The sequence below is a fragment of the Bos javanicus genome, chromosome 2 (assembly GCF_032452875.1).
Source record: "Bos javanicus breed banteng chromosome 2, ARS-OSU_banteng_1.0, whole genome shotgun sequence".
Taxonomy (NCBI): domain Eukaryota; kingdom Metazoa; phylum Chordata; class Mammalia; order Artiodactyla; family Bovidae; genus Bos; species Bos javanicus.
In genome coordinates this window covers 110,217,665-110,289,753 of record NC_083869.1, presented here as the reverse complement: position 1 = coordinate 110,289,753, position 72,089 = coordinate 110,217,665, and the positions used below count along the sequence as shown (strand labels likewise).

Genomic DNA, 72,089 nt, shown 5'->3' with positions numbered 1-72,089 from the left:
GTTGGACACAACTTAGAGACTGAAAAACAATAACAACAAAGCAAATAGCTTACTTTGTTGAATCTCCTTATGCTGATTCCCTTCCTCATTTGAAATTGATTTTTATACCAAGGGTTACTATTGTTTCTATTCAGGATTTATGGTTAAAGTTGAGATTTAATTCTTTTTTATTTTTTGGGGGGACCGTTTTATTTATTTTTATTTTTTTATTTTTTCTCTTTTTTTAAAATTTTATTTTATTTTTAAACTTTATAATATTGTATTAGTTTTGCCAAATATCGAAATGAATCTGCCACAGGTATACCTGTGTTCCCCATCCTGAACCCTCCTCCCTCCTCCCTCCCCATACCATCCCTCTGGGTCGTCCCAGTGCACCAACCCCAAGCATCCAGTATCGTGCGTCAAACCTGGACTGGTGACTCGTTTCATACATGATATTATACATGTTTCAATGCCATTCTCCCAAATCTCCCCACCCTCCCCCTCTCCCACAGAGTCCATAAGACTGATCTATACATCAGTGTCTGAATTCTTAAAAACAATAGATCACTGAGTCATTTACAGCCGAGTCAGAGAAGGCCTTAGAATTGAGGGCAGGGGAAAAGAGAAAGCACTTCCTTTTCTATAGTCTTAAGCATGAAAAGCTCAGAAATGTCTTTGTAATTACATTAAAAATTCCTGCTTTGGAGATGGAGGGTTCAGACCTAAGCTTTGCTTGAAGAATTCTTGCCAAGTATATGCTTCCGTTAAAAGAATATGCCACACCTCAGAGTATATGCCACATTCCTGTATATCCAGAAGTCATACTGATTAAGAAAATAAATATGCAAAATTGAAAAGCTATAAAAGAAATAGGAAATTTAATCTTCAAAAGAATGCAGATGGTGAGCCACTGGATGGTTGTTCGCTTTACTCATTTCTTCTGGGAAAAATATATTAAATGGAGTAGGAACTGCTCAAGGAATAGATGAACTTGCCCTGGATTGACACTCTCTATATTTGGTTAAGGCTATGTATTTATCTGTTTCAATTGTCCTTCTTAGCTCATCATTGTTCAGTCTTTCAGGAAATGAGGTATTCCTAAGGAAGGATCTAATGGCCACATTCACTAAAGGAAAAGTAATAGAAATTTTGCTGACTGACTTTTTTCCTTCACTATTAATGCTTCCTTATGATGGTAATGAAAACCTTGAAATATTAACTCGATTAAATGTTTTATAGTGAGAAGGAATTACCATTTTATAGAAGTTGAATTTCTGACCGGACAAGGGTTTTAGTGGGTTGGCAAAATCGAGAAAGGTGGTAAAAGAATCAATGAATGAAACACAAATCTCAAAGTGCAGACTTTGGAGGGATTTTTAAAAGTCATATTTTGTTCTGCTTAACTCTGCTTTTCCCAGAAGCAAAGAGGATGTCCTCTGATGGGGCAAGGCAGCCAGGACAATCTGTCATCTTTAATAATATGACTAATAATAAGAAAGCCATTTTCAGGCTCTTTCATTTTAATTAGTTGCTGGGTAACTATCATCATAGCTCATTCCAGTCTTTCTTCAAGAGCTTATATATTATACTTTTGTGGAAATAGTAACCATTTTATAGACCACTGTTTAAAGTCATTCTGGCTAATGCATGCAACTTTTATATATTATTCACTCAAGGAGGAGTTTTACAATTTTTTATTTTGAAATATGAGCGAGCCTGCCCACAAGAACAGGCCAAGGATGTTAATACACCTGTGGTACCCTGGCCAGTCACAAACATAAGGTTTATTGTGGTAGATAGTAGTTTGAGGTTGGTAAGGCTATAGGTTTTCTCCCCTACAGCTTTGCAACCACGTGGTAAAATGACCAGTTTTCCATTTTTGTAAGCAATTATCAACAAACAGCCACAAAAGAACCACTTGTCTTGCTCCTGTAAAGTCAGTGGGATCTCATTCTCTGTCCTTCAGCCTGTGTCTTCCATTGTATCACACCACCTGGTAACAAGTTCCCTGAATGAAAGGTTCTCTGGAGACGGATTCAATGCTATTCCAACAGCAGAATTCAGCTAACCCATTTTTCCATCCTCTTTTCCTCCCTTCCCCCCTCCCTCCCTCCTTTTCCTTCCTTCCATTTTCTCACAGCCCCCCCAACCCTCCCCACCCCCACTTCATCAAGTATTCATTGACTGACTACTTAGAGTCCGAAGACCTGACTCTTGGGTTGGAAACAACCTGTAACTACTTTACTAGTGTAGGGTGACCAACAGCCCTGATTTGCCAGGGACTGAGGGGCTCCTCAAGACCAGGAAATTTCTGTATTAAGTAGGAACAGTTCCAGACAAAGTAGGATGACTAATTATCCTAGTTGTAACCCTGAATTATTTAATTTCTGAAGTTTTCACTTACTGTGATCTCTACCTAATAATGTTGTGGTAAAAAACTAACAGTCCAAAAAAAAAAAAAACTAACAGTCCATACAAGGTGCAGTATAAATCTCCAGGTATATAATAAAATTCCCAGGGATATAATAATTTAAAAAAAGCTGAAGTGTATGAAACATGTGATGATGTTGGGGACACTTCATTTTCTTGGCATCAGATCTCTCCCAAGGAAAAGATCTACTGGTTGGATGAATAATTTGATAAGCAGCTAAGGGAGAGATAGAATAGGAAAAAACAAATTTTCTCAATGAATAATAATTTCCTTTTCCCGTCTTTACTCTTGGGCCTGGATGCATATATAAGAGAAAATAGATTAAATTGTTCTCTAAGTGGGATCTGGTGGAGTCGCAGCCTGTTGCTTATTTTATTTTATTTAGCAGCCTGGTTTTGACTTGTTAAGTGGACTCCATGCTGAGGGCTTAGATAAGAGAATAATTTCTAGAGGCTGTATGTATAAAGAGGGTGGTGTGATGAGAACCAAGATGTCAAATGTGAAAGTGGATGAAGACGTCTATGATGTGATTTTTTTCATCTTTCTATGAAATTCTTTCTAAAAAATATACATCATTCCCTTACGTATTTGCAGTTGCGTCTTGTTTTTTTGTTGTTGTTGTAATGGAGAAGTGAATCTAGCATCAGAAAGGCACAGGACAAGAACAGAGGCTCCCTTCTGAAGGATAATAGTGGTACCTACCTACCTTAAGGTGCTACTGAGTACTATATAACAGGCCAGTAAATGGAGAGATGAGTCGTTGGGGTAAGGAATAGTGACTTTATTTGGAAAGCCAGAAGACTGAGAAGATGGTGGACTAGTGTCCCAAAGAATAAGAATTGAAGATTCTTCTTTTTTTTTTTTAATGGAGGATAAACCCCTTTACAGTGTTGGGTTTGTTTCTGCCATACAACAATGTGAATCAGCCATAAATATGCATATGTCCCCTCCCTCTTGAACCTTACTCGCACCCCCCCACCCCACCCTACCCCTCTAGGTTGTCAAGAGCAGCTGTTGAGCTCCCTGTGTTATACAGCAACTTCCCACTAGCTATCTATTTTACATAAAATGGTAATGTATTTGCTTCAATGCTACTCTTTCAATTTGTCCCACCCTCTCCTATCCCCCCTGGCTTCCCTGGTAACTCAGTTGGTAAGGAATCCGCCGGCAATGAAGGAGATCCCAGTTTGTTTCCTGGGTCGGGAAGATCCCTTGGAGAAAGGATAGTTTACCCATTCCAGTATTCTTGGGCTTTCCTGATGGCTCAGCTGTTAAAGAATCTGCCTGCAATGTGGGAGACCTGAGTTCGATAACTGGGTTGGGAAGATCCCTTAGAGTAACCAGTATTCTGGCTGGAGAATTCCATGGATTGGGGTCACAAAGAATCGGATTAGACTGAGCCACTTTCACTTTTCTCCTACCCCTCCTCCTGCTGAGTCCACAAGTCTACTCTATATGTCTGCCTTGCCCTCGAAATAGGTTCATAAATTAAGCTTCGTTTATACTACAAGGGGAGCCTATATGGCTGGTTGTTGCAAACACCTTGGTGTAGGAATCCTTTGTACTTGCAATTGTCCAGATAGGTCTGGTAACAATGTTTCTGTAAACTTCCAAGAAGACAAATGTTATTCTCTGTTCTGCAACATTTCATCTCTGTATAAATGGGAAAATATACATTTAAAGGTCAGAACCTTGAGAATGGACTGTATTTCAGGCTACAGGAAACATTCTTTTATAGAAGTGTACAGTCTCCATGACTAAGCCCAGGCAACAGAACACAAAGGTTGGGGATTAAATGGTGCCTATATGTGACATGATTTCTAGAGAAAACTCATGTTTAAAGTAACCTGTATATGCTGGCTTTTTTGTATTGTTATATTATATATTATTATTATTATATCTCACTGAACACTGATTTCCTTTTCCCTCCTTTACTGTCAGTCCTTGCTTCCACTCTCTGCATTTCCTGTTTTTAATTAGCTCTCCATATTGGATTAAAATCTAGACACTGTTGTCGCAGGAACCTCATAAACTTTGGCTAATGTAACCTTCACCTATGCTGGAAATACTGCCTCTCCTTGTCTTAGCAGAGTCCTGACAGTCTTTCTCCCCATGGAGACTGGTTATTCTCTGAGGCTCCATTTTCACTTTTTATGAATTCCCAAGGCTTGGTCTCAGAGGTGGCTGGATCTAATATATTTTTATAACTGCTCTATCCTTTTTTTTTTTTTTTTTCCTGGAGGAGAGGAAATAAAAAGACTTTTGGTAAAGACACTCCAGCTAACATGTAGAGCAGGAAAAATAAGTAATTAGGGGTAGGTATTGGTATCCTGAATGGAAGCTAAGTCTTTTGACCTCCAAGATTTTATAGGCCAGGTTTCCACACTCAAAACCTCATGAATAATTGAGGTAATTATACAAATAAGCTCTGTTAGGAATCTCACTTGATTTATTCAGCTTCTGGTTGTCTCACTTCTGGGTTATTCATTCAGAACTGATTCTAGAGAAAACTGACAGTTTCAATTACCTAAACCCTAGATCTGTGCATTGATGCCTATAAATTTGAGTAATTTGAGAGGCAGCTCCTTGAGTCAAATCCAGGATATATTGTGATCACATAGTTCTCAAATGCTTTTATATTCTACCCAAACTCCCCTCATACAATGGCTAAGTTATCACTATACAGTTTCAGAATGGTACTGTTGAGAGCTTAAATACTGGCGAGTAAATCACACCCAATCAACAATACAAGGTCAAGCTAGTTCTTTCATGGGACCCTATGTTAGCACTGGTAGATACGACCTCTGGGGACAGGAGATACAAACACTATTTGGAAAAAGTTAACTTAGGATAATATTAGAAAGGAAATATATCTAAACAATGTCTCCTGCTGAATACACCTTTTTTTCTGTGCGTTGTAGCATAATAGCTAAGAATGATCATGTAGAATGGGATGAAGTTACTGATTCAAGATTTTCAGTGTTTAATGTAGATGAACCATTTTGGAGCCATAAAAATGCTCTTTGCTCTTTGAATACTAAACTTAACTCAATGGTCAGGATATTTTTTTCTGCTGTGTTGACAATCAAACTGACCACTCATGCATGCCTGAAGTCAGAATTTATGACATTCCAGATAAATATAGAAACACAGGAAAAACACTGTTACCAAAAAATCCAGAAATTCCATTCTTAGGCATGTATCTGGAGGAAACTCTAACTTGAAAAGGTACATAAAATACACTGTGTGTAGCAGCACTATTTACAATAGCCAAGCAAGACAAACTACAGCAAAATTGCACTCATCTCACATGCTAGCAAACTAATGCTCATATTCTCCAAGCCAGGCTTCAATAGTACATGAACCGTGAACTTGCAGATGTTCAAGTTTAAAAGGGCAGAGGAACCAGAGATCAAAGTGCCAGCATCACTTGGATCATCAAAAAAGGAAGAGAGTTCCAGAAGAACATCTCAGTTCAGTTCAGTTCAGTCGCTCAGTCATGTCCAACTCTTTGCGACCCCATGAATCGCAGCACGTCAGGCCTCCCTGTCCATAACCAACTCCCGGAGTTCACTCAAACTCATGTGCATCGAGTCGGTGATGCCATCCAGCCATTTGTCCTCTGTCGTCCCCTTCTCCTCCTGCCCCAAATCCCTCCCAGCATCAGGGTGTTTTCCAATGAGTCAACTTTTCACGTGAGGTGGCCAAAGTATTGGAATTTCAGCTTTAGCATCAGTCCTTCCAATGAACACCCAGGACTGATCTCCTTTAGGATGGACTGGTTGGACCTCCTTGCAGTCCAAAGGACTCTCAAAAGTCTTCTCCAACACCACAGTTCAAATTGTTTTATTAACTATGCCAACGCCTTTGACTGTGTGGATCACAATAAACTGTGGAAAATTCTTCAAGAGAATGGGAATACCAGACCACCTGACCTGCCTCTTGAGAAATCTGTATGCAGGTCAGGAGACAACAGTTAGAACTGGACATGGAACAACAGACTGGTTCCAAATAGGAAAAGGAGTATGTCAAGGCTGTATATTGTCACCCTGCTTATTTAACTTCTATGCAGAGTACATCATGAGAAACGCTGGACTGGAAGAAACACAAGCTGGAATCAAGATTGTCGGGAGAAATATCAATAACCTCAGATATGCAGATGACACCACCCTTATGGCAGAAAATGAAGAGGAACTAAAAAGCCTCTTGATGAAAGTGAAAGAGGAGAGTGAAAAAGTTGGCTTAAAGCTCAACATTCAGAAAATGAAGATCATGGCATCTGGTCCCATCACTTCATGGGAAATAGATGGGGAGACAATGGAAACAGTGAGAGACTTTATTTTTGTGGGCTCCAAAATCACTGCAGGTAATGACTGGATCCATGAAATTAAAAAATGCTTGTGTTATGGCCAACCTAGATAGCATATTAAAAAGCAGATATATTACTTTGCCAACAAAGGTCCATCTAGTCAAAGCTATGGTTTTTCCAGTAGTCATGTATGGATGTGAGAGATGGACCATAAGAAAGCTGAGCGCCAAAGCATTGATGCTTTTGAACTGTGGAGTTGAAGACTCTTGAGAGTCCCTTGGACTGCAAGGAGATCCAACCAGTCCATCCTAAAGGAAATCAGTCCTGAATATTCATTGGAAGGACTGATGCTGAAGCTGAAACTGCAATAGTTTGGCCACCTGATGCAAAGAATTGACTCATTTGAAAAGACCCTGATGCTGGGAAAGATTGAAAGTGGGAGAAGAAGGGGATGGCAGAGGATGAGATGGTTGGATGGCATCACTGACTCCATGGACATGAGTTTGAGTCAACTCCGTGAATTGGTGATGGACAGGGAAGCCTTGTGTGCTGCCATCCATGGGGCCGCAAAGAGCTGGACACAACTGAGGGACTGAACTGAACTGAACTGAAGCAAGACATGGAAGCAACTTAAATGTCTATTGACAGATGAATGGATAAACAAGATGTGGTATGTGCATGCACGCGCACACACACACACACACACAGGCATATCTTTCAGCCAAAAAAAAGAATGAAATAATGCCATTTGCAGCAACATGGATGGACTTAAAGATTATCATACTTAGTGAAGTGTGTCAGAGAAAGACAAGTATCATATGATATTACTTATGTGTGGAATCTAAAAACTGGTACAAATGAAGTTATTTAAAAACAGAGATAGACTCACGGACATAGAAAACAAACTTATGGTTACCAAAGGGGGAAGGGGAAGGGATAGATTTAGAATTTAGGATGAACAGATACAGACTCTTGCACATAAAAAAATAAACACTTACATAGGGACCTATATTCAATATCTTATAATAACTTATAATGGAAACGAGTCTGAAAAAGATTATATATTACTGAATCACTTTGCTGTACACCTTAAACATTTTTAAATCAGCTATACTTCAAAAAAAAAAAAAAACAGAAGAATCTAAGTGCTTCCTTATGTTTGTATAAAGAATTTGTATATCTTTTGATATATGAAGTTATATGAAGAAAGGGGCTAGTGTTTTTCATAGGTAAAAGTGTGTCTATACTCAAATAGAAATATTTGGTTTTTATTCTCAACCACATGCTGATAAAATCTTACATAATACTTTGTCTTACATAATAGTTCTACTGCTTATCTCCCTTTTTGAATTAAAAGAATTTGAAGAGCAGTTTTAGGGACTTCCCTGGTGGTCTAGTCATTAGGACTCCACACTCTGAGTGCAGGAGGCCAAGTTCAATCCCTGGTCAGGGAACTACATCCCACATGCCAAAACTAAAGATTCCACACGCTTCAGCTAAGACCCAGCATAACTAAATAAATGAATAATATGTACATATATGTATGTATATTTTTAAAAAGAGTGGTTTTAGGTTCACAGCAAAATTGAGAGGAAAGTACAGAGTTCCCATATACACCCTCCCGCCAACCAGGCACAGCTTCTCACATTATCAACATCCTCTACCAGAGTAGTACATTTACTACAGCTGATGAACCTACATTAAGAGTCCCATGGACTGCAGGGAGGTCCAACCAGTCCATTCTGAAGGAGATCAGCCCTGGGATTTCTTTGGAAGGAATGATGCTAAAGCCGAAACTCCAGTACTTTGGCCACCTCATGCGAAGAGTTGACTCATTGGAAAAGACTCTGATGCTGGGAGGGATTGGGGGCAGGAGGAGAAGGGGACAACAGAGGATGAGATGGCTGGATGGCATCACTGACTCAATGGACTTGAGTCTGAGTGAACTCCGGGAGTTGGTGATGGACAGGGAGGCCTGGCATGCTGCAATTCATGGGGTCGCAAAGAGTTGGACACGACTGAGCGACTGATCTGATCTGATCTGATGATTTAGGAAAAATGTATAAGGACATGTATCCATCACCAGAGTATCATACAGAGTATGTTTACTGCCTTAAAAATCCTCTATGCTCTGCCCATTTATTTCCCCAACCCCATGCCGTGCCTTGGCAAGCAGTTTTGCCTTTTCCAGAAAGTCATATAGTTGAAATCATAGAGTATGCAGTCTTTCTCAGATTGGTTTCTTTATCTTAGTAATGTGAATTTAAGGTCTTGCCATATCTTTTCATGGTGTAGTAGTGCATTTCTTTCTTCTTCTTTGTAAAATGTGTTTATTATTTATTCATTTGGCTATGCCGGGTCTTAGCCGAGGCACGTGGGAGTTTTGATCTTTGTGGCTTGTGGGATCCTGAGTTGTGGCACGTGGTATCTTTTTTGTTTTTAGTTGTAGCATTCAAACTCTTAGTTGTGGCATGTGGAACCTAGTTCCCTGACCAGGGATTGAGCGCAGGCCCCCTGCATGGCAAACATAGAGTCTTAGCCACTGGATCATCAGGGAAATCCCTAATGGTGCATTTTTTTTTTTGGTACTGTATGTCTGGATGTACTACGTTTTATTTATCATCCACTGAAGAGCATCTTGATTGCTTAGAAATTTTGACAATTATAAATAAAGAAGAACATCCATGTGCAGTTTTGGTATAGAAGTAAAATTTTCACTCCTTTGAGTAAACATCAAGGACATAATTGCTAGATCATATGTGTGTGTGCATGTTCAGTTGTGTCTGACTCCTTTGTGACCCTTTTGACTGTAGCCTGCCAGGTTCCTCTGTCAGTGGGATTTTTTAGGCCAGAATACTGAGTGGGTTGCAATTTCCTCCTCTAGGGGAATCTTCCCTTCCCAGGGATTGAACCCATGTCTCTAGTGTCTCCTGCTTTGCAGGCAGATTCTTTACCTGCTGAGTCACTGGGGAAGCTTAAAAAGTGTCTGACTCTTTATGACCTCATGGACTGTAGCCTGCCAGGCTCCTCTGTCCATAGGATTCTCCAGGTAAGTATGCTGGAATGGATAGCCACTCCCTTCTCCAGGGAATCTTCCTTACCCAGGGATCGAACCTAGGTCTTCTGCATTGCAGGTGGATTCTTTACCATCTGCCCACCAGGGAAGCCCTCTAGATCATATGGTAACTGTCAAACAGTCTTCCAAAGTGACTTAACTATTCTGCATTCCCACAAATGGGAGTTTTTTATACAAACCCACATGCCAGCTTTTGGTGTTGTCCGTGTTTTAGATTTTGTCTAGTCTAATAGATATGTAATAATATCTCATTATTTTTATTTATTTAATTTAGTTTGTAATTGGAGGAAAATCGCTTTACACTGGTGTGTTGGTTTCTGCCACACAACAAAGCAAATCAGCCATAATTATAAATATATCCCCTTCTCCTTGAGTCTTCCTTCCCTACCCCATCCCTCCCCTCTGGGTCATCACAGAGCACCTGGCTGGGCTCCCTGTATTAAACAGCAACTTCTCTCCAGCTATCTGTTTTATACATGATAGTGTATATATGTTGATGCTACATTCTCTATTTGTCCCACTCTTTTCTTCCTCTACTGTGTCCACAGATCCATTCTCTACATCTGTGTCTCCATTGCTTCCCTGCAAATAGGTTTATTAATACCATTTTCTAGATCCCATATTCATACAGTAATACACTATATTTGCTTTTTTCTTTCTGACTTCCTCACTCCGTATAGCAGGCTCTAGATTCATCCACCTCACTAAAACTGACTCAAATTTATTCTACATATGTAGCACATCTTATTTATCCATTCATCTGTTGATGAACATCTAGGTTGCTTCCATGTCCTAGCTACTGTAAATAGTGCTGCAGTGAACATTGGGGTACATGTGTCTTTTTCAGTTATGGGTTCCTTAAGGTATATGCCCAGTAGTGGGATTGCTGGGTCATATGGTGGTTTTATTCCTAGTTTTTTAAGGAATTGCCATACTATTCTCCATAGTGGCTGTATCAATTTACATTCCCACCAACAATGCAAGAGGGTTTCCCTTTCTCCACATCCTCTCCAGCATTTATTGTTTGTAGATTTTTTGAGGATGGAGCTCATTGTTTAATTTGCATTTTCTTCATGATGTATGAAGTGGAGTGTCTTTTCATATACTTGCTTGCTATTTATATATCTTCTTTGGGAAAGTGTCTGTTAAGGTCTCTCTGCCATTTTCAAAGGTCTCTCTGCCATTTTCAAATTGAGTTGTTTTCTTATTGTTGTGGAGGAGGAAATGGCAACCTACTCCAGTACTCTTGCCTGGAAAATTCCATGGATGGAAGAGCCTGGTAGGCTACAGTCCCTGGGGTTGCAAAGAGTCGGACACGGCTGAGCGACTTCATTTTCACTTTCTTATTGTTGAGTTTTAAGAGTTCCTTTTATATTTTGAATAATGGTCCTTTATCAGGACATGTGTGTTTTGCAAATATTTTCTCATAGTCTGTGGCTTGTCTTTTCATTCTGTTGACATGGTTTTTCACAAAGCAGAAGTTTTTAGTTTTAATCAAATCCAGCTTATCAATTATTTCTTTCATTCAGTAACTTCTGGTGTTGTATCTAAAAAGTCATCACCTTATCTAAGATCACCTAGATTTTTCTCCTATGTTATCTTCTGGGAATTTTAGAGTTTGCATTTACATTTAGGTTTGTGATCCACTTTGAGTTAATTTTAATGAAGGGCATAAGGTCTGTGTTTAGATTTATTTTTTCTTTTGCATGTGGATGTCCAGTTGTTCTAGCAACATTTGTTTAAAAAATGTGTTTGTTCTATTATATTGCCTTTAATCTTCTGTCAAGGATAAGTTGACTATATTTATATGGGTCTATTTCTGGGCTCTTTACTATGTTTTATTTATCTAATTTCCTATTCTTCTGCAATAGTATCTTTTATTTTATTAGAAAACACATGTTTATTGCATACCCTTTTCTTATCCATCCCCATCTTGAAGAAAACCTATTTGTATAGAATGAAATTTCCTTTGCTATAGGAAACTAGAGTTCTATTAACAAGCAAACCAGAGAAATGAAAAAATGTATTTTGGGGGACTTTTATTTCTGAAAGGAAAATGATTTTATCAAGGAGTCTGCAATCAATATTGATAAAAATGAAACACCAGAGATTAATTTACCTGACAATTCAATGTGGAAATTATATGATTCTTTCTCTTCTCATTAGGAAGCTGTATAACTCAACTTTCTTGTGAACACTGTAGTCTGAAGTCAGGAAGTTTGATTCCTCTAACTCCATTTTTCTTCCTCAAGATTGTTTTGGCTATTTGGAGTCTTTTGTGTTTCCATACAGATTGTGAAAATTTTTGTTCTAGTTCCTGGAAAATACCATTGGTAGTTTGATATGGATTGCATTGAATCTGTAGATCGCTTTGGGTAGTATAGTCATTTTCACAATGCTAATTCTTCCAATTCGAGAACAAGGTGTATCCCTCCATCTGTTTTTTTCATCTTTGATTTCTTTCATCAGTGTCTAATAGTTTTCTGCATACAGGTTTTTGTCTCTTTAGGTAGGTTTATTCTTAGGTATTTTATTCTTTTGTTGAAGTGATGAATGAGATTGTTTCCATAATTTCTCTTTCTGAATTTTCATGTTAGTCTGTAGGAATGCAAGGAATTTCTGTGTATTAATTTTATATCCTGTGACTTTATTATGTTCACTGAATAGCTTGATTAATTTTCTGGTGACATCTTTAGGGTTTTCTACGTCATCTGCAAACAGTGAAAGATTTACTTCTTTTCTGATCTGGATTCCCTGTACCTTTTTTCCCCTTCTATTGCATGGCTAGGATATCCAAAACTATGTTGAATAATAATAATAAGAGTGGATACCCTTGCCTTATTCCTGATCTTAGGGAAATGTGTTCAGTTTTACTCTATTGAGAATAATGTTTGCTGTGAGTTTGTTGTATATGGCCTTGCTTGTGAATACAAAAAACTACAAATCATCCATAGAATGAGAAGACATGCCACAGACTGGAAGACAATATTTTCAAAAGGCACATCTGATAAAGGATTGTTTTCTAAAATAATATAAGGACTCTTAAAACTCAACAATAAGAAAAGAAACAACTCGACTGGAAAATGGACAAAGGATCTGACTAGACACTTCCCACCAAAAAAGATGTAACAAATGGCAGTTAAGCATGTGAAAAGATGTCCAACCTTATGTCACAAGGGAAATACAAATTACAAGAAGAGTAAGATACACTACCCACCTATTAGAATGGCCCAAATCCAAAACACTGACTTACCAAATGCTGGCAAGGATATGGATCAGGAACTCTCACTCATTGCTGCTTGGGAATGCAAAATGTTACAGTCCCTTTGGAACACAGTTTGGCAGTTTTTTTATACAACTAAATGCACACTTATCACATGATCTAGCAACCTTCCCCCTTGTCATTTACCCGAAGAGTAGAAAGCTGTGTCCACACAAAACGTGCACGTGATGTTTATAGCAGTTTTACTCACAATTATCAAAACTTGGAAACAACCAATGTATCCTTCAGTAGGTGAAGGGATAAACTGGTACACTCAGATGATGGAATGTTATTCACTGCTGAAAAGAAATGAGCTAGCAAACTATAAGACATGGAGAAACCTTAAATGCATATTACTACGTGAAAGCAGTCAATATGTAAAGGCTCTCTACTGTATGATTCTAACTAAATGACATTGTAGAAAAGGCAGAACTGTCTCTTTTTACTGTCTTTTTTATGGTGACAGTTAAAAAGATCAGGGATTACCAGCAGTTAGGGGAGAAGATGACCAGGCAGAGCACAGATGACTTTTAGGGCAATGACTACTCTGTATGATACTATAATGGTGGGTACTCGTCATTATATTGGGTTGGCCAGAAAGTTCATTCAGGTTTTTCCATAAGGACTTTTTGACCAACACAATAGATTTGTGCAATCCCATATAATGTACAAGTGTGAATACTAATTAAACTATGCGCTTTGGGTGATAATGATGTGTCATTGTATGTTCATAGATCACAACACATGTGCCACCATAACATAGGATGTTCACAGTGCAGAAGGCTGTGTATGTGTAGGGTTAGGAGGTATGTGGGAACTCAGTTTTGCCATGAACCTAAAACTACTCTAAAAAAAATCTAAAGCTTATTAATTAAACAAAACAAAGCAGAACTACTAAGCTTATTCTGGGATACCCAGGTAGTTCTCATGGTAAAGATTCCTCCTGTCAGTGCAGGAGATGCAAGAGAGGTGGATTCGATCCTTGGGTCAGGAAGATCCCTTGGAGAAGGAAATGACACCCACTCCAGTATTCTTGCCTGGAGAATCCCATGGACAGAGGAGCCTGGCAGGCTACAGTCCATGGGGTCACAAAAATTTGCATATGACTGAGTGACTGAGCACACACATAAACTTATTCTAAAATCTTCTGTTGTTGAGAAAAAATAATTTATAAATCAAGATGTAAACATGCCATGAATTGTTATTCATAAGTGAAAAACAACATACTTTTAGTGAGCTATATTTTGGCTGATATTATACTGTAAACTGAGGATATTTAATTAATTACCCTAATAGATTGAAAGAGATTTATTAGCTAAAAAAGTCTTAATATGTATTCTTCCCCTTCCCATTCTATTCCTCCTTGGGTTTCTTCTCCTCCTCTTTCATGATAAAGCTAAACTTTCAATGCTTTAAAAATGAGAATACACATACTTGCATTTTCTGTTAGGAAATGAGCCCATCCAAAATCTCAGGAGAGAAATCTGCTTGTTGATGGTTTCTTAACCAGAAGTATATGTAAATATGCATACTTTTCAGAAGGCTCATGTTTTGTGGTTTTTGTATTCCTAAAATAAAATGACACATGGAGAATGAATGCAAATAGTTCATCTAATGAGCAACTCTGTTCTCTCTTGAGCATTGTGAGGATAATCAGGGAAGTGACCAATTACCTTGGATTAACATTAGTCTGAAAGCCTTGTAAATGCATATGTGCATGTATTTGTCAGAGTAGGAGAATATATGTGGCCTGAGTCTAATTTGTCTTATACTAAAGAATATGAATATATGTTTTAGACTTTTCAACTGTTTTACAAACTGCAAGTTATGACTCATTAATGGGTTATAAGATCAACTGTGTATTGCAACTGGCTCTTTTTTTGTTTATTTAAAGATGGAATAGAACTTATTAGAGTACATGGCACTTGGAAGGGTAAATAGATGAAACTTTAGAAGCCTTTAATGGATGTGCATGAGGACAAAGGTAGAGATGGAGCTAATCACCCCAACTTCTCCTTAATTGCATGCAGCTCTCTCCATTGCCTGTCCAAAGTATGTGTTCAACATTTTAAAGAAATCCAAACATCTGGTATTAATACAAGGGAGAAATATCTAAGCCCTACTAGAAACCAGAGAGAAGCCTGGGGATTCAAGTGTGCATGAGTACACAGCAGATTTAGATTCTCCTCTTGTAGATCTTAGAATGAGCTTTCCCTGTGAAACTTCTGAGGTTTGCAGATGGTTATTAATGCTTTGCTATTCTTTTCAGTGGATAAGTCATGTCCGACTTTTTGTGACCCCATGGATTTTAACACGCCAGGCTCCCCTGTCCTTCACTATCTTTGGAGTTTACTCAAATCATGTCCATTTTTTCAGTGATGCTATCTAACTATCTCATCCTCTGCTGCCACCTTCTCATTTTGCCTTCAATCTTTCCCAGCTTCAGGGTCTTTTCCCGTGAGTCGGCTCTTTGTGTAGGTGGCCAAAGTATTGGTGCTTCAGCACAGAACTTGCAATGAATTTTCAGGATTGATTTCCTTTAGGATTGACCGCTTTGATCTCCTTGCAGACCAAGGGGACAGTGGGTGTTATCTTCATGGAAGGTTAATTTAGCAAATGAGGAAAAACACAATTGTGTGGCATTCACTGGTGGCTCAGATGGTAAAGAATCTCCCTGCAATGTGGAAGACCTGGGTTCGATCCCTGGGTTGGGAAGATCCCCTGGAGGAGGGCATGGAAACCCACTCCAGAATTCTTGCCATGAGAATCCCATGGGCAGAGGAGCTGGGCAGGCTACAATCCATTGGGTCACAAAGAGTTGAACGCTGAAGTGGCTTAGCACACACACACATCATTTGTTGAGTTCTTATTACACTCCAGGGCTTCCCCAGTGGCTCAGATGGTAAAGAATCTTCCTGCAAAGCAGGAGACTTGGGTTTGATTTCTGGGTCAGGAAGATTCCTTGAAGAAGGGAATGGCAACACACTCCAATATTCTTGCCTGGAGAATCCCTGGGCAGAGGAGCCTGGTGGGCCACAGCCCATGGGGTCACAAAGAGTCAGACATGACTGAATGACTAACACTTTGCCTTTTCACTTTATTATACTCTGGGTGCTTGACACGCTAAGGGTCTGAGCACCTGATTCCACAGAAAGGAGAGGGTTTCCCTACACCAACCAGCAATGCTCTGACATCAGCTGGGTGTCCTGCAATTCATCTCAATTCCTACACTATCTACCTGGACATAGCGTCGTGTCTGGCAGGTTAAGGGCTCAGTCGTAGGAGACTACCTCCCTCCCCATTTCAGACACCTGTTGCAAGCCCAGTTATCACCTGTACTTCTGACCTACTGGCTAATTAATGGAGGTTCCAATGACCTCCTCACATTTAATTAATTTGCTAGAATGATTCACAGGGCTCAAAGAAACATTTTACTTATCAGATTACTCATTTATTATGCATGTTGCGGTACATAGGGTCACAAAGAGTTGGACAGGACTAAGTGACTGAACAGCAAAACTAAAAGGATGTAACTCAGGAAGAGACAAGAGGAGCCTGGTAGGCTACAGTCCATGGGGTCGCAAAGAGTTGGACGTGACTGAGCGACTTCACTTTCTTTCTTTCTTTATACATAGGCATGGTTGATCAAATCACTGATTCAACCTCTGGTCCCTCTCCCCTCCCTGGGTGTTGAAGGGTGGGGCTCAAAACTTCTAATACCCTAAAGGCCTAGATGGCTTGGCAACCAGCCCCTCAGGTGGTACCCATAGGTGGCCTTGGGCAATCCCCAAAGTCACCTTTATCTCAGTCACCACTTAAGAAATTCTAAGTTTTAAGAAGCATTTTGCTAGGAATGGGGATGAAACCAAATATGTATTTCTTCTTATAAATCATAATATCACACAAGCATTATCTCTTCCTCAGCCCTTTACTGCAGGAATTGAAATTACTTCCACTTTACAGAGAAGGAAGTTGAGAGTCAGTTCAGTTTAGCTGCTCAGTCGTGTCCTACTCTTTGCAACTCCATGGACTGCAGCACACAAGGCCTCCCTGTCCATCACCAACTCCTGGAGTTTACTCAAACTCATGTCCATTGAGTCAGTGATGCTGTTGCAGGAAGGCGAACCCCTTCCAGGGCCTGAAACTGGGTTCTTGTCTAACACTTGGAAATGAATTGTCCGAGGAGACACATGTGCTGACAAAGCAAGAGATTTTATTGGGAAAGGGCACCTGGGTGGAGAGCAGCAGGGTAAGGGAACCCAGGAGAACTGCTCTGCAGTGTGGCTCTCAGTCTTGGGTTTTATGGTGATGGGATTAGTTTCTGGTTGGTCTTTGGCCAATCATTCTAATTCAGAGTCTTTCCTGGTGGCACATGCATGGCTCAGCCAAGATGGATGCTAGCGAGAGGGGTTCTGGAAAGTGGACGGACATGTGGTGTCTCCTTTCGACGTTTCCCGAACTTTTCTGGTTGGTGGTGGCTTATTAGTTCTGTATTCCTTATCAGGATCTCCTGTCATAAAACAACTCATGCAAATGGTTACTATGGTGCCTGGCCAGGGTGGGTGGTCTCAATCAGTGTGCTTCCCCTAACAATGCCATCCAACCATCTCATCCTCTGTCATCCCCTTCTCCTCCTGCCTTCAATCTTTCCCAGCATCAGGGTCTTTTCCAATGAGTCAGCTCTTCACATCAGGTGGCCAAAGTGTTGGAGTTTCAGCTTCAACATCAGTCCTTCAGAAGAATGAGTTAATTTGTCCAAGCTCACACAGTGGCACAGTGGCCAAGCTGGGATTCCATGTGTATCTTGCTTCAGAGCTGAGTGCTTTCTTCCTTTGTGTAAAAGTCAAGCCAATGGCCATGCTCTGTCTGCCTAGGTGGCAGCATTAAGTCCTGCAGAAGATCCACTATTTATCAACTTGGAGCAATTACCTTCTCTTTTGGAGTCCTGGTTTCTTCTATTAAAGGAAGATAAAGATACCCCTTCATTGACTTGAGAATTTGCTTGAGTGAGGAAAGGGGACAGAAGCATTGTCTCAGTGTCTGGCACACAGACAAGTCTTGGGTTCTTCCTGGAGCAGGTGTTCTCAACCTGAAGCATGGTAGTCAGTAGTAACAGACAGTGGAGCACAGTCCAGGCTCATATGATGACTCACTGGATGGACAGGTGGATTGAGCAGCGTTCTAGCTCATCCACTGGTAGCAATAGGTCCCTGAAGTCGGCTGTGGACTAAACAAACCTTCCCATTGCTGCTGATGACTCCCAAGCCTCAGCACATGCTTTCTGAAGATATCACACTTAATCACAGTGTCTGTTACAGGATCACACGGCACAGCCTGCAGGAACGAGCCACACTAGAGTTCTCCTCTCATTGTTGCTGTTTTTCTGCTGTAATCTTTCCTTGTCTCCTTCCAGACATCTTCAGAAAACACGGGAATTGGGGGCTTAGCCCTAATGTACACTGAACAAAAACTCTCTGTTTCTTCCTTCTCAACTGCATAGCAACACTCACAATCAGCTTTACAATGTTCCAGCCACAAGTGATTTTTCCTCTGTTCCTTGAACACTCCAAGTTCCCTGCTCCTAGCATTTGCACAGGCTCTTCCTTTTGAAAGAAATCTCTTTTCTTGGCTTTTTGTGCTACTGGCTTCTTATAATCCTATACCATCAGAGATGCTTTCCTTAATGAGCTTATTTACAAAACAGGGATAAAGTCACAGATGTAGAAAATAAACTTATGGTTACCAAGAGGGAAAGGAGAGAATAAATTGGGAGATTGGGATTGACATATAAACAGGGAACTCTACTCAATATTCTGTAATGGCCTATATAGGAAGAGAATCTAAAAAATAGTGGATATATGTATATATATAACTGTTTCACTTTGCTTCACAGCATAAACTAACACAACAATGTGTTAATCAACTATACTCCAATAAAAATTAACTAAAAATCAAGAGGTGCTTTCCTGACAACCTCATCTAAGAAGCCAATGTCTCTTATCTGTTACTCTCAAATAATTTATCCCTTTAAATTTCTTTCTTTCCTTTTAATAATATTTCAAAGCATAATATAGACTTCATGAGGCTAGAAATTCTTGTCTGTTTTACTTATAGTTCTGGTACCTGGAGCAGTATCTGGCAATTAATATTTGTTGAGAAAGTGGATAAATGAATTCATTGATTTATCTAGACATCATGACTTACTTGTCTTCTCCTGTTGGAATGCAAACTCTTTGATCTTATCTGTCAAGTTTGCTACTGTTCCCCAGGGCCTAAAACAGCACTTCATAAAAGGTAGAAACATAATAAATATTTATTTTAATTTATTTGGAAAGTGAAGTCACTCAGTCGTGTCCGACTCTTTGCGACCCCATGTAGCCTACCACACGTAGCCTACCATGTAGCCTACCATGCTCCTCCATCTGTGGGGTTCTCCAGGCAAGAATATTGGAGTGGGTTGCCATTTCCTTCTCCAGGAGATCTTCCCAATGCAGGGATCAAACCCGGGTCTCCCACATTGCAGGCAGACGCTTTACCATCTGAGCCACCAGGGAAGCTCATAATTGCTTTAACTGTAGGATAACTGTTGTGTTGGTTTCTGCTGTACAGCAAGAATCAGCTATAAGTATACATATATCCCCTGTCTCTTGAGCCTCCCTCCCTCTGCCCCCCGACTCCAGATCCCAGCCTTTTAGTTCATCATAGAGGACTGAGCTGAGTTCCCTGTACTATCCAGCTACTTCCTGTGATCAGTTGCTCAGTAGTGTCCAACTCTTTGCTACCCTGTGGATTGTAGCCCACCAGGCTTCTCTGGCCATGGGATTTCCCAGATAAAAATACTGGAGAGGGCTGCCATTTCCTCTTCCAGGGGATCTTTTCAACCCAGGGATCAAGCCCAGATCTCTTGCATGTCCTGCATTGGCAGGTGGGTTCTTTACCACTGTGCCACCTATTTTACATATGATAGTGTATACATGTCAATGCTACTCTCTCAATTCATCCCACCTTCTCTTTACTCTACTGTGCCCACAAGTCTGTTCTCTACATCTGCATCTCTATTCCTTCCCTGCAAATTGATCATTGGTATCATTTTTCTAGATTTCATATATATGTTTTAATGTACAACATCATAAATATTTTTAATGATCCAATTAAACTTGGACTTCAAAAGCTCAGTGCTTCTGAAAGGCTCACTGTTCACAAAATCAAGGTCCAAAGTAGAAGTACAAATGGACACATGTATCATTTCAGTTCAGTCTCTCAGTCGTGTCCGACTCTTTGTGACCCCATGAACCGCAGCACGCCAGGCCTCCCTATCCATCACCAACTATCGGAGTCTACTCAAACCCATGTCCATTGAGTCAGTGATGCCATCCAACCATCTCCTCTAAGATGGACTGGTTGGATCTCCTTGCAGTCCAAGGGACTCTCAAGAGTCTTCTCCAACACCACAGTTCAAAAGCATCAATTCTTCGGTGCTCAGCTTTCTTCATAGTCCAACATTCACATCCATACATGACTACTGGAAAAACCATAGCCTTGACTAGACGGACCTTTGTTGGCAAAGTAATGTCTCTGCTTTTTAACATGCTGTCTAGGTTGGTCATAACTTTCCTTCCAAGGAGTAAGTGTCTTTTAATTTCATGGTTGCAATCACCATCTGCAGTGATTTTGGAGCCCAGAAAAATAAAGTCAGCCACTGTTTCCACTGTTTCCCCATCTATTTGCCATGAAGTGATTGGACCAGATGCCATTATCTTAGCTTCCTGAATGTTGGGCTTTAAGCCAACTTTCAGTCTCCTCTTTCACTTTCATCAAGAGGCTTTTTAGTTCCTCTTCACTTTCTGCCATAAGGGTGGTGTCATCTGCATATCTGAGGTTCTTGATATTTCTCCCAGCAATATAAAATATTAAAAATATTCACAAATCAAGTTAAGAAATTAAATAAAATATGTTCTATTCCTCTTCCTGGATTGATAATATTTTGTAATAATTGAGGACAATGTAATTTTGGATTCTAGAGCTTCTCATAGCTCCAAAGTTATGTACTGAAATGTGGTACCTGGGCAGAGGTGACCCTAGCTGGCCAACCACACTCATGGCCCATACATGCCTCTCACCCTTTGTTCCATCTCAGACATGTGTGTTGGTTGCTCAGTCATGTCTAACTTTTTGAGACTCCATGGACTGTAACCTGCCGGGTTCCTCTGTCCATGGAATTCTCCAAGAAATCTTCCCAACCCAGGGATCACACCTGAGTCTCTTGCTTTGCAGCCCGATTCCTTATGAGTTGCGCCACCAGGGAAGCCTGTCTCAGACCTAGAGGATATTAAATAAACACATGTATGCTTTAGTCCATATATTTAAGCTCTGTTTATAACCCTCTTGGAAATGGTCACCCCTTGGATGTTCCTTGGAAGGCCTGAAGGTCTTCTAACAGGGGATGGACCCAGGGAATAAGCCTTGCATGGGCCCTGGAAGTTGACTTGGGAACTGTGTTTAAGCAGCAAACTCTAAAATCCTGTGGTATGGTCTGGGGGGTGGTGGTTCCAGGCTTGGGTGGGTACTATCCCAAGTGTGTACTACTCTGTTAATTCCCCACCCTAGATAGAAGGCCTGGAAGAGAGGCAGAGCAGGCCAGTGAAAATTCATGGCCATGATCTTTAAGCAGGAATGTATGTAAGGAGGAGGGATTAAGAGATCTGAATTTAAGCAGGCACAGAGGAGGGAAGGGAGGGAAGACAGTGAGGAGGTTATCTGGGATGGGTGCCTGGTGAATTTGGATGCTGAGCCAGTCTCCCCATGTGTTTATAGTCCCTGTCTCTTGGTGGAAGACAAATATGAGAGAATGTGACCACTGAGAGTTAGACAGAGGTGAGAGGACAGGTTTTGAGCTGAAGGGTGGCAGGCTGGTCAGAGATCATGAGTCCATTAACATTATACAAATCATACCAAATAGATTAGTCATGCTGGTGAATCACCTTAGTTTGTTTCTAAGTAAAATGAAACTGCTGTGAAAAAGAGTTCTCTCCATGACATTCAGTGAAAACTTGAAGGAAAAAAAACCACATTAAAAAAACAAACTATGCTGTTGAGTGGGAGGAAGGCTCAAGAGGAAGGGGACATATATATACCTATGGCTGATCCATGTTGATGTATGGTAGAAGCAAACATAATGTTGTAATTATTCTTCAATTAAAAGTAAATAAATTAAGAAAAAAATAAACTATGCTACTGAATTAAAACTGAAAAGAAATACCCATAATGAAATTTTGGAGGCCCATGGCTACATATGTGTTTGTTCAGAAGACTTTATACATAGGTTAATTCAATATCTTATTTATTTCAACAGTTTCAGGTTTTTGAGCACCTTCTGGACACTGGAGACCCAGAGATAAGCAGTTTAGGAGCCCAGTCTTCAGGAAACACAGATTTTGAGATGATCTTAAAGAAAGATTTGCTGCATGCTCATCTAGATTAATGCCTTCATTCCTTGCTATTTATTATTTTATTTAAAAAATCTGGAAAACATTGTACTTTGCCTCTTAAAAGCTTTTACATGGCTACATGGGAGGTTTAGTTAAAAGAAATAATTTAACTTTTTAAATCAAAATTCTACCAGCAGTATTGAGCCTCTTTCATTTTCATTAATTTGACTTAAAGGGTCTTAAAAAATGCATTAAGGTTCCTCAATGTTTCACTTTAATTGTAATTTATGTTCCTTTACTCCTTTAACCTCTATCTTTCAGGCTTTCTTTTCACCCTTTATTTTCACTTTACTTTCATAGCAGTGTTACAAGTCATCACCTTTCTCAGTAACAGGGTTTGCTGTAGTCAATAATTATGTGATTTTTAAAAATGATAAGTCCTTCTAATTGCTTTAGCTAATAAAATGGCATGGAACTGATAAGCCTGAATAATGCTGCTTAATTGCTTTGCTAAAGATAGAGCTGGGTGGCAATTGTGATCTTTTTACTTTAGAAAAGTGGTACAAATTTTAGAGAAAATGATACAAATTCCTGAGGAAAATGGTTTTTAAATTCTTTTCTTGATGATAAGCAAAAATATAAAAGAATCTTAGATACAGCTCAGTTGTATAACTATAGTTTTATAAAAATTATTTATTCTAAAATACAATAAAGCACAGCAATAGAAGAAAGGCTAGGTTGATTGCATATATGTGTGTGTGTATATATATATATACATATATATATATATATGTATATATATATATATATATATATATATATATATAACTTTCATTTTAAAGGATACCACCAAGAAAGTGAAAAGACAGCCAACAAAGCAAGAGAAAATTTTTGTAGGTCATATATCTGATAAGGGACTTATATCCAGAATAAAGATATAGCTCAGCAGTAGACAAATTAAAAAATGGGCAAAGAAAACAGACATTTCTCCAGTTGGAGAAACAGATACTTAGCTGGAATTAAGACTGTGGAAGAAATATCAATAACCTCATATGCAGATAATATTACTCTAATGGCAGAAAGTGAAGAGGAACTAAAAGGCCTCTTAATGAAGGTGAAAAAAGAGAGTGAAAAGGCTGGCTCAAAACCCAACATTCAAACACTAAGATCAGTCCCATCACATCATGGCAAATAGAAAGGGAAAAAGTGGAAGCAGTGACAGATTTTATTTTCTTGGGCTCCCAAATCACTGCAGACAGTGACTGTAGCCATGAAATTAAAAGTTGCTTGCTCCTTGAAAGAAAAGCTATGCCAAACCTAGACAGCATATTAAAAAGCACAGACATCAGTTTTCTGGCAGAGGTCCATATTAGTCAAAACTATGATTTTTCCAGAAGTCAAGTATGGATGTTATAGTTGGACTATAAAGAAGCCTGATCACCAAAAAATAGATGCTATCGAATTGTGGTGCTGGAGAAGACTCTTGAGACTGCAAGGAGATCCAACCAGTCCAGCCTAAAGGAAAACAATCCTGAATATTCATTGCAAGGTCTGTGCTAAAGCTCTATACTTTGGCCACCTGATGTGAAGAGCTGACTCATTGGAAAAGACCCTGCTGCTGGGAAAGTTTGAAGGCAAAAGCAGAAGGGGGCTGCAGAGGACTAGATGGTTAGATAGCATCATCATCTCAATGGACATGAATTTGAGCACACTCCAGGAAATAGTGAAAGACAGAGGAGCCTCGCATGCTGCAGTCCATGGGGTCACAAAAAGTCAGACACGAGTTAATGATTGCAAAACAAAATCTTTATTTCTATATTCCAGAGGCTCCTTGGAGCTTTCTAAGGCAACAAATGCTCTTTTAACGAGATAGTTTAAAAGAAAGTTTTGCTATTTCTATTTATATTACCCAGATACAACTTCACCCTTTGCTTTCTTCTCAATAGTAACATTTAACCAATTTCCTTTTAAATGACTTTATTTTATAATAAGTTCCGTAGAGTAATCACAGCTTTAGGGTGACACTTTTCTGTTATACCACCTGAGTATTTAATGTGAGTGATTAATCCATGTGGTTCTTAGAAGTTCTGAGAAAGATTTCAATCTGAACTCACCCAAATTCTCTTCATCTGCTCCATCAGTTCCCAACTGAAGCTTCCATTATTATATTTTCTTTTATTTGTAAATAGCCACCAAATTTGTTTCTTTTTTGTTTTGTCTTCTGGCTGCATTGCGTGGCCAGAAACGTGGAATCTTATTTCCCCAACCAGGAATCAAACCGATATCCCCTGCAGTGGAAGCGCAGAGTCTTAACTGCTGGACCACCGGGGAAGTCCCTATTAATAGGGCTTAATAGGCCTTAATAGGACTTAATAACTCTTAATAGGCCTCCTTATGTCTTCTGTGGTCTTAGTCTGGTCTATTACGCACACTGATGCTAGATTATTTTTCAAAATGCAAGTAGCATTGTCATTCCCCAGGTATAAAGCTCTTCCTTGCTTCTTGATTGTTCTTAAGGATGAAAGTGTTCTGAGTGGTCGTTCAGGCTTTGGAAGGTTGGCCTTTGTCTACCTTTCCAGCCTGGTCTCTCACTATTCTCCTTGCTCAGCCATTCCAGCCACACGAGCCCCTTTCTGTTCACAGAAACACATGCCCCTACTGTGGATCCACTGCACGTACGGTTTTCTGCTCCTGGAGCCCTGTTACCGACTCTCACCTCCAGATCACTGGTTATCTCCTCCTCATATGTCAGATCTCAGTGCCATCTAGGCTTGGCTCTTTGGTACCATGTTCCTTTCTGCCACAGTCCTCATCTTAATTTGCAATTGCACTTTTGTTACCAAAGGGAGAGCAGTTGGCGCCAGTCTGAGTCTGACCTTTCAGCCGTTGGACCACACCACTTCCCATGTCCACCAAAATGTGTCCCAAACAACAGAAGACTACAGACAGGGCCATAATTGGCTCAGTGTTGAGGAGAAAGAGAAGGTCCTTCAAGGGAGATGACATTTTGACAGAGTTCTGGAGGGTGGGTTTTATGGTACAGAGCCCGGGGATGGGAGAGCCTGTGCCAAGGCACACAGGCACAGAAACCACTGTGTTTAGAGAAAAGCAGAAGTCCAGTGTGGCTGGACACTGGGGCAAGGAGTGAATGCTGGGGGAGGCAGGGCTACAGTTGGAACGTCAGACTGGCTCCACATTGCAAAAGGCCTTTTGGACAATAGATAGTCCCTGAGAATTTCCAACAAAAAAGTGATTTGAATTGGCCTCTCTGCTAAGAGTATGGCCTTGGGAGAAGGGCAGAGGGTGAATCAAAGAGAAAGAGCTCCAGAGCAGAGTGGCTGGTCCTAACTGGGAGGCCAGAACCGGCAGGCCATATTCCAAGGCCCCAGTGTTGGGCTCACTGCTGGGCCAGCAGAGGGAGGTATGAGCTGTCAGGGCCGGCTATTCAAGAGCAAAGTGGTTCCAGCTTCAGACAGACCATGAGACTCTGGGAAGGTATCCAAATACCTTCAATCAGCCTATGAATACAAAAAGCAGAAATGTTTCCTTTCTAGTAGGTTTTGGGGGCTTCCCAGGTGATGCTAATGGTAAAGAACCCGCCTGTCAATGCAGGAGATGTAAAAGATGTGAGTTCAATCTCTGGGTCAGGAAAATCCCCTGGAGGAGGGCATGGCAACCCACTCCAGTATTCTTCCCCGGAAAATTCCATGGACAGAGGAGCCTGGTGAACTACAGTCCATGGGGTTGCATAGAGTCAGACATGTCTGAAGCAACTTACCAGGCACACACGGGTCAAGCCCAAGCATGTCCCCAAGTTGGCCTCCTATACAACCCCTGCTTTATTTAATTCTTTGACCCAGATTGTGGTGGTCCTCATGAAGTTTACCCCATTTGGTCCAATTTTGGAAATTGGAGTTATTGCCAATGAACTGGGAATTGACAAGGTGGTCCTGGATCTTACTATGACAGGCTATACCCCAGCCCATCTTGCACCTATGCCTGGCTTTCTCTTCCATAATTCCAGGGCAGGAGATGTAAGCCCCCTGGTGAGTAAACTTTCAATCTAGTAACAAAACGAAGATGGTCTTCTTCCTACAAATACAAGTATGTATTAGAAATGATAATTCTGTAATCATTAAAATAAACATTATAGCTGGTATTTGGTGTCACAGGATTATCTAAATACGGATTATTTTAGAATTTCTGGAGATGGCTGAGGAGACTTGGATATACTTAAGACTGTACAGATGTCTATGGATATGAAACAATATCTATCTTTCACATGCATTTTTCATGATCTACTTAATTAAAAAAATTTACTTCTTTTTCACATCTCCAGTCTCCATGGTTGAGAAAGAAATAAAACATGCCTAGACAAAAGAAAATGATTATTCTGGAGACTTTGTTCCCTGGCACTGGGGCTGGAGGTATCTGCAGGCCTGCTGTGAAGGAAAGAAGTCTTACTTTGTGACTTGTTGATTTTGCTATGTTTGTGGTAATTGTCTTTTAACTTTTCATGATAAAACTGTCAACCTTGATCAACAGCACTGACCCCAAAACGTGTGGGAATCTCAAACAGAGAATGGGGCCTGTTTTGAACTAGATTCTGCAGATTTTCGTAACTTTATTCATAATGGGTAGCATCTTCACTGCAGTCCTGCCATTTTCAGTAACACAGGGGAGCAGACAAAGGTCCTAATGGTGTTTCACACCATCCGTAGGGATCCCCACTCACACCTCTTTCTTTAGAGATGTACTTTATTTTATGGAATGCTAATCTTTTTTAAAAATTTTATTTATTTTTAGAGGATAATTGTTTTACAATGTTGCATTGGTTCCTGCCATATATTAGTATGAATCAGCCATGCTGCTGCTGCTGCTAAGTCGCTTCAGTCGTGTCCGACTCTGTGCGACCCCATAGATGGCAGCCCACGAGACTCCCCCCTCCCTGGGATTCTCCAGGCAAGAACACTGGAGTGGGTTGCCATTTTCTTCTCCAATGCATGAAAGTGAAAAGTGAAAGTGAAGTCACTCAGTCGTGTCCGACTCTTCTCGACCCCATGGACTGCGGCCCACCAGGCTCCTCTGTCCATGGGATTTTCCAGGAAAGAGTGCTGAAGTAGGGTGCCATTGCCTTCTCTGATGAATCAGCCATAGGTATACATATTTATGTCCGCTCCCTCTTAACTCTCCCTCTCACCTCCTATCTCATCCCAACCCTCTAGGTTGTCACAGAACACCAGGTTGAGCTAATCTAATCAAATTGCTCTTTTGAATGGATGGATTCATACATCTTCCAGAACAAGAATGAAGGTCTTGTTCTATTAGTGCTTCTCTCTCATATTTTCAACTGCCACCTTACCTACAGCTTAAAGTATATTCAGGTCACTTTCAGCTTATAAAGGAGAAAAAAGGAAAATGAGAAATTTCCTTTCTTGACCCTGAGTTTCCCTCTTCCCATTTCATTATTTTGTTCCTTCCCAGCATAGTAAAACCCCTAAAAATGGCAAATTATACTTTGGTCTTCATTTTTGTCTCACTCACTTTTCATTTACTCTTTAATATATTTTAAAAATCGTATCAGAAATATATTTTCATTGATACATTTTGGTATACACAGAAAAGTATAAAGAAACAAATGAGAATGTCCTATAGACTTTCCCATCATCATAAGTAATCACATTTACTATTTAAAAATATTTCTTTTTAGTCTTTTTGTGGTCCTCTTCCAAAAGTCACCCTCTTCAGGAAGTCTTTGTAATTATTCCTTCTATACTTTGAATTGGCTTGACCCAGCACATGTCTTATTCATATATATATACACACACACATGTATACTTGGCTTGGCCTAGCACACATCTTACCTATATATGTATACACCGAACCCATCTAGTTTCCTCTCCACATCCTCTACCATTTTGTACACTTGCTTATGGGAGAAGCATTGTCTACCTCATCTTTGTATCCCCAGCGTTTAACACAATGCCTGTAACATAAATGCTTAAAATTTGAAAGTGTCAAGGATATGCCTATGTTTAAAAAAAGTTGAAAACCTTGTTTATTATGATGTTCCAAGGCATGAAGAATAAATAGTTTCATCTTGAGGACCAGTTCTGACCCATTTGTGATGGCTTTCCATGACAACTGTGTTGAGACCCATTTGTGTTATTCTTTGAGAGTGATCAGTAGTCTCTAAGCCTGGGGAGATGTAGGTCTCAACTAGTACCAAAGTATATCTAAACATTACTTTTAAAGACATGCAACTTTATTACTTGTGAGTGGCTGCTGTCACTGTAGCTAGGCCAGTATAGGACTTTCAACAATGACTAGATGAATTCTTTGCATTTAGCATCAAGTAGGATAGATCTTTGCATAGATGGCAACTGGACTGTATAGAAGTAGGAGTTCATGAGTTTTCTCCAGTATTTGAGAACTCCCTTGAGAAACTTATGTTTACTATCATTGCACAGATTTTTCTTTTGTACACAGTGGAATGGCTTCCCAGGTGGCTCAGTGGTAAAGAACTCTCCTGCCAACACAGGAGCCTTGAATTCGATCTCTGGGTGGGGAAGATCCCATGGAAGAGGAAATGGCAGGAGTAGAATACTCCTGTATTCTACTGGAATACAGGATACTCCAGTAGATTACTACAGTATTCTTGCCTGGAAAATCCCATGGACAGAAGAGACTGATGGACTACAGACCATGGGGGTCGAAAAGGACTTGACATGACTGAGCATGCACGCACATAATGGAAAGGTCAATGCTAGCCCAGTTCCTTTTAGAACTGTAGTACATTTTAAATGAATAAAGTTAAAATCAATGGGTATACTGTACATGATTTATTTACAGATTTTTGTGTCCTTCTGATTTGTTGAACAACTATTGTTGTGCTTGATGTTTATTTTCTTTGTGAATGCTGGTGTTGTGTTGCCTGTTTTGGAGTAAAACCTCTCAGGGGTCACAGACATCATCATTTTAACTCCATCCACTGTCACTGAAGACAACCGAGACCAGTGGTTAAACATCGGGCTCTGGAGAAAAGCTATTGCATGTGAAATTCCACTGTATCATGTACCACTTTGGGCAAGTTTTTTAAACCTCTCTATATCACATTTTCAGCTGTTTAAAAAAGAAAAAGAGCTAATAAGGATGACTAAGTGAGATTAAAAATATAAGGTGCTTTTTTCCTCTAAAAAAATCATAGTGCTTGTCATTCAGTAAATGATAGCTCTATTTGTGGTAGTAGCATTGGATCAACTCATTGTGAAGATGTGCATATAAGCACTTGGTAAGTATTTACGATTATTATGAAAAAGTAATAACAGTGATTCTCAACCAGCACTTGTTAAGCATTTATGATTATTACAAAATAGTAGTAAAATAGTAATTCTCAGTCAGAGTTGATTTTGCCTGCCAGGGAATATCTGGCAATGTGGAGAAATTTTTGTTGTCATAATTGGTGTGTTCCTTATGGAATCTACTAGAATAGACTCTGGAAGTGTTAGTTGCTCAGTCATGTCCGATGATTTGTGACCCCATGTGGTGTAGTCCACCAAGCTACTGTGTCCAAGGGATTTCACAGGCAAGAATACTGAAATAGGTAGCTATTCCCTTCTTCAGGGGATCTTCCTGACCCAGGGATCAAACCCAGGTCTCCTGTATTGCAGGCAGATTCTTTAAGGTCTGAGACTCCAGGGATCCTGCTAAATATCCTACAATGTATAGGATAGCCCCCCAAACAAGGAATTACGTCAAAGGTGAAGGTGGGTAACAGGGGGCATTATAGGAATTCTGAAGTATACAAATGTATTTAAAACTAAGGTGTTTTAGTTCTTCCTGTAGAACCCAGGGCTTCCCAGGTAACACTAGCAACAAAGAACCTGTCTGCCAATGCAGATGTAAGAGACACAGGTTCCATCCTAGGTTGGGAAGATCCTCCAGAGGAGGGCATGGCAAGCCTCCTGTTCTTGCCTGGAGAATCCCATGGACAGAAACATGGCAGGCTACAGACCATAGGGTAGCAAATAGTCAGGCACAACTGAAGCAACTTAGCATGCACTCAATAGAACCAAAGAAGAGAGAAGTTCTTGTTTATATGCCTGTTTTTTCCCTTTTACTGGTGCCAATTCACAGAACAAATAGGATTATGTTTCTTAAAGTGTGATCCAAACCTCCCTGCTCAGAAGCACCAAGCATTCCAGCGTCAGGAGGATTCCTGTGTTCTGTGTGAAATGGACTGTTGGCACGTTTGTGCTTAGTCGCTCAGTTGTGTCCGACTCTTTGCGACCCCATGGACTATAGCCTGCCAGGCTTCTTTGTTCGTAGGGATTCTCCAGGCAAGAATACTGGAGTGGATTGCCATGCCCTCCTCCAGGGGATCTTCCCAATCCAGGGATCGAACCCAGGTCTCCCGCATTGCAGACAGATTCTTTACCATCTGAATCTGCAGCATGCCAGGCCTCTCTGCCCCTCACCATCTCCAGGACTTTACCCAAGCTCATGTCCATTGAACTGGTGATGCCCTCCAGCCAGTACAGAAGTGATGTCAAAAGTAGCAGGTAGAGCTTTGATCTGTGTGGTCTTATTTTTTGTGTCAGGTAGTCTGCAAACCTACATTAGAATGTATAGATTCCTATAGCTCTTTAGTTTGGCATTTTCTTTTATTTTTGCTCTGAAAAGGTAAAATATTCTGCACCTGAAGCCACTAGTTCCACTTTCAATAAGGAACCTGCTGTTTGAGCCATTGGTAAAGTTATTAGAATGGAACAGCTGGGGACAAAGGCAAGCTGATTCTATATTTAGAATGTTCTATGAGGCTGAGTCTATGACAAATTTATTCTTGTTCCTTTTAGAATTGCCTGGATTTGTAAAGCAGAGAACCGTTGACTATTCCAGCCCTTCAAGGGAGGTAAAATTCAGCGTTATTTATGTGTCCCTTAGGAAGGATGATATATCCAAAAGCACATTTCTCTTCCTTCTTCATACATCAATTCTTTAGTTAAAATAACATCACCTTTTGGTTCTTATTTTACAAGTTGGTACACCTTTCTAAGTGCTAGTGTAAAGTCTACCGATGCTAATTATGGATAGGAATTACATGTTCTGAGAGAATAGTGGGAGGGCAGAGCAAATTAATTCAACCCTAATTTGCATTCCTCTGCCAAGTTTGAATTGGGACCAATTTGTAAACTGAATTATCTCTCTGGCCTTGATAGAGTTTATAATAATGCTGAAAGTTTCTTAACTCATGGCAGTGCCTTTTTAATAAAGACACATTCACAGCTGCAGTCTTGGTGCCTTGTAACATATTGCTAATAATTGGGCTAATAAGATTTTAAAGTTAATTAAAAGGAGAGGAAAACCCATAAAATCTGATGCAGCTCAGAGTGGTTGGTGTGTAATAGGCTGACCAAGCAAAACTGCCAACAGAAAAGAGGATAAAACTTGTTCATTAGTGATTTACCAATGATGCTCCGTTTCTTTTTCTTGGATAAAACATTATCACTTTGGCATTTCTCTTAACACAATTGATAAATACTTAACAAAGATTGTTCAGTGCCCATTATCTCATTTTTTTTTAAACAGAATTCCCCAAAACAGCCAAGGAAGTTTTGCTTAGGTAAGTCGTCATTTTAAAATTGATGGCCCATGGAGTCTGAGGCATATCCAATATTGCATCATAGGCCAGAGGGAACTTGCAAGCTCTAGTTTGGCTCTCATGGTCCAGTTGCAATGCCCACAGCACCCCTTAACACCAGGATTCCAGTACCAATGTGGTGAACATTAATATGATTCCATTTGATTTTTCAAAGGCCTTCCAAGCTTCTCCATTGCAAGCTTTCCTTCTTGCATTCTGTGTGCCGTTTTTAAAAGAACACTTCTTCCTGCTTCTCTGTACCAAGTACTAACCCGGGTTCCTCTGATGTGCTAGGGTGCTGGTGATCCACAACTTAAAAGTTGCTGCTATTATTCAGTTGCTCAGTCGTGTCTGACTCTTTTCAATCCCATGTACTGCAGCACACCAGGCTTTCCTGTGCTTCACTATTTCCCAGATCTTGCTCAAACTCTTGTACATTGAGTCATTGATACCATCCAACCATCTTGCTTCTGTCATTCCCTCCTCCTCCTGCCCTCAATCTTTCCCAGCATCAGGGTCTTTTCCAATGATTCAGCTCTTCACATCAGGTGGTCAAAGTATTGGCCACCTAAAAGTAGTGCTTGCCATGTATGCTGATTTCAAAATGGCGTCCGGATGTAGGATAACAGAAGGGACTGATCCTTACCATAGTGCTATCTGTGCATCTCTAGATGGAAAAATTCTACTGCCTCTGCTTGCTTCTTGAGCTGATGTGAATGGCTACTGGTCTTTAATCCTTCAGAATATTGTTTTCTGGTCCAGAACAGACCAGTATATGATTTGGAACTCAGAAGTGTTTTTCTCTTTTGGTAAGTTTTGAGTACTCCTCCAAGACTACCCTCTTGAAAATCACACTACATTCTGTTCTGTTCTGATAAGTTCTTGTTTGGATAGAAATTGGATTGATAAATCCTTCTTTCTTTCTTTTTTTTTAAAATTAAGTTATTTATTTAAATTGAAGGCTAATTACTTTACAATATTGTGGTGGTTTTTGCCATACATTGACATGAATCAGCCATGGGTGTACATATGTCCCCCATCCTGAAACCTCTCCCCATCCCATCCCTTTGGGTTGTCCCAGTGCACCAGCTTTGAGTGCCCTGTTTCATGCATCAAACTTGAACTGGTGATCTATTTCACATATGGCAATATACATGTTTCAATGCTATTCTCTTAAATCATCCCACCCTTGCCTTCTCCCACAGAGTCCAAAAGTCTGTTCTTTATATTTGTGTCTCTTTTGCTGTCTTGAATATAGGGTTGTTGTTACTATCTTCCTAAATTCCACATATATGCATTAATATATTGCATTGATGCTTTTCTTTCTGACTTACTTCACTCTGTATAATAGGCTCGTTTCATCCACCTCATTAGAACAGATTGAAATGTGTTCTTTTTAATAGCTGAGTAATATTCCATTGTATATATGTACCACAACTTTCTTATCCATTAGTCTGCCAATGAACCTCTAGGTTGCTTCCATGTCCTAGCTATTGTAAACAGTGCTGTGATGAACATTGGGGTACACGTGTCTCTTTCAGTTCTGATTTCCTTAGTGTGTATGCCCAGCAGTGGAATTGCTGGGTCATATGGCAGTTTTATTTTCAGTTTTTTAAGGAATCTCCACACTGTTCTCCATAGTGGCTGTATTAGTTTGCATCGCCACCAACAGTGTAAGAGGGTTCCATTTTATCCACACCCTTTCCAGCATTTATGGTTTGTAGACTTTTTGATAGCAGCCATTTTGACTGGTGTGAGATGTGCATTTCTCTGATAATGAGTGATGTTGAGCATTTTTTCATGTGTTTATTAGCCATCTGTATGTCTTCTTTGGAGAAATGTCTGTTTAGTTCTTTGGCTTATTTTTGATTTTCCCAGCACCCCTTGTTAAAGATAATTGTCTTTTCTCCGTTGTATATTTTTGCCTCCTTTGTCAAAGATAATGTGTCCATAGGTGTGTGGATTTATCTCTGGGCTTTCTACTTTGTTCCGTTGATCTATATTTCTGTCTTTGTGCCAGTACCATACTGTCTTGATGACTGTAGCTTTGTAGTATAGTCTGAAGTCAGGCAGGTTGATTCCTCCTGTTCCATTCTTCTTTCTCAAGATATCTTTGGCTATTCGAGTTTTTTTTTTTTTTTTTTTTTGTATTTCCATACAAATTGTGAAATTATTTGTTCTAGTTCTGTGAAAAATACCATTGGTAACTTGATAGGAATTGCATTAATCTATAGATTGCTTTGTGTAGTTTACTCATTTTCACTATACTGCTTCTTCTGATCTGCCTGCAATCGAGAGACCTGGGTTCAATCCCTGGGTAAGGAAGATCCCCTGGAGAAGGGAATGGCAACCCAGTCCAGTATTCTTGCCTGGAGAATTCCATGGAAAGAGGATCCTGACAGGCTACAGTCTATGGGATTGCAAAGAGTTGGACACAACTGAATGGCTAACTTCACTTCTTTAGCCCTCCCCTCAGTTCAGTTCAGTTCAGTCACTCAGTCATGTCCGACTCTTTGCGACCCCATGAATCGCAGCATGCCAGGTCTCCCTGTCCATCATCAACTCCTGGAGTTTACTCAAACTCCTGTCCATTGAGTTAGGATGCCATCCAACCATCTCATCCTCTGTTGTCCCCTTCTCCTGCCCCCAATCCCTCCCAGCATCAGGGTCTTTTCCAAAGAGTCAACTCTTTGCATGAGGTGGCCAAAGTATTGGAATTTCAGCTTCAGTATCAGTCCTTCCAGTGAACACCCAGTACTGATCTCCTTTATGATGGACTGGTTGCAGTCCAAGGGACTCTCAAGAGTCTTCTCCAACACCAGAGTTCAAAAGCATCAATTCTTTGGCACTCAGCTTTCTTCACAGTCCAACTCTCACATCCATACATGACCACTGGAAAAACCATAGCCTTGATTAGACGGACCTTTGTTGGCAAAGTAATGTCTCTGCTTTTGAATATGTTATCTAGGTTAGTCATAACTTTCCTTCCAAAGAGTAAGCGTCTTTTAATTTCATGGCTGCAATCACCATCTGTAGTGATTCTCCCCTAAGTCACTTCAATTCTGGTTTCCTCCAGAAACCAGACTGTTTGAGACTGTTTGAGTTGGACTCAAACAGTTGGACTGTTTGAGATCCTATAGACCGTAGCTCGTGAGAATCCATGGGATTTCTCCAGGCAAGAATAGAAGAATGGGTTGCCATTTCCTGCTCCAGGGGATCTTCCTAACCCAGGATTGAACCTGCATCTGTTCATTGGCAGGTAGGTTTTTTACCAGTAGTGCCACCTGGGAAGTTCATTTGCATGATAATCCATACCTAATTCTTATTTATCATGTACATATTCCATTTTCTAGCATTATATTTTGATTTAGGCAGTTTTTGCTGTCATTCTAGGGACATATCAGTCATGGCAGAGACAAATTAGTTGCCTCTCAAGGTCTATTCTTTTCTTCTATAGAAATATTTATGATGCAACTTTTAACTTTTAGGTTGGCTTAGAGTTACTTGGTATAAAGCTCCCAACAGCTAACGATTGTGATGGGATTAAATTCTAGTTAACATAGTATAAGTTAAAGCAGGTTATTCAACTTCTAGAAAGTGTCCTTAAAAAGGAATAAACAACATTTCTTTCTCCTCTTATTTTCTTCCTGCCTGCTAGAATGTGGATGTAGCAGTTGGGGCGGGAACAACCGTCATAGAGATAATCTAGGGAATCAAACCATGAACTGAGGAACAATAAGAGAGAATAAACCTGGATTCTTGGCACTGTTGTATGTATTAGCCCTGCACCATGCAATGCCAACTTTTTGAGAAAAAGAAATAAATATTATATTGTTTATTTTGGCTTTTCTGTTATTACTGCCAGTTAAACTGAATACTAAATAATTCATTAGTATTTACCAATTCTCAAAAATTCCTTTGCAAACCTGCTCTTTAATGTTTGGAATTCTTTCAAAAAGATCTAAACCCCATTGTCTCAGTGTTTGTTTAAAGAATTAATGAAGTTGAGGCCCTGAGGCATTAAAATGCATTGATTTAATTATTCTCTAAAGAGTGATTGACTAACACAGATCTATTTCAGAGACCATGGTCAATATAGGGCTTTCCATGTCAAAACCTTCTTTCTTAAGCCTGGTGTTAGAAAGGAAATGAATCAGAAATTTGTCTAGTTCTAGCTAGTTCTATTTTACAGGACATTAGATTGATCTCTTTATATGAAGGAAAGAGAAGACAAGGGCGAAAGTGTTGAAATCTTTTTCAAGTTTGGTCAAATAACATAAGAGTTCTACCTCTGATCAACAGATTTCAGGCAGTTACTGAGTATTGTTTTTGAGTATCTCTCTTAGTATTCCATACAATTAGACAGAGACTTGTGTAATTGAAACAAAAATTAAACAGGTTTAATGCACCTGTTTTCAAAGAAGCAAAAAGCTAGTCTAGGAATGTCTTAGTTTTAGGTTCTTCAAGTAGCAGGCCCTGAAATAAGGACTTAGATACTAGTACTTTGTGAAATGATGCCAGGAAGCATGGAAAAGAATGGAAAGGAAGTTACCAAACAGGTCAATGTCTTAGGTAACTAGGGCACAATCCTATTTTGCATTTTCTGGGAAACTATGTGGGGGCCTGCCTCAAGATCTTCTCACCAAGGGTGAAGAAGCAGGGGTATTGATCCACCAACTCCCATCTTCATTGATTGGGGATTACTCCTGTGGGTGTTAACTCATTGGCATTTCTGGCCCGCTCTGTGCATGAGCTGAGAATCCTGTTGGATGGCAGAGATGCAGGTGCTGGGGAAATCACCAACCTATATGGGAACTGTGTATCAAGCTGAAAGTGATCTCGGGGACCTCCCCAAGGGGCTATGATGAAGTCATCAACCACATCTAAAACAGACCTTCCCTTTCACTGCTTGGTAACACATTTAGTCCATTCTGTTCTGTCATAAAGAGAGAGATACTGCTATGAGGTTGCATGATTAATGCTTGGTATTATAATAAGAATCTCAAAGGAAGTGCAGGCCACTGTGGGCCATAGTGGTAAAGGGGGATGTATGTATGACATGAAAATCACTTTAGTGTTGAGAGCTGGCCAGGATTTAAATAAGAGGAGAGAAGAGAGGGGGAAATGGATACCAGGAGTGAGGCATATCATGGACAAGGGCTTGGATGTAAAAATGTGAAAGATACAATCTGGGAGTTGGAGGCTGAAATCAAAATCTAGAGTGAGAGGTAAAGTTGGAAAAGTATTAAGGGATTTTTTTTCAGAGATCTTACAGTTCAGACTAAGTTGTTCTGGCTTGACTTATTGCCAAGACATTCTTTTCTATTTAATGGGACTAAATTTATATGTAATTAAAATTTCTAGTTCCAATTTAATGGAAAATATATGCTCTTATGGGGTAATTTTCAAACAACTGTTCTCAATCTTTCTTATTCTATTGAGGTAGACATTAAAAAAAATGATGTTAGCATGTAGCACATACTTCATAGATAGAGTATTTCGAATTTCCTACATGTTAACTCCACACTTTTATCTGCAGCTCAAAGATGCTTATCAGAACTCAAATACACAGGAAAGATGTTAGTGTGAATGAAAACAATCTAATTCAGTAAAAAAAAATTTTGCAAATGTCATTTCTTTAATGCTTATGGATTAGCAAATTATTTGTGATACACTTCAAAACTGGTGATGACCAAACAGTGTCTCTAACACGATGGTTGACAAAAGTCAAGGTTGCAAATGGGTGACCTGCAGGCAGAAGCCACAGGCAGACTTTTTGTAATTGTCACACAGTGCTGCCTCAAAGGGATGGGGCAGGAGCTGCCTTTGACACTAAGGCAGTGACAACAAAAAAAAACCAGGAGACACAAGAAGAATCCAAATCGAGGGATTTTTCAAAATGGATTAAAGATTTAAACATAAGGCTGGCATTTTAAGATTCTTAGAGGAAAGCATAAGAAGAACACTCTTTGATGTAAATTGCAGCAAGATCTTTGTTGATCCATCTCTTAGGATAATAAAAATAAAACCAAAAATAAACAAATGAGATCTAATTAAACTTAAAAGCTTTTACGCAGCAAAGGAAACCATAAAACCATAAATAAAACAAATAGACAACCCTCAGAATGAGACAAAATATTTGCAGATGAAGCAATTGACTAGGGATTAATCTTCAAAATACACAAACTTTTCATGCAGCTCAATATCAAAAAACAAACAACCCAATCAAAAATGGGCAGATCTAAACAGACATTTCTCCAAAGAAGACACACAGATGGCCAAAAAGCACATGAAAAGATGCTCAACTTCACTAATTATTAGAAAAATGCAAATCAAAACTACAATGAGGTATCACCTTTACTGGTTTGAATGGTTATTATCAAAAAATTTACAAACAATAAATGCTGGAGAGGGTGTGGAGAAAAGGAAACCCTCCTACACTGCTGGTGGGAATATAAATTGGTACAGCCACTGTGGAGAACATGGTGGATGTTCCTTAGAAAGCTAAAAATAGAATTACCATATGACCCAGAAATCCCACTTCTGGGCATATACCCAGAAAAAAACCATAATTTGAAAATGTACATGCCAGGGGATCAGTGTTCATTACAGTACTATTTACAACAGCCGGGACATGGAAGCAACCTAAATGTTCTTCAGCAGAGGAATAGATAAAGATGAGATACAGATAACAATAGTATATTACTCAGAAAAAAATATATATAATGGCGCTTGCAGCAGCATGGATGGATTTAGAGATTGCCACACTGAGTGAAGTAAGTCAGACACAGAAAGACAAATATTATATGCCATCAATTATATGTGGAATCTGAAAAAAAGGTACAGATGAACTTATTTACAAAACAGGAATAGAGTCACAGATATGGAAAACAAATTTATGGTTACCAGGGTATAAGAGAGAGACAGACAAATTGGAAGACTGGCATTGACACATATGCACTACTATATATACAATAGGTAACTAATAAGGGGGAGAAGGCAATGGCACCCCACTCCAATACTCTTGCCTGGAATCCCATGGACGGAGGAGCCTGGTGGGTTGCAGTCCATGGGGTCGCTAAGAGTCAGACACGACTGAGCGACTTCACTTTCACTTTTCACTTTCATGCATTGGAGAAGGAAATGGCAACCCACTCCAGTGTTCTTGCCTGGAGAATCCCAGGGATGGAGGAGCCTGGTGGGCTGCCGTCTATGGGGTCGCAGAATCAGACATGACTGACGTGACTTAGCAGCAGCAGCAGCAGCAACTAATAAGGACCTACTGTTTAACATAGGGAACTCTACTCAATACTCTGTAATAAAAGAGTAGATATATGAAAGAATGGATATATATGAAAAGAGTGGATATATATGAAAGTGAAAGTGTTAGTCACTCAGTTTTGTCCAACTCTGTGCAACCCCATGGACTGTAGCTCTCCAGGCTCCTCTGTCCATGGAATTCTCCAGGTAAGAATACTGGAGTGGGTAGCCATTCCCTTCTCCTGGGAATCTTCCCCACCCAAGGATCGAACCTGGGTCTCCTGCGTTGCAGGCATATTCTTTACCATCTAAGCCAACAGGGTATATGTATATGTATAACTGACTCACTTTGCTGTACACTGGAAACTAACACAACATTGTAAATCAACTAGACTCCAGTAAAAATTTTAAAAAGAGGGAGTTTTATCAACTGTGCTGCAAATATTCTTACACTGTAGCACTCCTACAAGGAATCCAGCAAGAGCTGAGGCTCACAACTGCCCTCCTGGAGGTGGTCTGTTCTCTAGTTTATGCCTCGAGGCCTTTTTTATTCTTTTGCTTTATTCAAATGGTCTGAAGGCATTTGAGAATCAAATGCCCCCTTTGGAGCTTAAAAGGAACACCTGGTTTCTGGAGGCTCCTGAAGCCATGTGGTGCTTGGCCTTGGAGTCTGAGAGCCCTTGTTCTTTCTTGTGTGTGTATGTGGCCTCAGCCACTTAGTCATGTCTGACTCTTTGCGACCCCGTGGACTGTAGCTCACCAGGCTCCTCTGTCAATGGAATTTTCCAGGCAAGAATCCTGGAGTGGGTTGTCAGTTCCTATTCCAGGGGATCTTTCCAACCCTGAGACTGAACCTGCATCTCTAGTGTCTCCTACGTTGGCAGGTAGATTCTTTACTACTGTAGTGCCTGGGAAGCCCGTTCTTTCTTGATTCTTAGGTACTTGTGAAGTAGTCGCGATTAGGACATCTCTATCTGCAATAGCCTTCTGATCTTAGTGAGGGTTATTTTTTATTTCCATACTCCTTCCATCAAATTTACCTTTCTATCTCTTATATATGTACTTGAACCAACTTTCTCCTCTCTATAAGAATCTAATGCGTATCTCCAAGGTCCATCGATTTGTGAATCTTGGCTCAGGTCATCTTAACGGTTTGCTAAGATAGGATCAATTTTATTAATTAACAACAGGATCAATAACTCCATTCTTTCAGCAAACATCAGCTATTTATTGAGAAGCTATTGTTGACCAGGCATGGTTTTAGGTGCTGAACTCCTAAAAAGAAGTGAACTTCACAGAATTCTCTGCCCTCAGTAAGCTTATCTTCTAGTTGAAGTACCATCATAGACAACTGAATATTTAGTATAAAGAATCCATCTACTGAGCAGGAAAAACAGGAGATGTGGGTTCGATCCCTGGGTCAGGAAGATTCCCTGGAAAAGGAAATGGCAACCCACTCCAGTATTCTTGCCTGAATAATCCCATGGACTGAGGAGACTGGCAGGCTACAGTCCATGGGGTCACGAAGAATCCGAAGGGACTGAGTGACTGAGCATGAGTGCATGGTGGAGGTACTATGAGGGAAACAAAGCAAGGTAAGAAAAAGGTGTGTGGGAGGTGCGCCATTTCATGGAGAGTGAGGGAAGGCCTTTCTGAAGATAAGCCAGAGCCTGAAGGATCACAGAAGGAGAAAGGTATATGGTGATTTGAAAGAAAAGTATCTCAGGCATTGAAATAATAGTAATTCAGTGTCCCTGAATTGAGAGTGTGCCCCCCACCTTTTTTTTTTTTTTTTTTAAGAATTAGCAAGGAAGCCAATGTGGGTAGAACTCAGTGAAAAGTTAATAGAAAATTAGATTGGAAAAGTGTCTAGGAGTCAGATCATGTAGCGCTTGTAGGCAAGAAAAAGGATTTTGAACTGTATTCTGCATGATGGATTTTTAGCAGAGAAGTGACACAATTTGAATTATTACTTCAAAAGCATTACTGACATTGCCATGGGGGGAAACAGTCTGTAGTGGGGTGATGGTGAACACAAGGCGATCAGTTAGAAAGCTATTGGAATATGGTGGCTTGGATTGGAGTGATAGCAATGGAAGTGGTGAAAAGTGGGCTGACTCAAGGTAGAAGAAGGGAGGTGTGGCATAAAGAGAAGCATCAAGAATGACTTCAAGTTTTTGAACATTTGCATTGGTAGACTCTGTGAGGAGGAATACTGAAGGAGAAGTTTTGGGTGTGTGAGTGGTGGTGGAAATCAAGTTTGGTGTTAGAAATACTACCTTTGACATGTTCATTCAACTTCCAAGGGAAGGTAGGCATTTTGATAAACAAGTCTGGTGTTCAGGGGAGAATTTGGGGATCAAATACTAAATTAGGGAGCTATCAGAATATTTCAAGCCTATGGGACTGAATGAGATTATTTTTGAAGTGAGCTTGCATAGGAAAGAGGTCCAGATATTGTGTTCTGAAGCAAGGGCTGAGACTAGATGGTTGGGTTTGACCCAACTTAGACAAGATCAGTTTCAGTGGATGAGGAAAGTCTCATTGAAGAGAGTGGAGAATGGGATGGGAGGACAAATAAGCAGTGAATATGGACTGTCTATAAGAGAGAACAAAAAGATGGGAGAGGGAGAGATGGCCATATCAGTTAGTCAGTTCAGTCACTCAGTCATGTCCAACTCTTTGTGACCCCATGGACTGCAGCACACCAGGCTTCCCTGTCCATCACCAACTCCCAGAGCTTACTCAGACTCATGTCCATCGAGTTGGTGATGCCATCCAACCATCTCATCCTGTTGTCCCCTTCTCTTCCCACCTTCAATCTTTCAAATGAGTCAGTTCTTCGCATCAGCTAGCCATATGCTCATTAATAAAACTTAAGGTCCTCTTCCTTATGTTATCTTGCAGGCCCTAAGGTGTGGCTGGGGAAAGGAGAGCATGTTTCATATATAAGTCACACATCTGCTTTCTTTCATAGAAGTGTGTGCCCAGTCGTTCAGTCATGTCCGACTCTTTGTGACCCCATGGACTGTAGCCTGTCAGGATCCTCTGTCCATGGGATTCTCCAGGAAAGAATACTGGAGTCAGTAGCTATCTCCTCCTCCTATTTCTTTCCTCTCCAATGGAGACCATTCTTGGGTAGTAGTTCCAAGTCTAAGGAAGAGAAAAGAGAATTTTCCCCATCACTCATGATAATTAGATCCACAAGAGTAATTTAGTCTTGAAAGTAGATGCGTCTTCAACAAAGGTAGATCAAGTGGACGCTTTTGTAAAGGCAGCAGTTTGGACTCTCTTGGCAGCACTGATAAAGCTCTTCAAAGTGGTTCTTGTTGAACTCACTGAACCTTGAATTTGAAGATGAAGAAAGTTATACCTGTTACCCCTGTGCTGTAATTTATAATCCGTTTCTTAGGCTTTCTTGCTTTGAAGTTTGTCTTTTTTTTTTTTTTAACCATTAGTTATCCTTTTGCCCCACTGACAAGCAGTACTCTGAGGAGTGAAGAGATCTGTTGCTTGTTATTAATAAATATTTACTGATTTAAATGATTTTTGTAAATGGCATGTGTTTGCATGCTAAGTCACTTCAGTCGTGTCCAACACTTTGCGACCCCATGGACTATAGCCCTCGAGGCTCCTCTATCATGGGATTCTCCAGGCAAGAATACTGGAGTGGTTTGCCATGTCCCCCTCCAGGGAATCTTCTCAACTCAGGGATTGAATCCGCATCTCTTACATCTCCTGCATTGGCAGGTGGGTTCTTTATCACTAGCACCACCTGGGAAGCCCCTGTAAATGGCAGTTATGTTCATTTTGATGATACCTTTTGGGAAAAGTGCACACAAGGAATCAGATTATCCAAGTTCTTTCAGGATTGCAGATTAAATTGTAAACTCAGGTAATCTTTGCAAGTTATATTAGTCCTTTTGGGGTACACTACCTGGGAGAGTGGCAGTTTAGCCTTCTCATTAAAAAAAGAAGAAACAAACCAAAAAAAAAGAGAAAACCCTGCAAAATTTTTTTAAATGGAGGTTAAAAGTGGATATCACCAAGAGCTTTGAGCTATAATCACAGGTTGCTGAGCAAATCTTATCATTTTCCACATGTGCCATAATGGGAGAAACATCAGGAAGCCTTTGTGCAATAAAGCCACTCTCAAGTGGGCAGAAAAAAATGACATTGTGTTGAAGAAGCAAACCAAGCTCTAACTTCCTGCTCTTTAGAAATATCAATTCAACCTTTTTTCCTCTTCAGGTGAACCACTTTCCCTTCTCTACTTATCTTCAAATGTTCTCTAATTATCATCCTTCATGTTATTAGGCAGCTGTGCAATGTTCATATTTCCAACATGAAAAGTGCAAATATTTCTAATATTAAATGTGCACCTGAAAGTTTAACACTCTTACCTCCATCTCTGTGACTCCAGCAGCTTCAATTTAAAAACTGGTACAAAACCCCCTAAAAACCCAAAAATAAATAAAAACTGGCACTGCCAAGGGAAAAATACACATTAGTGTGTGTGTGTGTGTGTGTGCGTGCACTTAGTCACTCAGTTGTGTCTGATTCAGTTGTGTCTGAATCCCCTCTGCCCATGGGGATTCTTCAGGCAAGAGTACTGGAGTGGGTTGCCATGTCCTTCTCCAGGGGATCTTCCCCACCCAGAGACTAAACCCCTGTCTGTTACATCTCCTGCATTTGTAGGCAGGTTCTTTACCACTGCCCCAGGGTGGCTCAGAGTTTAAAGTGTCTGTCTGTAATGTGGGAGACCTGGGTTTGATCTCTGGGTCGGGAAGATCCCCTGGAGAAGGAAATGGCAACCTACTCCAGTACTCTTGCCTGGAGAATCCCATGGAGGGAGGAGCCGGGTAAGCTACACTCCATGGGGGTGTAGGGTCACAAAGAGTCAGACACGACTGAGCAATTTCACTTTCTTTTCACTTTCTTTCTTTTCTTTACCACTAGTGCCACCAGGGAAGCCCACACATTAGTACACAACTATCAAGACAAGTGAATCAACCTAGAACAGATACACCAGGTGTATCTACATGTGTAAACTGCATGTGTGAGCCTGGACACCTTAGATGGGATGGTAAAGCAGGAAGGATCTGCTTCTAAATCTCAGGCTCTTCTCTCACTGGACATGAGTTTGAGCAAACTCTGGGAGATAGTGGAGGACAGGGAAGCCCGGCATGCTGCTGTTCCTGGGATCGCAGGGACTAAACAAGAACAATAGGAGGGCTTAGAAAGCACTGTTCCAAGCCTGGTAGAAAAGTCACCCATATTGCTCAGGGCAAAAGCAAACCAACCAACCAACCCCTTTGTTATTTAGCATGCTTCCAAGGCTTTTAATAAACAATACAACTTAATAAACAGAGGATAACCAAATAGGAAAACACCACTCTCAACCCAGATTTGAAGAAACCTGAACCAATCTGGCCAGTTTCTCATTATAGTACATGTAAGTAGATGAGTGATTTATCATAACTTTACAAAATCGGAGTTTTGGTTCAGAGGCTTAGAGAAGGAAAATTTTTCTAGCGTTTGGATGACTGACTTCATCTTCTATTCTGAATTTTATTTAAGTTCTGGGTCCAGATGAAAAAGGTAATGTTCTCATTCTCTTATTTCCAGGTAAGAGAAGCTCTGCATTTGGCTTCAATATAAATCAAACCCATTGGAAACCAAGGTCATGTGACTCAATGTATTTCCCTGGCCTTTGCTTTATTCTGGGCCTCTGAGATCTGTGGGCAGGCAGAGAATTCAAACTCACTCTACATTTCATTTCTAGCTACTATTTTTTGATTTCTTATGACAGCTTTCTTTCCTTTTTTTAACATAAATGTAAAGGTATTTTTTATGTTTAGTTTTGTGAGAGCATGTGAATATTTTATGCTAAATGCCACCTTGAAGGCAGCAAACAAGATGGGAAGCCATAATAAAGTTAGATAATTGGCATGGGAAGAATATTTAATCTAAGGCTTGAAACTTTTTCCAGCTTGTATTGTGTCTATGATGTGAAGTATTACTTTGTGTTGTTCTTCTGGGCATTTCTAGGCATTTTATTAAGATTGGTGGACTGATTAACCAGCCCTCTTCATATGTTTGGTACTTGGACGGGACACAGTCAGTATAAGAATGTTCAAGAAAGCCCTGCATCACAGGTCTGGGACTTTAAAACCTCATTTATATGATTAAAAAAATCAGAACTTTTAAAATAAAAACTTCTTAACCCAGCATCAAGGAGAGTAGTACTACTTTCAGATTCAAAAATAACATCTTATTAACAAACCCAAGGGGAAGCCAGGAGCTCATGTGTCCTAACTGAATTCTAACTGAATCTTATTGTTGCAAGATTATAATATGGGATATCCAAACATAGTTTTAGATTCAAATTTTATTCTATGATAAGATACTGTTTTAAATTAATCTCAGTGAGACCATATAATAATATTACAATGTAAAACACAACTGAAAAGTGATATGATTAAATTATATGAATTCAATTACACCCATTTACCCAATTATAACAGGAAAACACACACCAGCTACTCTAGGACCCACCCGAAGTCTATGTACTAGACAGTCTTCTTGTAATGAGATTTGCCCAAACCACTTTCTAGATTTTATTTTTTTCTAGACTTTCTCTGTAAGTCTTCTGGTGCATCTTTCTTTTTTGCATAGAATGGACAGTCATCAACCTGAAGCCAAACTCCGGGAAATACCAAAAAAAATATGCAACACAGACTCTGCCCTCCTGGAGTTTACATTCTGTTGGAGACACAAGATGTATACACAAGAAACATTTGACTGGGTATCTGATTTGATTCTACAGGGACTTGGAGATTAGAGGCAGTGTGATTGGAATAGTTTGGGAAACATTTCTGGGGAGAAGTTAGGATCCGATGGATGGACAAAATCTAAAAAAGAGGAGATAAAGCAAGATGGTTTGGGGATATGGCATTCATAAAAGTAGAAATAAGGAGTGAACGCAGAATGTATTCATTTAATAATTATTTATTGATTGTCTGCCAGAAAAATATGCAGTAAATATGATAAGGTCTTGGCTCCCATGAAGTTTCCATTCCAGTGTGATGAGGTAGGTAATAAAAAGAAAAACAAGCAAAATATTTTTAGGTTGTGAATGTGCAATTCATGAAATAAACAAGGTCAAGTCCTAAAGGTACGGGAGATGGGGGTGGAAATACAGTCAGTGTCCTCAAAACTTTAATGTGAATCCCCCAGAGGTCTTGTTAACAGTTAAATTGTGATTCAGAAGTTCTGAGGTGAATCTGAGAGTTTGCATTTTCAAAAACATACCAAAGGTTGCCAGTGCTACTGGTCTACAGACCATATTTTGAGTAGCAAGTCTTTAGTTGGTATGATCTGAGACTATTGGCTAGTTGTAACACAAGAATCTTGGTAGAGAAGGATGAAGAGGAAGATTGAAAGAGAAGGTTAAGAGAAAGATTTGGGCCAGACAGAGATGAACCTAGATTGCCAAGTTTAGGACCAAGGAGTTAAGAACTTTGGCAGGAGTGCCAGTGTTGAAAATGCCTAAAATGGCAGGTATACCACAGGATGGAGTCAAGCAAGGCTTATCACTCATCATGCCAAACACACATGAAAACTGAAGAGTGGAGAAAAGTGGGCTTCTGCTTGGGGAAGATCTGTATTAAAAGGACGAAAGACTCGAGATGTAGTCAATGATCCAAGCTTGCCAAGATGAGCTCCTTGATGACGGAAGGGAAGGAGTGAGCAAGAGAAACAACCGAACCAAAAATTTTTTTCATTTAGGATTTTGTGAGTGTCTGGTTATACATTGTGGAGAAGGAGGATGGTTTTAGGGGTGGTGGGACCTAAAAAATTCCACAGGGAGCTGATCACACACAACTGGCAGTCAAGGAGACATCTAACCAGGTGTTATTTTATTTTATTTAATTTCTTTGAGTCAAATCCTCAGAGTGTAAGATGTTTAAATAAGTAATTCCTTTCAGGGCAAGAGTATGAGAAAAAGAAGAGCAGGTTACTGATGACTATGCTTCAGGGAATATTTACAGCCTGTGGAAGGAAAAAGAGGAGCACATGAAGAAAGCATTTTTTCTCCCATTGGTTTTTTTATTTGGAAGGAGACACAGGGCACACAGGGTGGAAAGCAGCCTGATGCCTCCTGGTGAAACCCAGGAGGATGGTAGCCAGAGTCAGGACACCATGGTGGCCAGGTTATGCCCAGCACCGCTGAGCAGCACTGCTGAGTGGGCAGAGGAGGGGAATCCTTCCACATCATGGTCTCTGGTCTTCCACAGGGAGATCAGTGACTCTATTGAGACACCTGCTTCTTTTTTTACGTACCTGTGACTTTGGGGAACAGACTGGCCCTGAAGGCAGGACAGCTTGTGAGAAATACAGGAAGATCAAACTGTTGTCAGGAGTAAGACATATCTAGAATGGGCCCTGGATACTGTGTGATTTTAGGGCTTTGACTATTGCCAGTATCACTTCCCAGGTGGCGCTAATGGCAAAGAACTCACGTACCAATGCACGAGACACAAGAGATGCAGGTTTGATCCCTGGGTTGGGAAGATCCTCTGGAGGAGGGCATGGCAACATGCTCCAATATTCTTGCCTGGAGAATCCTATGGACATGGGAGCCTGGCGAGCCACAGTCCACAGGGCCCCAGAGTCGGCATGACTGAAGTGCCTTAGCACATACAGTGTCACTGTAGATATGCTAATTGTGAATGCAGGTCCTTAATTCTCCCACTACTTTGTCCCTGCCCACCCCCTACCAGATCTCCTTGATTTATTTATTTATTTTGCCATATCGTGTGGCTTGTGCAATCTTAGTTCTCTGATCAGGGATCGAACCTGTGTTCTCTGCATTGGGGGCATGGAGTGTTAACCAATGGACAGCTAGGGAAGTCCACCAAAGCTCTTCTTTAGACCACAATGGTTGATTCAAGCATTTTTACCTGAGATGCCCCTTCCATCTCCGTAGGGGAGAGTCAAGAAGAAAGGGAAGGTGCCCAAGATGAGGTCAAGGTAATGATCAATGCAGAATCTGGTTTAATTCTATGGATCCTAAAGCCTACAGTTCTCCACAGTGTGCACAGCTGATGTGCACCCTGGGGAAGGGAGAGCGAGAGGAGAGCTTTCCTTTGTCTTTGCTTGTGTTTTATAGGAAAGCTGAGTCCAGAAGAGGCTCAGCGAGTTATGGGGGAAAATTACATCTGTTAACACTAAGCTAAGAATGAGAACATGAGCTTTCTCTACTTTGGGTGGTGATCCTTTTATTGCAGTCAGGGCAAACGGTGATCAGCGTAAAATCAGAGGATATATACAGCATCACTTGCCCCTGAATCGATGAGAACTTTCATTTCTGCATTCATTGACCTTAGTCTTTAGCCTTTTTAGATTCAGGACATAAGGTGACATTTTTGTGTTTACTGTATTCTGCCCCTCAATGAATGCAAGAAAATCTTCACTGAATGTTTTAGGCAGCTCTACATTGAAATACTAGGTGGCAGTCTAACACTGCCTTTAGATATTTAGAACACCTATCTGGTTCTAATAATGGCATTTTTACAAAAATTTTTAGAGCTATTTTTAAAAGAATAACTTCAAAAGGATGCTTTACAGAAATAAGTTAATGAAGGCATGTGATATGTTTGTAAACTACCTTTCCCCAAACCCATATTTTTAATTACAAAGTACACATGTAATTGAAAGAAATACTAAAAACTTAAGAGTTAACAAAAAATAAACAAAGGACATCAATAGATATTTCCCAGAAGCAAGACATAACGGCAAAAAATACACGCAAAACACTTAACCTTTAATAAGAAAGACAATTCAATTAAATGAGGATATTTTTATTGCCTCTCAATTTGACAGAATTAGTTTCAAAAGTTCTATCCCAAAGAAAAATCAGGGATGTGGTCAGAGATTTATGTGTAAGTATCTTTCTTGATGATTTATTTATGAAAATCTAAAGACACTAATGCTTAGAAGGTGGGTGTTTCTTCAAATGGAATATTATACATTCTTAATTTATAGGACTTTATATTTTAGTTAACCTCTAAAATTGTATTGATTATGTCTAATTATTCATTGGAAGGACTGGTGTTGAAGCTGAAACTCCAACACTTTGGCCACCTGATACGAAGAACTGACTCATTTCAAAAGACCCTGATGCTGGGAAAGATTGAAGGCGGGAGGCTGAGATGGTTGAACGGCATCACTGACTCAATGGACGTGAGTCTGAGTGAACTCCGGGAGTTGGTGATGGACAGGGAGGCCTGGCGGGCTGCAGTCCATGGGGTTGCAAAGAATCGGACACAACTGAGGGACTGAACTGAACTGAATGTCCAATTAATGTAAAAAAGCAGACCCATAATGTTAAAAAATATGCAGAGAAGAAGTATAAGTTAACCTTTGTTGGAGGGACAAAGTTTGTTGTGCAGTTTTTGGTTTTTTAGGAGAATTGATCATATATATAAATATAAGAACATGTACATATTAATATGTGTAACTGATGCCTGAGTTCATGGTGAAGGAGCAGATTCATAATCAAATGCATCGCTGGTGGCTCTATTCAGCTGCAGCTGTTAATTCAACTGCAGGAGGATCAAGGAATAGAAACCCAGTCCCTTCCTTGAGATGCTTTTCTGGAATCACGTGAGTGAATGTGTGGGGCCTCAATCTCACGTGTAGGGCAGTCATCAGCTGATAGATTTCCCTGTGGCAACAAAGAAGGGAAAAATTCAGTAAATCAGAAAGAAACCCAAATCTTTCTCCTGAGTGATTATTAAAATATCATTGTCTGTAAGTATTTTGCCACGTGGACAGAAGTATCAATCTGCTTTTAATTCCTTTCTTAACACAGTCTTCCCTATTCTGCCTGTTATTTTTATAATCAAAAGCAAGAGATTATAATTGCTTGGTTTGCTGTTCATTTTATGTAATGATATGGAATAAACAAGACTAAGGAAAAATCAATAGAATTGTCTAGCTGAAGAGGCTGACTGTTGCGTTCTGCTAGAAATATATGAATTGAATGTTCAGTGTGTTTATTCACTGACTTAATTTATCGATTCAATTACTCGTTGCTCTTATTGTGGAAATAGTAGATAAAAATGAAGAAAACCTTTGGCAAAATGATCTGACCCTGGCAACTATAAAGTATAAGGAATATATAGAACCCAATTTTAGGATTCAGTACCCAATAAGAATTTTTAAAAGGTCTTACTTTTTGAGTGAACATATTTTTAAAATAAGAGCCACATATGGTCCCAAATTAAAAACATAATCATAATCTAGGCATAATCAAAATTATGGTGCTTGCCTCTCATATGCGTGCAACATGACTTGTTGAAAACCTGGTTAGGCGGTAACTTCTGCCATGACTCTTCTTTTAGCAATTTGTAATTTTTTTTTCCCTGTGGGAAAAAAAAAAATCCAGAACGGCAACACCGAGATGCTTGGTAATAGTATTTTTTTTAGAACCACATTGCTTGGTAAGAAAACAACAAAGGGCGAGCCTTCTGAGTTCTTTCTTAAAATTTATGTGGATTGAGAAAACACATCAGTAACCATTAGATCTTTCTGTATTGCAGAGATATTTAGGCACATCCTATTTCCAGGCTTCCAGCCCACTGATGAGGCCCTACCCTCTGGTGAAATGACAGTGCTGCTGGCCTATTATAATCATTTCCATGGAGAATCATATAATATTCCATGGGGGAGGAAGCGGTGGCAATCGTCCCCCTGAGTCCTCTCATTCCACAGATGGGATTGCACATTTGAGTGGTTTTTTCAGTGTAGGTCAAAACCTCCTCTAATGAGACTGATGAAACAACAGATTTTATTACAATGGAGCACAAAGGAAGCGTATAATATTATTTATTATTTTAAAAATTTGCATACTTGAAACAAATGTTTAGTCTGCCCCTTATTTGTACAATTAATAAGGTAGGGGAAGGGAGGAGAAGAAAATAGATGGATTGAAGCATATGCAGATTTTGAGGGACTCTGAAACACTGGAGAGGGTAGATATTTGGATTTCGTTTACAATTATATTTCAGTGCCATTTGAGATCGTCTTTATAAAAATGCTCACGTTTTATAAAAGGTGGCAGAATTTCTCCTTCTTTTGTTTGAATACACTTACATAATCTTTCTCTTTTAGAAAGCACTTTCTCCCTTTCTTTAAAATTATTTTATTTATTTATTTTTTGGATGTGCTGCAAGGCTTGTGGGATCTTAGTTCCCTCACCATAAACTGAACTGAGGCCCCAGCAGTGAAAGCACAGAGTCCTAACCACTGGACTGTTGGGGAACTATCTATTTATGCAATCTTTGTATCAAGGATTCCCATAGCATGAAGGGCCCGGGTCATCTTCTAGGGACACTTCTACTTCTTGCCTATAATTCTACTTTTTCAGAAACATGGAAGACAGGTGCCATTTGACTCTTTGATGTCTTTGTAACTGCAGAAGCTGTCTGAAGAAACAACTTGATGCAGCCCTTTCATTTTACAGGTGAGAAAACCAAAACCTGGGTATGCTAAGGTCTGTCCAAGGTCACTAGCAGAACTGAGACAAGCACCAAGGTCTCCCGGCTGTCTGAAGTGGGGTGATTCAAATGCCTTGCAGGTATTTCCTGTCCTCAGCAATGTAATGAATATGCTAGCCATCCTTTCCAGATAGACTCTCCATCCCATCCCTTTACAGGTAACAAAACGACCCCAGTCCATTTGTTCTTCCTCTCTCCTCCAACAGGTGGTGACAGAGCATCCTCACCTCTCACTGGGCTAGGAGCTACTGAACCCACCTGTGATTGTTAGTGACAGTTCCTTATCACCAACCTCTTTCTAGAAGATGCTGTGATAAGAGGTTCCCAAAATTAGCTAGCACAAGGATCTTGGTGGCTCAGTGGTAAAGAATCTGCTTGCCAATGCAGGAGACCTGGGTTCATTCCCTGGAGAAGGAAATGACAATCCACTCCAGCATTCTTGCCTGGGAAATCCCGAGGACAGAGGAGCCTGGCAGGCTACAGTTCATGGGGTCACAAAAGAGTCGGATATAACTGAGTGACTAAACAACCAGCGATCCAGGTGAGGACAGGCTGCCTTCACTGCATGTAAGAATTAGGAAGTATGCACACAAGGCTCAAGATGCTTGCTTCTAATTCTGACTCTACCACTTGCGCAAGCTACTTATCCCTGTGTCTCAGTTTACTCATCTATAAAATGGGGATGATAGGGGTATGTCCTTAATAGGATTGTTATGAGGATTCAATGAGTTAATACATATAAAATATTTTAAACAGCAACTACTACTAATAGTAAGTGCTTGGTTAATAGTGTCTAATATTATTAATATGAGTTTTCTTGTATAAACAGGGTCATATTTATTTTTGGTCAAGATAGTAATTAGACTGAGGAATGAGAGGGTTATTTCTGTACGTGATTTTCTCTATTATAACCATAATGGCCTTCTTTTAGTTCACAGAGCAAGCTTTTTCTGCCCTGCTCCAGGGCCTTTGCATATATCATTCTTTCACTTTTATCTTCTTGTTAAAGTCTATTTGTCCTTCAGATTTTAGAACCAACATCACTTCTTCAGGGGGACCTTCCACAACCCCCTAACACTTTACTATAGATTCTCATAGATCCTTTCCAATAGAACCATATTCATTGTACGTAAAGCTGATATATTTTTATATATGTGTGTGAATATTTGATCAAAGTCTACCTTCCTCACTAGACTGTACCCTGAATTAATTAGCATAGAGATTTTGTGTGTTTTTGTTGACCATTGGCTTCCTAGTGCCTATACATTAATTGTACACATTTAGTGTTCAATAGCTCTTTGTAAAATAAATGAACAGATGAAATTGGGTCTAATAGACTTTTTATCCTGAGAACAAATTGATGACAACTTGGGTACAATACTAAGTTCTCAGGATAGGTAGTTCTAAGTTCTCAAATAGGTAGATGGAATGAGATATACACCGTCACAATTTTTTGTACAATCTTCCACAGGAAATAAGGCACGGAAAACAAGGTGGTCTTCAAAACCACAAAGCCAGAAAACCCCTTTTGTAAAAAAGAAAAATTAACCTAATGATTTTATAATATTTAATAACATGAAATACTATGAAATATAAAATTTTAAGAGCATGGGTCAGTAAGTTTTTATAAATATATACCCCACATGATGAGCACCACAATTGACTGAACTACTTCAGTCCATTGTCTTAATGAAGTTTGTGTCATTTCTCATTGATCTTTCTGCTTCCACTCAATGTTCCACTCTGATTCAGCTTCCTCTAGCAACCAGACTGATTCAATTATAAGATAAACTGAATTATTTGACTCTACTGATTAAAAGCACCCAGTAGTTCCCAAATGGAATAGAATAAACCCAAATGCCTTATCATGGCCCCAAAGTCCCGTGCAATCTGGCCCCTGCCCCCAGTCTGTCCTCCACCATTCTTCCTCTTGCATTCTTGCAACACTGATCTTCCTTCAGTTACTTGAATTTGCCGAGTTCCTTCTTACTTGAGACTCTTAGATTCAACCACCTTTTCTACTTCTTATCTTTCAGGTTTGTGATAAGCAGATGACAGCCTCTCAAAAAATGTCCATGTCTACCTTGAAACTATGACTTTCTTACATTCCATGGCAAAAGACTTTGCAGATAAAATTAAGTTACAGATCTTGGAAGCAGAGGTGGTATGATTGATGGCTTTAAAGATGAAGGGGCTATAGGCAAAGGAATGTGGGCATAATCTCTAGAAACTGGCAAAGGCAAGGCAGGAATTTCCCCCTAGAGCTTCCTGAAGAAACACAACGCTGCCATCAGCTTGATTTTAGCTACATGAAACTCGTTTCAGACTCCGACATTTGAACCATAAGATAGTACATTTGTGTTGCTTTAAGCCACTAAATTTGTGGTTATTTTTTACAGCAGCTGCTGCTGCTGCTAAATCGCTTCAGTCGTGTCCGACTCTGTGCGACCCCATAGACGGCAGCCCACCAAGCTCCCCCGTCCCTGGGATTCTCCAGGCAAGAGCACTGGAGTGGGTTGCCATTTCTTACAGCAGCAGTAGGAAACTAATACTCGTTCTCTGCCTAAAACATCATCTTTACATGGATACCTTCCCCCAGCAGCCCCATTTAAACTAGAACCCTTACCTCTTCCCTCACTTCCACTGTCATTTCTATTCCTGTCTATAATCTCTACCTCAGTCCCTTGTTTGATTTTTTTTGTAGTAAAACTCACCACTGGTAATCATCTTTGTCATTCTTACTAGCATATGTGTTCTCTGGAGGGCAAGGATAATATCTCATTCACCATTATGTCCTCAGGAACTAGTAAAGCACTTGTAACTCTGTAATCATGTGATTAATGCTGCCGCTGCTGCTAAGTCGCTTCAGTCATGTCCGACTCTGTGCGACCCCAAAGACGGCAGCCTACCAGGCTCCCTCATCCTTGGGATTCTCCAGGCAAGAACACTGGAGTGGGTTGCCATTTCCTTCTCCAATGCATGAAAGTGAAAAGTGAAAGTGAAGTCGCTCAGTCATGTCCGACTCTTCGTGATCCCATGGACTGCAGCCCACCAGGCTCCTCCGCCCATGGGATTTTCTAGGCAAGAGTACTGGAGTGGGGTGCCATTGCCTTCTCCACATGTGCTTAATAAATACTTATAAGTGATTCTGTGTGACCCCATGGACTGTAGCCTACCAGGCTCCTCTGTCCATGAAATTCTCCAGGCCAGAATATTGGAGTGAGTTGCTGTTCCCTCTTCCAGGGTATCTTCCCAACCTAGGGATTGAACCCAGGTCTCCTGCATTGCAGGCAGATTCATTACCATTTGAGCGACCAGGGAAGCCCAACAAATGATTCAGGTCTGTGCTGTCCAGTACAGTAGCCACTAGTCTTTGTGGCTGTATGGATCATCAGCAATATGGCTAGTCCAAACAAAGATGAACTGTAAGTGGGGAACACCAAATTTTAAGTATTAGTATCAAAAAGAAATAGATAACATCTTCTTAATATTTTTATCTTAATTGCATGTTTAAATGATGAGATTCTGGACATATTAGTTTCCATAAATATATTATTAATTTAATGTAATGTAATTTGATATCATTAATAAATGAGTTTAAGTAATTCAATTTAATATTAAATTATTTCAATTAGTGTCATCTATTTTTCCTGTTATTAACATAAATACTAGCACTGTTAAAATTATATATGAGCCTTGCATTATTTTTCTGTTGTTCAGTTGCCAAGTTGTGTCCAACTCCTTGCAACCCCATGGACTGCAGCATGCCAGGCTTCTCTGTCCCTCACTATCTCCTGGAGTGTGCCCAAGTGTGTGTCCATTACATCAGTGATGCCATCCAAAAGATGCCATCCTTACAAATGAGCAAACTGAGTTTCAAAGAGGTTACAAAGTTCACCCATTGTCTATTCAGTTTGTAAACGGCAGAGTCAGGATTAGGAGACTGGTTCCCTGCTGTTCCCATCCCACTTTCCTGCCTCTCCAGCGGGTTTAGAATCTGTTTCAACTTGATGCTGCAATTTCTTTTTAGTGCCTCCTTTGTCCCAAAGACCATACTAGACCTAAAAGAATATCCAAAGAGGAATTATTTTTCTGTTAGATGGCACTTATTTAGATTTTGGATCTCTTGAAAGTAAACCCAATATTTTATTCCTTTTTTGTGTGACCCAAAATGATTTGCACATAGTAGCTTCTCCATGATACATGCTGCATAAATACTTGACAAATAAGTTATTTTATTAAGAATATTTAGTATTGTACAAATACGCAAATGAGCTAAAATAGCAAATTTGCATTCAGCAATTTTTACCAACTCTATTTATGGTTACAAAAATAGTATTTTTCATCTGATAGGTTTTCTAGTTGCCTTAAAATTAGCACTATTAATATATGTTAAAAATTAACTGGAATAGAGGTAGAGGGAAAGACGTTATGTTAAACAGTCTTGTACTATTTGGTCCAGTGGAATTCTTCCTTCGGAGACACAGCTTTTTCCTGCAAAAGTGTGAAAGAAAGTGAAGTCGCTCAGACATGTCCGACTCTTTGTGGCCCCATGGACTGTAACCTATGAGGCTCCTCCGTCCATGGGCTTCTCCAGGCAAGAATACTGGAGTGGGTTGCCATTTCCTTCTTCAAAATACCTACTTACTAATGAAACATTTAAGGCTGTGTGGAAGGAAATCCATTAGGCAGTGCTTCTCTTTTACTGTCTGAAAAGTACTCTGAATGTCCAAAAGAGGGAAAGCAGACTCACTAGTTGGGAAATGGAGTATTTAAGACCTAGCCTAGAGTTCTGCCCAAGCGCATCTTGCTCGGATTTCCTTTAACATCCACTATTTTGTCTTAAAAATTCAAGAGAATATTATATTCTATTTCATAATTTGTTTTAGCATAGAAGTATTGCTCTATAGTTCACATCCTCAAGTAAAATAGATACTCTGTGCTTTTGTCTGAGGCCACTTGTGCCCCTGATGTACTGATCCACCCAGGGGCGCTGGTACTGCAAAGAGACAAGTGTGGAATTAGGACTCATGTTCCAAGCCTTGATGTTTTAGGGAACCCTTATATGGCTGTAATGACAGTTGGTTGAACAGTGAGCTGGGTAGCAGCTGTGGGAAAAAGATGAAGTGGTTCTCCTAGTTGATGTGGAGATGGAGAGTGAAGAGAAACAAGAATAAAAAAACTGTTAACACAAATACAGAGATCAGCTCAAAGCCTGTGTTTATTGACAAGATAAATTGATAGATCAATCTTGTATCTAACCATCCTTCATTTTCTTCTGGCTTCAGGCTGCCTTTCGAATGTGTGTGTGTGTGTGCGCGCGCACGCGTGCTCATCACGCACCCTTTAAAGCAACACTTGGAATCTTTTTGTCTGTATAAAAGTTGGGGGAAGAGGATTATTTTTCTAGACCATTCTCTCTCTTGCCTAAATCTGTTAAGAGATACCCTGACCCATCCTTCTTCTTTAGGTCACTGGCAATTTAGATACAGTGTATTATTTAATTCTCATTTCAGCCTTGTAAGGTAGAGATTGGTCATTACCATTTCATAGATGGGCAAACTGAGTTTCAGAGAGGTTACAAAGTTCACCCATAGTCTATTCAGTTTGTAAACAGCAGAGTCAGGATTAAGAGACTGGCTCCCTGCTGTTCCCATCCCACTCTCCAGCCTCTCCAGTGGGGTTTAGAGTCTGTTTCAACTTGATGTTACAATTTCTTTTTAGTGCCTCCTTTGTCCCAGAGACCATGCTAGACTTAAAAGAATATACAAAAATGAATAAAGATATGTTCCCTGCTGACTCCCAGGCCAGCAACATTTCCCTCCCTGACACTCAAAGCAGCATGTAAGGAGGATAGTAACTCTTAAATTACTTTCTGGGGGCAATTCATCCTGAGTAGCCCAGAGTTAAACATTTCTTATTTAACATTAGCAGATGGTGAATGAGGCAACAATGTCTGCACTAGAAACAAAACACAAGTAATAAAAAGAATTGGCACTTGAATAGAAAAGATGAACCACCATCCCTGCAGGTCCTTTGTCTCAATCATTCAGCAGAAGGAAAAAACTCACTTCATAAATCAGTCGAAGCTGGTCTCATTCTGCCATTCACAAACATGGAATTACTTGCTTCGGCTGATAAATGGAAGTCTTTGCCAGAGCACTGTCACTGGGGCTGATATAACTTACGGTGCAATTATTACTTATGTCCTAGAGAGGACTTATTTATTTTAGCTTATATCATCTTTTCATTCTTGAAATGTGTTCTTCATGTATTTGCTTTTGAAAACTGGAGTAGATGCCAGTATAGAAAGAAGCTTTTCTATTACTGTAACTGAAATATAATTTTGAAAGTGAGTGATAGGAAATAATGTGTTGATTTTCTGCATTTTATCACAAGGAGCCAAAGGAAAACAGCAACTGCATTTTTAAAAAATGCAGGCTAATCTGAAATTATGGTTGGACTCTAACCAGTGCTAAATCCAGAGTGTGGAGTATACAAACCCTAAATTTGTTGGCCCACAGCAGATTGGTTCATTACATTTTAGTGGTTTGAGTCCAAAGAAGATAGGCACTATTTACGTTCTTGTAAAAATATACATATATATACGTATATATGTACACTTGTACAGCACGTATGTACATGTGCTGTGTGTGTGTGTGTGTGTGTGTGTGTGTTTGCTCAGTCGTGTCTGATTCTTTATGATCCCATGGACTAGCCTACCTGGCTCCTCTGTCCATGGGTACATGGTATTTTCCAGGCAAGAATACTGGAGCGGGTTGCCATTTCCTACTCCAGGGGATCTTCCTGAGCCACAGATTGAACCTGTGTCTCCTGTGTTGCATTCTTTACACATGTGCTGACTGGGAAACTCATACATGTGCCCACATACCACAAAAGCTTGTTTGGAAAAACAGATTCTATCTTAATCCTCTTAAAAATGTAAAAAACGGAGTCTCCAGTTTTTGCTCTGTGTATCCTACAATTTCAATGAAAACCTCTGGGGAAAAAAAGCTGAATTGCAGAAATAGTATGTAACCTGGTAATTGGGCACCACTCCAAGGCATTTTTTAAAGGTTCCCAAGAGTTTTGGTGAAAATGGAAAATTAATCTCTAAACCATTCGATTTTATTTTCCATTAATTTTTATATTTTTAACATGTGTGCTCTGAATCTTCTTCCTCCTAGATTATGACATGTCTAGTTTTTAAAATGAAATCAGAACTGTAAGTTTCTCTGGGTCACCATTCTATTTTTTTGATATGCAGCCTGGGATTGTCCAATGGACATCTGACTCTCAAAGTCAGCAGTAAATTATCTAAATGAGCACCCAATAGCTGTACCCATCTGGCTTGTAGCCAAGATGGCAGATTTGTGATCTTTTGAAACTAGAAGAATTTTCTGATGCTTTTTCACAGAGTATATCCTACACGTTCCCATGTTTCTTTTCTAATTGATAAGTAAATACAATGCTTCAGTAAAATCCAGGCTATATCACCTTCTTCCCATTTTAAAATTATGTTATGGTTTGGAAAATCATATTTGTAGCAATTTCTCCCATTTCCCTACACTTATAACTACCATCCTTCCACCTACCACCAGCCAAGATATAATTTCTTGACTTTGTTGTTCATTTGTCTTTTTTTTACCACTTACCTCTTAAAGAAGGTAATATCTGATAATTTTGATAGATTTTAGGTAGTAACTCAAAAAATAGAAGGAGGAAGTCACATTTTATTTGTAACCTACACTAAACTATGTCACATGCACACTGTGGATTCATAGAAATAGACTTGTCCTTTGGCCTTCTTTTGCCTTATTTTTTTTCATCCTTAATTTCACCAAGTGAAATATTATGCAAGCAACAACTGAAGAAGAGAAGGCTAGACACAGATCAAGACAACTGTGTGCTTTCTTGTTACTATATACTCTGTGTCATGTTTGTTTGTGTTGATTTCAACTTTAAAATCTGGCAAATTTAATAAAATCTCTTTTCTCTCATTTGCCAAACTCTCTCACTCCATTGCTGTTCTGAAGACTCTCCTCTCCAATCTTATACTTTCTCTCTCTCTCCATCTAGTTCAGTGAAGCTCTTCCCCCTGCATTCCTCCTTTCTTTCCTTTCACCTCCCAGATTCTATAACTAGTTCTAATTACTTAACCTGCTATACATTATGAAAGTCTAGAATAGGCTAGTAAAAAAGAAAACTCCAGGGTGGAATGGGGAGATAAAACTGAATAGCAAAGATAAAATGCTTTTAGTGTGTAGGGTAGAAGGAGCATGTGGCAAGGTTGGGCGCATCTGCATATTAATTTTTCACCTATTGCAACAAAATTGAGATGTTCAATTTTCTTTTGTTCCTGTAGACTTCGCCTATCCCAAACTTTGTATTATTTAAAATTCTAGAATACAAAGCTATAGCCTCCAACCTTCTAAAAAGGAATTAATTTACAGAATTTGAACAGAAATACTGCATACTTATATACAGCATATATTTGTACAAATTCTTTGCATTATTATGGGTCATGTGGCTTAAAGCTCAGCATTCAGAAAACGAAGATCATGGCATTTAGTCCCATCACTTCATGGGAAATAGATGGGGAAACAGTGGAAACAGTGTCAGACTTTATCTTTTGGGGCTCCAAAATCACTGCAGATGGTGACTGCAGCCATGAAATTAAAAGACGCTTACTCCTTGGAAGAAAACTTATGACCAACCTATATAGCATATTGAAAAGCAGAGACATTACTTTACCAACAAAGGTCTGTCTAGTCAAGGCTATGGTTTTTCCTGTGGTCATGTATGGATGTGAGAGTTGGACTGTGAAGAAGGCTGAGCACCAAAGAATTGATGCTTTTGAACTGTGGTGTTGGAGAAGACTCTTGAGAGTCCCTTGGACTGCAAGGAGATCCAACCAGTCCATTCTGATGGAGATCAGCCCTGGGATTTCTTTGGAAGGAATGATGCTAAAGCTGAAACTCCAGTACTTTGGCCACCTCATGCAAAGAATTGACTCATTGGAAAAGACTCTGATGCTGGGAGGGATTGGCGGCAGGAGGAGAAGGGGATGACAGAGGATGAGATGGCTGGATGGCATCACCGACTAGATGGACGTGAGTTTGAGTGAACTCCGGGAGTTGGTGATGGACAGGTGCTGCGATTCATGGGGTCGCAAAGAGTCGGACACGACTGAGCGACTGAACTGAACTGAACTGAATAAGATGAATTCACAAGAAGTGGATATACCCATTCTGTGGACATAACTTGAAAGGTAAGCTTTTTAGAAAGCAAACATTTTCTTTACAATCCATGTAGCATCTTCGGGTACTAAATATTCTGATAAATATTGTATAATGTAAGTTATGATGAACCCACACTTTTTAATAACCCTGTTCAGGCCAAAATTAAATATTTTTTCTTAAGTGAAAGTCACTCAGTCGTGTTTGACTCTTTGCGACCCCATGGACTGTCCATGGAATTCTCTAGACCAGAATACTGGAGTGAGTAGCCTTTCCCTTCTCCAGGGGATCTTCACAAACCAGGGATTGAACCCAGGTCTCCTGCATTGCCAACAGATTCTTTACCAGCTGAGTCACAAGGGAAGCCATAGGTTAAAAATCTTCTGAAAATGAAGTCAATATCTCTCTTTCAGGATGAAAACATTTTTGAATCTATGCTTGGAGAAAATGTAGTTACACACAAAGAAATGAAGCCTAATCCATTTTTTAAAACTATGGAAAATTTACAAATTTTGTTAATTCTGAAACTCTGTCAATTGAAAACTGTACCATTACATCACATACACACATACAACTAAGATTAACATATCAGTTTTGATTTTATTTTATACATTTTGAGAAGTTTCTTTGAAACTTAGAAATATATTAAAAAAATCATACTTCAGTCTGTATACATGAGATTGACATATATACACTATAGCTCAGTTGCTAAAGAATCTGCCTGCAATGCAAGAGACTCCGGTTCAATTCCTGGATTGGGAAGATCCGCTGGGGAAGGGATAGGCTACCCACTCCAGTATTCTTGGGCTTCCCTTGTGGCTCACCTGGTAAAGAATCCACTTACTCCAGTATTCTGGCCTGGAGAATTCCATGGACTATAGTCCATGGGTTCGCAAAGAGTCGGACACAACTAAGCAACTATCACTTCATTTCACAATGAGAACTTACTTTAAAGCACAGGGAACTCTACTCAGTGCTCTGTGGTGACCTAATTCGAGGTTCATCCAAGGAAGATTAGATATAGGTATATTCAGAGCTGAAACAGTTTTGCTATACAGCAGAAACTAATACAACATTGTAAAGCAACTATACCCCAATAAAAATTTTTTTTAAAGAAAATAAAAGCAAAGTAAAGTTGGTTGAGACAATCTTAAAATATGTTCACAACCAGACTCTGGCTCTTTAGGGTCACTGTTGCCTCAGAACTGCTGGGGTCATGATTTTTTCAGTCACTGTCACTCACTGGATCATCCAGGGTGTTGATCACACAGCATTTCTTATCAAAGTGCTCCCATATTGTCTCTGGGATTTTCTTTGAAACAGCCAATTCTAATATGCAAGTTTTGATGCCTGTGTTTTCTTGCTTGTACCAGAAGGTGTCAACAGAATATTTCCAGATAATAACTAGGACTCATATTCTTTCCTCAAATGAACCTTAAGTGGTTTGTTGACTGACACATTGAAGGGTTACGATTGTCCAGTTGCATCATGAGGGATAACAGCTGAGTTCAAACATGCTCAGGTAATGATGACTACTTGGCATTTTACCCAGCTGACAGCAATTGTGAGGCACTCTGATTTTATAGATGTAAAATATGAAAAACTTCATCTCAGAATTGGTGAGAAATGATAGACGTTTTCCTAGATGCCAGACATCATATTAGATTGATTATTCCACAAGAAGGAATTGATGAACTAATCACTCATTTTACCGTTATGTATCATTAAATATAGCCGTATTTTAAAGTTCATTGACCATGATATTTTCAGTCACCTTACTTTCTTGTTGATTCCAGATCTTAGGGGAATTATGGGATATTGGAATCTTCTGTGCTAAAATTTCAGGCCTGTACCTTAATTAAGAGGAGACGTAAGCACCGATTAATAGACAATGCACAGGTCCATCCCCCAGAAGCTGATTTTTAACCTTGGAGTACAGGCAACTTATTAGCAGGGTGAAAGGCATGGATTTTGAAGACTAACCATCTTGGGTTCAAATCTTGACTATGTATGCTATAACTGGAAAACCTTGAGAGAGTCTTAATTTCTCTTCCTTTTCTTCATAAAGAGATATATTAAGTTATTTGCAGGATTATTTTAAACATTAGAATTATTAAAACCTGGTGAGTATTTAACAAAGGATTGCGTGCATGTGTCCTCACTCAGTCATGTCCGATTCTTTTGCAACCCTTGGACTGTAACTCACCAGGCTCCTCTATCCATGGGATTTCCCAGGCATGAATACTGGAGTGGGTTGCCATTTCCTTCTCCAGGGAGTCTTTTCCCCCCCTGAGATTGAGCCTGTGTCTCCTGAAATGGCAGGCAGATTCTTTGCCACTGAGCCACCTGGGAAGCCCTGAATAAAGGGTTAGCTGTTGTTATATGAGGTCTATCCTTATCTGGGTATCAGGATGATGCTTTCAACTGTCATTTTGGTGTATTTAGTTCAGTCTCTTTGTTAACTTTTACTTCAAGTGATGTTTGACTTGTGATTTCATAAAGACTAAAACATTTAAACAGACTGGGGTAAACTATGTAAAGTTTTGAAAATGACTTATACCCAAATATACACATATGCAGGAACTTCAAATGGTGCTATGGATCAATTATGACATAGTTTTGGCACACTGACTTCCAGTTTCTTTTCATCAGACTGGGATGGTTGAACGCTTAGCCAAGAATGACAGTGGCTGTATTTCATATCTGGTCTTGCCATGAACTCCCTTCCCTCAGTATCTGACTTAGTAGCATCTTCTGCTCCACTGTAGTGACTCTGCAGGGATACCTGTCAATCTCTCTGATGGAGGGGCCATCATTTCCTTCTATCATTGGTTATGTACTAATGGCTGAAGGTTTTCATTTTCTGGTGTTCCAAGCATGGTTCTTGAACTTGCCACAACTTATCACCTATGTTTCTATTGTGCTAATTCTTCTAGCGCAATCCATTATTGCATAGATTATTTTATGTATACATGGTCTATCAACTTCTCCTTAAAATGAATGCTGCAAATTGCCTTCAGCCACTCAGTGACAGAGGTTCTTTATAAGACTATCTCTTTTTGCAATTTTTGCACAGATATTTTTTCTTCTATGTTTGCTTCTTTCTTCCCACTCTTAGAAGTCCCCCTCGGCAGCTGCAGCGAGGGTCAAAATCAGCTTGTCTCGTTGGGTTTTCTCTTCAAGTTCACATGCACTTGAATTACATTTATAGAGAGGCTCTCTTTGAATAATGTCACATTGCTGAAATAGTTGTCTCCACATGTCCCAGGGGAAAGAATAGTGCCCATTAACTATTAATTCAATTACCTCTAATCATGAAGCAAGATTTCATAGTGAAAGGAGAATGGGGATTGGACTTATATAATCTGGGTTTGAGTTTTTACTTTGCCACTTGCTAAGGGCACACCCTTGGATGTTTCATATATTCAGACATATCTCTGAATCTCAGTCTTCTCATTTAAAAAACGGAGATCATCTTACCTTGCCAGGATAATGTGAATGCTAAATAAGATGGTATCTGTAAAGTGCTTGACACTATGAAGTCCTCAATAAAAATTGTTATTATGAGGTTTGCCAGCATCTTGTCTGATGAACAACCTGGCACTGAGACGTCCCCTTTGGAAGTTATTTCACTGCTCTAGGAGGGATGAGCTTTATGGATTTTTCCTTGGCTGGTGGGCTACAGAAGATTACTTTTAATACTGTGAATGATGCAACCATAGTACGTATATTTTTTTAAAAAGTAAAATCCTACTAAATCTCAATAATTTACTTCTCTGTGTTTGTAATTTAAAAAAAAATTTAGTCAGGGGGTACTTCTGAAATATTGGTCAGAATCTTTTATTTACATTCCATGAAGACTAGCCTTTTACACATGGGCTAGACCACAAGTGTCAGATTCCTTCGCATCACTAACGCTAGCTCTTCTGATTAAAAGAGACTTAATTTTCATTGCCTCTCTTTAAAGCACAGCATGCTGCCAACACGGGATTCCTTTACAACCCACTTGAGCTTGAGATCTCCACCCTGAAGAGAGTGTTCACTCATGGAGCTGTGAAAAAAGATGAACAGAAATAGGTGAATATTTACATTTTCTCTTACTTTCTCCTTATAAAGATGGAAGAAATATGTCAGCAAAAAAAAAAAAAAATCTTCCTTTGAAGGATAAAACATTACATTAGATACATGAAAATGTTGGTACTTTATTTAGGAATTCATATTATACTCCAGTGCCTGTCAAGCATTATTCAAGCAGTTGTTTATTCTGTCAAGAATTCATAACATTGACCCTCCTCGTCATAGCATATAAAGATTGTGGCAAAAACAGGGTTTATGGTAGCAGGAGATTCACTTTTTAGAACTAATTTTGCTGATACATAATTGCTGGTATAAATGTTGGCGCTTTCTTAACTAAAGGTGTGATAACAAGTGTTGCTTTAATGAAAACAAATGAGATTAATGATCTTTTCCAGGTTTTTATCTGGCAGTCACTGTGAGATTGAAATTCCTTTTTCTTTGCCTCAAACAGGGTTATTTTTACCCCCCCAGTCTAAATAAAGTAATACAGAATTTACCTGCTTGGTATTTTTAGAATATTTCAAATGGTCTCAGAAGCACCATGGTATAAATTCGTGTTTAGAAGAACTATGCAAATGTAAAGTAATTTTAACAAAAAGGTTTTGAAAATTCAATGGAATTAAAGGCATAGATTTTGTAAAATGAGCATTATTTAATGTAAATAATAAATTGTTTAAAAAATACCCTTATTCCTTTCTCTAAATATACTGTACATTACAGCCAGAATAATTCAGAATTTTAATGTCAAAGCATTGTTATTTTAGAAATGTATCTTGACTGACAAGTCTTTTTTTTTTTTTTATTAACATAGAGGATGTAGATCATAAAATGACAGTGTGCAGCTCATGTCATAGTTTAATTAAATAATAGCACTTTGTATATTATACTGTTGCTTATTTTCAGTAATTCATGTATTACTGCAGCTAATTCCAGCGTTAGATATTGGCTTCCAACTAAGCAGTACAATCCGTCTACCTAAAAGATTTATTTAACTAGCATTTTAATCAAATAATGAAGATATCATAATGAAGGGATTTTTCTCCTGTGCTAAAAAATGATACAGTCCCTTGGTTTCTTTCAAAAACATATCATGAGATTATACATATTTTCATTACTGTATTCAAGAATATTGTTGAGTAAATATTTGCACTACTGTGTTGCCATTTTAGGATTTCCTGGGGTGTTCATAGTCTCACAAGGTAAATAATTAAATGATCTGCCTTCTTGGGTAGCACAAAGCCATTCTTGATATAGGTTTGATTATTTCACTTGTCTCTTTGATAATCCATAACTGTCTTCTGTAATTATTTTCATTATCCAGCCAAGCAAAGATAAAAGATGGAACACGCTTCTTTTGCTTACTCCCAAGGAAACTCCATTATCCTTGAAAGGCCACGTGACTGCAGAAAGCCCAATCTGGGTGAAAGAAGCAATCCACAAGGACAAGCTGAGTGTGAGTCGAAAATGAAGTTGTTAGCAGACAGCAAACTGTGGTCCACACTTCTTATGAATATTTGAATGAGTAACTAAAAACAGCTCAGTAAACTCTAAGCAACTGTGACAGCTGAAACTGCCTTGAAACCAGGAGTCCTCCAGGACTGTGATGAAAAGATCACCCGTTACCTTATGCCTCATCCTGCCAGGAGTCTGTAGAGGAACAGTATCAGATCTATTTTACTCAAATAGAAGTTATAAAAAAAATCTGATTTATCTCTGCACTTTCAGAACCCAAACAGTTTCAAAATCTCTTGAGTTATTTTGAATTCATTAAAATGCAATGATTTTTTTTTAATGCAATGATTTCTAACAATTTTTCAAGGCAAGAGAATGGCCATGTTTTTGCAGACCCTGAAATATTGATGTTGCTGTTGTTTTGACTCGTAGAAAATTGGCCCTACTCAATCTTTCATGAATATTTTTTAGCTTCTTCCATGTGAAGAAAGCTAAGCACCGAAGAATTGATGCTTTTGAACTGTGGTGTTGGAGAAGACTCTTGAGAGTCCCTTGGACTGCAAGGAGATCCAACCAGTCCATTCTGAAGGAGATCAGCCCTGGGATTTCTTTGAAAGGAATGATGCTAAAGCTGAAACTCCAGTACTTTGGCCACCTCATGCGAAGAGTTGACTCATTGGAAAAGACTCTGATGCTGGGAGGGATTGGGGGCAGGAGGAAAAGGGGACAACAGAGGATGAGGTGGCTGGATGGCATCACCAACCCGATGGACGTGAGTTTGAGTGAACTCTGGGAGTTGGTGATGGACAGGGAGGCCTGGCGTGCTGCGATTCATGGGGTTGCAAAAGTCGGACATGACTGAGCGACTGAACTGAACTGATGTGGGAAGAAAGACAACGAGGACAGTCCCTAAAGCCAGAGTTCTTGGAATAATTCTTCCAGAAGCTCTAATAAAAAGGGTAACCTGGTACCTGGCCTGACTTATCTATGCCCATTTATTGTTTTGTTTTCAAAAAAAGTGGGATAAATAGCTGCTTTTGTTGAAGTAGAAGATTCAGAAACGATTTGTCACACAGAAGACTTCTAGAAAATATTTTTAGAGGATACATTTCTAAAGAAAACCAAAAATGTATTCATTTTTACTTGACCTTCTTGGGTAGGTAGACCAAAGATGACTACTTCAATAATCATATTGAATTTACTGAGAAATATAGTAGTCTGTAATTTTTAAGTTGGTGTCTTTATCTGGAAGACGAGAGTCAGTTATTTAGTTCCTCTAAGTGTGTATAGTAACTTCTACTAAATCCACTAAGTTTTGTGCATTTTGATAAATAGTGTAAATAAAACAGAACCCTCTTATAGTCCATAACTTCCTAGTAGAGGAAGAAACTGTACTATGTGGATCTAATGTTGAAATTGCCTCTCCGATCTAATAATTGTGTGTGTGGTAAGTCACTTCAGTTGTGTGCAACTCTTTGTGACCCTATGGAGTGTAGCCCGCCAGGCTCTCATGTCCATTGTATTCTCCAGGCAAGAATACTGGAGTGGGTTGCCATTTCCTTCTCCAGAGGATCTTCTCCACCCAGGGGTGGAACCCAGATCTTTTGCATTTCAGGAGGATTCTTTACTGACTGAGCCACCAGGGAAATCCTAACCAGTATGCTGTGTATGCTGTGCTAAGTCGCTTCCGTCATGTCTGACTCTGTAAGACCCTATGGACTGTAGCCTGCCAGGCTGCTCTGTCCATGGGATTCCCCAGGCAAGAATATTGGAGTGGGTTGCCATGCCTTCCTCCTGGGGATCTTTCTAACCCAGGGATCAAACCTGTGTCTCTTATGTCTCCTGCATTGTCAGTCATGTTCTTTATTACTAGCGTCACCTGGGAAGCCCTCGAACTGAGGGGGAATCTCAGTGAGGTTGCCATTCATTGAGTGGTTATTTATAAAACTTCCATGAAACATGAAGTTTCAGTCAGAAAGCCTCTTCAGAAAGTTTCAGAGGATAGTGGGCATTGCCTTAATTCCTGAGAAGTTTGCGAGTCTTTTCAACAACAGTGGGGACCACAGTGACTGCTCAAGAGGTGACTGCTGGGACCTCTCTTCTCATTGTTGAAACTGAGAATTCTGTTTCCTTCTCAAGTTTTAACTTATAATTTCAACTCCTTGGAATATCTATCTGAACAATGATCGCCAGACCATGGCTGATTGCTACCTCCTTTCTCTTTGGTCATGTACGAATTTAACATTGGTATTAGGTAGTGCCAGATTTTCAGTTTTGCAGTAAGAATACCAAGAGACATACAAAGTGCCATTCTGGTTTGTGCTCATACAGTGAAGAGGAGAGCCTTTGAAAAGAAAGAAAGTGGACAGAAGGAATAGTGGCAACACCCGCATTAGAAACCCAGTCCCTTGCGGTGAATAGAATCAGAGTTACTATGAAGCAACACGAGGAGATAGAGACCCATTTTGATATTCAGATTTGTCAGACCTAAAGCCATTTGCAAAATCTCCCTAAACCCAATGGAATGGCAGGAAGGATGCTGAATCAGAGGTCAGAGGTACTGCTAGCTACGTGGCCTTCAGAAGGTCACTCGTGGCATCTGGGCTCTCAGCGGTGCAGTGTAGTAAGACTGAGTTGCCAATTGCAAAGGCAGTTCTGGGAACAGATGAGCATCGCTTTTAGAGTCAGAAGATCTGGGTTCGCTTTGCCAGTCTATCACTTACCAGATGTGTGAGCTTCCTAAACCATGTGAACTTCCATTGAGGAGAAGCTTCCTTTGAGCTTCCTGTACCCCTCTGGCAGGGTAAGAACAGAAGAGGTGATGGACACGGAGAATCTGCAATGCAGGTGCTCTGATAAACGTTTGTTCCCTCCCTTTCTTTACTTTGAAGTCTTTCTTCCACAGTTTTAAATTCTGCCAAGGAGTCATCAACTCAGATCAAGTTTCTCCTGCAGTATATTTGAATAGAAGTGGGATTAGGTTTGTAATTGCTGCTGTCTCTGGAGTGTATGTTACACATGGGGCATGTGAAAGATTTAAAATTTAGTGTTAGGGGTGTATGGGAAATATGAAGAGGAGTAGATGGTGAAGAAAAACAGGGCCAGTTTGTATCACCAGATATGATATCTTTAATACTTCCAACTCTTTTGTTTTGTGATGTAAGCCTTTCATATCAAGTGTAATATTTTAATTTCAAAGGTCATAACTGGATCAGTTTAAAAATGAAAGTCATCTCCAAAGAGTTATATAATTAGGCAATGAATATTCATTGACATGTACTCATTTTTCCTGCATTATTGTTGGTTTTCAAGATAAATGAAACAAACAAAATCCTATAATCAAGTGGTCTTAAAAGTGACCTTGGAAGACAAGAGACTAGACAAGAAATAAGATTGCACTCCACCAGGAGTGCAATCAGCGTCTAGCAGAAGTAGATGCTTAGAAATTTTACTTGAATGTATGGAAAAAAGTTGCCCCCTGAAAAGCAATCTTTATTTTAAGTCCTGTTAAAATGATTCTCAAGTATAAGACTCAGAAATCCTACTTTTAGATACTTGACCTGAAGAAATACCATCATAGTAAAACTGGTGAGGTTTGTTTGTTTATAGAAGCTTTTTCTTTAAGAATGAGTAATTAGAAATGACCCACTTTTCTCTCCATAGGAAAATAATAACAGTATATACATATTATGAAATATAATGTTACCATTAAAAACAAAGCAAATCTATCTCTGCTGCTATGGAAAGTTGTCTATGATTTATTGTTAGATGAAAAAAGCTAATTATTGAGCAATATGCTTAGTGTGTATCCATTTTGAGAAAAAAAACGTATTTTTTCATGTATATATATATGTATGGATGTATCATACATATATGTGCATTAAGCTAACAGAAATCTGTTTGAAGTGATATATGTGTAGCTATTTACAGAGACCTGGGGCTTTCCTGGTTGGAGAAGGCAATGGCACCCCTCTCCAGTACTCTTGCCTGGAAAATCCCATGGACGGAGGAGCCTGGTAGGCTGCAGTCCATGGAGTCGCTAGGAGTCAGACACGACTGAGCAACTTCACTTTCACTTTTCACTTTCATGCATTGGAGAAGGAAATGGCAACCCACTCCAGTGTTCTTGCCTGGAGAATCCCAGGGACAGGGGAGCCTGGTTGGTGGCCATCTCTTGGGTCGCACAGAGTCGGACACGACTGAAGCGACTTAGCAGCAGCAGCAGCAGCCAGCAGCAGCAGGGCTTTCCTGGTAGCTCAGTTGGTAAAGAATCTGCCTGCAATGCAGGAGACCCGGGTTCGATTCATGGGTCGGAAAGATCCACTGGAGAAGGGATACGCTTCCCTCTCAAGTATTCTTGGGCTTCCCTTCTGGTTCAGCTGGTAAAGAATCCGCCTGCAATATGGGAGACCTGAGTTTGATCCCTAGATTGGGAAGATCCCTGGAAAAGGGAATGGATACCCGCTCCAGTATTCTGGCCTGGTCAGACACGACTGAGCGACTTTCACTTTCACTTCTGGAGTTAGATATTTTAATTCTAATTCTGTCGTTGTGTAACCTGTTATTTTAAATTTAATATGTTTGCAATTAAAAAAATAAAACTACAATGTGAGTCTAAGGTTTGAAATAACTTGGAAAATTGACACATTCTTTCTGATTCTTTATTTTTCCTCTAGCAACTTGACACTGATACGCTTTAAAAGGGCTTCCCAGGTGGTGCTAGCGGGAAAGAACACATCTGCCAGTGCAGGAGACATAAGAGACACGGGTTTAGCCCCTGGATGGGGAAGATCCTCTGGAGGAGGGCACAGCAACCCATTCCAGTATTCTTGCCTGGAGAATACCATGGACAGAGAAGCCTGAGGGGCTACAATCCATAGAGTAACAAAGAGACTGACACGAAGGAAGCGACTTAGCATGCACGCACATGCTTTAAAAATCTAAGGCCCATATGTATAAAGAATTTGTTCTTTGTGTTGTCTCTTATGTTTTCTGCCCTGAGTCTAATTTTGACTCATTCACTAGCTATCTGTGTAACTCAGAAAATTTGTTTCACCCCCAGCATCCTCATCTAAAAAATCAAAGAGATAGAAATAAACGAAAAAGTTGGGCAGAGGGATTTCCTTCCAGCTCTGAGATACTCGGCTTCTGCTGAAACTAAATACATTTCATGGTCCTATGCAGAGTAATACTTTTTTTTCCCCCACATACTTCGTCTTTTACAGTAAACCCACAACTTTATTGAGGAAATGACTAGCAATTCATAAAACTTAATTTGGCCCTAAGTTTTTGTTCTGAACATCCTGAATCTCCTACTGTGGGCCAGAGAGATCTTCAGAACTTCACAGATCTTTTCATAAGGAAGGT

At 39.7% G+C, this 72,089-nt stretch overlaps 1 long non-coding RNA gene across 1 annotated transcript; it reads left to right on the top strand.

Annotated features, from left to right (window-relative positions):
• Positions 1-49,334: 49,334 nt before the first annotated feature.
• On the top strand, positions 49,335-71,284 carry LOC133229659 (uncharacterized). The gene is made up of 4 exons (XR_009730605.1): positions 49,335-49,636; positions 51,825-51,920; positions 65,161-65,270; positions 66,592-71,284. It is a non-coding gene; the product is annotated as an uncharacterized LOC133229659 (long non-coding RNA).
• Positions 71,285-72,089: the final 805 nt, after the last annotated feature.